The sequence below is a fragment of the Tachypleus tridentatus genome, chromosome 9 (assembly GCF_004210375.1).
Source record: "Tachypleus tridentatus isolate NWPU-2018 chromosome 9, ASM421037v1, whole genome shotgun sequence".
Classification (NCBI taxonomy): Eukaryota; Metazoa; Arthropoda; class Merostomata; order Xiphosura; family Limulidae; genus Tachypleus; species Tachypleus tridentatus.
The window spans coordinates 44,324,782-44,377,544 of record NC_134833.1 but is presented as its reverse complement, the minus strand read 5'-3'; the positions used below and the strand labels follow the sequence as shown (position 1 = coordinate 44,377,544).

The 52,763-nt window shown below is 33.1% G+C and overlaps 2 protein-coding genes and 1 long non-coding RNA gene across 3 annotated transcripts in view; 1 reads left to right on the top strand and 2 right to left on the bottom strand.

Annotated features, from left to right (window-relative positions):
• Positions 1-4,485: 4,485 nt before the first annotated feature.
• On the bottom strand, positions 4,486-6,676 carry LOC143227067 (uncharacterized). The gene is made up of 3 exons (XR_013014849.1): positions 6,608-6,676; positions 5,902-5,970; positions 4,486-5,200 (listed from the first exon to the last, which is right to left on the bottom strand). It is a non-coding gene; the product is annotated as an uncharacterized LOC143227067 (long non-coding RNA).
• A 5,572-nt stretch (positions 6,677-12,248) lies between these two features.
• Positions 12,249-41,274, bottom strand: LOC143227361 (uncharacterized). Its single transcript, XM_076458815.1, has 5 exons — positions 41,178-41,274; positions 40,608-40,793; positions 15,742-15,844; positions 15,107-15,216; positions 12,249-13,497 (listed from the first exon to the last, which is right to left on the bottom strand). Exons 1-4 carry the CDS (start codon positions 41,272-41,274, stop codon positions 15,150-15,152), a joined length of 453 nt encoding a protein of 150 aa, XP_076314930.1. The 3' UTR covers positions 12,249-13,497; positions 15,107-15,149.
• An 11,283-nt stretch (positions 41,275-52,557) lies between these two features.
• The window catches only part of LOC143227359 (uncharacterized), an 8,618-nt gene continuing 8,412 nt past the window's right edge, over positions 52,558-52,763 (top strand). The window contains exon 1 of the mRNA XM_076458813.1: positions 52,558-52,644. Coding sequence (XP_076314928.1) covers positions 52,558-52,644 — 87 coding nt within the window. The remainder of the gene's footprint in view (positions 52,645-52,763) is intronic.

Sequence of the window (52,763 nt, the reverse complement as noted above, 5' to 3'; positions counted from 1 at the left end):
GCCATTCAACATGCCATTGTAAACATAATGTTCTTGGGTCAACTTTGAATAGACTATATTACTTTATTGATGTGTTACACTGAAAAGGATTAATATACCTAAAATTGCCCCATCATAAATTTTCAAAAACAACAATAAAACTTTGTAATGTGTTACGACTTCAAGTACACATAACTAGTACAGTGTTAAAATTGTATTGGGCCAGATAAGAATTGAAAGTTATTTTAGAAGTTTTATTATATTCTTGTAATTAATAGTTATATATAATGGATTATCACAAAGTCTTTCTCCTGAAGAAATGAAAATACAAACAAACAACTAACAAAGCGTGAATACCAATAACTGCTATTAATAAAGTTTAATCTACAGTACCCTCTTACAACAAAGGGTGAATAATAATGTCTGTTTTTGGGAAAGTTTGAACTTCAGTACCCTCTAACAACAAAGGGTGAATTACAATGTCTGCTATTGTAAAGTTTAAACTACAATACAGTCTAACAACAAAGGGTAAACAACGTCTGCTATTAACAATGTTTAAATTACAGTACCTTCTAACAACAAAGGGTGAATAATGTTTCCACCTAATGAGATAAGCTGAATAACAATGCTCCTGTTGCTTTAGTTGAAATTACACGACACTTTAATGATGTAGAGTAAATAATAATATATCTTCATAAAGCCTCAACTACAAGACACTAAGGGATCTGACAATTTCTTCTATTGATTAATGATAAAGCGTAGATAAGGATGTCTCTTACCGCTACAATTAAAACTATTACTTCTTGTGACAAAAGGAGTGTAATAATGTCTATTGTTGATGATCTAGGTAAGGGACATTTTGGAAAAGAGAACATGATAACTTATAACTATCTGGTTTGTAAGATATACAAATGGTTTAAAGAAGAAAAAATATTTGTACTGATAAGAGTTAAGACTGTGTTAGAATAATCTATTTTAACTATGGTGACACTTCAGGTTAAGTTAAATTTTAAATTTCTCCTAATTATGAGAGTTTAATCTAAATGTTTTTTTTTTTTTTAAACGTAACACCTGAAATGTTCATAATAAACCAAACTAATTCTTACAATTAGATTTCAAACAGTCAAGTGAAAAGTGAAAATGACTATCATTAGGAAGCTCAACACACAGTGGGTGACCTTTGGCTTAAAGAAAAGTCACAACAAATTATTCAATGCAATAATTTTCACATTATTTTAGCCCATCATACAAACATAAGGGTGAGGTTCCGAGGGGTATCAGTTGATTCGATGTTGGTAAAACTGCTCTTTCTAAGTGGTACTGGAGTCTGTGCAAGTCAGAATAACTTGTTGAGCTAAACCTCTAAAGCAACAGTGTGAATCAATCATAAGAATGGTTTGAGCGACACTGGTAATGAATCAAGCTGACATCTCATTTCTCAGACACTTACACACCCAGCATCAGTTCAGACTATTAGATTTAGGACTAGAGGTCAGTGCAGTCAGACACTAGTCTCACTATCTGTTCTTCCACAGTGGTGTCATCTGGAAAATCTTGTTTTGATGGACTCTTGAAAGTTACTTTGTTTATTGTACTCTGATTCTTATTCCAGAGTCATCCTCCTCTTCATATTCAGACATGTTTGAAAGTCGCTTTCATTCATCATCATTTATTGAACCATTTTAATTGCCTTGTTTTCAATCTATATAAAGAAAAGATGAGTGCATTTTACAAAAGACAACAATAACTTTTAAGTAACATGAATTATCATAAAATATAACAACCCATAAAAGTGCAAAAAAAACTACAACCATATTTCCTTCTGTCTAAATAAGGTGTTTCAAAATTAAACTTCCTTGTAACTACACTTTTGTTGACTAAGATGTTTTGGAATCAAACCTTGTAACTATACATTCTTTGGCTATATTATTCTACCAACTTTCACACACACAAAACTGTGTAAAACCAAATTAACGTATATTTTCAAAATCCAGTTATAGGTGTGAAGAACATGCAGAAAAATGAAAGGAAGGAAAACATAAATCAAGTTCTTTCATGTGAAAAAAAATCTTATGGAAGTCAAAATCCATTCTCGTTAAAATCATTTTTAAACAACTAAATATAATAAATCTATACATAAATATGCTGTAAATATGAGATGCTTAAAGTTTTAATTTATTTCTGTGTTTAGATATCAGAAATAGGAATTCTGTATGTGAATCCAATAAAAAAAGATTTAATACCATCACAGACACTGGAAGCAAAGGAAGTGGAGAGGTCAAGGTTGAAAGTGAAACATGATCACTAGAAATGCACTTGTTTAAACATTTTACAATTAGAGTTACAAAATGGGCATCTTTTAATGCACTGAAGGCCAAGATACCAATAAAACTCATGCCAAACACAATTTGAAAAGAAGCAGTTTAATTATGAGCTTGTGTGACCTTGAGTTTCTTAGCAGAATCTTACGCAAGATGAAAATAACATAAACCTAATGAAATTCCACTGTTATTGATTTCCACTACCAATTTAGTTTTTAACAGATATTAGATCAGCATACCATGCAAATGATAGTGAATGTTTTCAATGCTATACTTTTGATAATATGAATAGAATATATAAAACCTGAGGAATTTTAACAAATAATACAGAAGACTGAAACGCCTTCATCACACTGTAACGCATGACTAGGTCTTTAATTATCTGCTTGGAATCGTCAAATTTAAAGGAGTATCTTTTTGCTGAATTTTGGGGGTGCTGTGCTCTTTCTGTTTCAAACTCTGCCATAACTCTGTTTTGTTTAGCTATCCTGAGATGTTAATATTAGATTGGTCTGAGTTCAGCTGCTCATTTTCTTCTTTGAATTTAGTAAAGGTATCTTAAGTATGTTGACATTTGCTAGAGGAATAGCAACATTTTCTGAGTTGGCTTTAGGAGGTATTACTCCTACCTGTTAAAGATTGAGAACACTAAAGTTAGTACTCTTATGATGAAACATTCATCACATTTGAGCTCACTAATATTTAAAGCAAAACAAAAAACTAAAATAGATTAAATTTTGTTAATATCAAAATACTTTCCAAAGCTCCAAAGGACATTGACTTAAAAGATCTAACTCACTAGCTACAACCATAATGAACCTGTGATTAAATTATTTAGTATCTATCAATCAAAATAATCAAGAAAAATAGCAAAACTTTCTGAGCTAAAGATGACTCATTTAACACCAAAATTTATGTTTATGTGCTCTAGTCTCACTACTATCACTGTTAAATATGAAAAAAAGGATGATACATCAACATCATCAGTTCTATTTACAATCTAAAACATCGCAGTCAGGTATCTTCCAAACTCTTCTTTTTTTCAAAAGAAAACAATTTGAGAGATTTCAGTCTCCTTATCTAACAACCCCTTCATCCCAGGTACCATTCTTGTAACCCTTCTCTGAACCATTTCCAAAAATTCAATGCCTTTTCTCTGGTAAGGAGCTCTAGATTTAATAGAATATTCCAAATATAGCCTAACCAGTGACCTATACAATAAAATTATATACTCTTTACACTTATATTCAATATTTCTGAAGATACAACCTAAAATGCTATTTGATCTATCACTAACAACAGCACACTGCTTTGATAGCTTTAGAGACTGATCAGCTATTACACCAAGATTCCTTTTTTTTTTTATAACACTGTTAAGGTTATTTCCATCCAAATTATAGTTGTAATTATGATAATCCACATGCCTTTTTTTGTATTTATTATAATTAAAACTCATATACCAATTACTTGTCCAACTCAATAAATGATCTGAATACTTTTTTACATTAGCAGCTTTCTCTTCACAGGCAGCAAGACACAAGATCTTAATATTATCTGCAAATGTAAGTAATTTATTGAACATTCCTTCACTCATGTCATTGATGTAAATCAAAAGGAGCACACCACTCACAACATTAACCCACTTTGACTGAGGTACATTTATAACAACCCTCTCTAACTTTCTTCCATCCAGTCAACTGTTTTTTCCAATTTACTAACACATCTCCCAACATCTATAGAGATAATTTTCTTTACAAGTATTTTATGTGGTACCTTGTCAAATGCTTTCTGAAAATCCAGATACAGCAAATCTATACTCTTACCCTCATCTACATGAGCAGTAACGTTTTCAATTAATGTCAAACGATTTGTAAGGCAGGTTTGTTTGTTTTTCCTTTACAGAAACAATTCTGACTGTCTAATAAATTTCTAAAATTTATTAAATGACTTTGCAAAGCATCTTTTATCAGACTTTACAATTTTTTTCCACAAATGATGTAGGACTAATGGGTCTATAATTACTGCAACAAATGTGATCGCCTCTCTTGAAAGAAGAAGTTACATTAGTTAACTTTTAACACTCTGATACCTGCTTAATATTCAAAAACGGACAAAAAATAGTAGCAAGTGACTCATTTATCATGTCTTTAACCTCCTTCAAAATGCTTGGGAAATATTACCTGGCCCAGGATCCTTAACATTTTTTAAACTTTCTTAATATTTCTTAACATGCTGAGAATTAACACGCTCATCTTGTTTGATCTTGTTTCTTTCTACCAACTGTTGAAAAAGGGAAATGCTGCTCAAATCTTCATTTGTAAAAACCAAAGAAAAAGCAAGAGTTAATAATCCAGTTATCTTACAACTGGATATGAGCCTCAGTTAAATTAGGCAATAAGTATGCTTTCTTCATATCAATATCACATCAAGTTTCTGTGGCTTTCTTATGCAGAAATAACAGAATCAGTAGTGTAATGAAAATGTATACTTAATTTAATACATTTTCCATCACAAACAGAACATTTATCACATCCATGCTTTTCTTCATTTTCTAGCTTCCTCTTATCTTCTTCAAGTTTTTTCTGGCAGACCCTGGCATACATCAAGTATTTGTAATTCTCACTGAGTGAAGATAAAATCCAACAATTTTCTGATGAAAATCAATACCACCAACTAGTAATGAAAACAAAAAAATAAATTTAGATCTGTTAAGACATAAACAGTTAATATTATAAAAATGTTAAGAAAAATTAAAAATGATTAATCTCACCACAAGAGGAAAAGCAATGGAAATTGGTTTTTATGATTTGATTACCCACAATGCCACCAGACATACCAGTTGAATTGCTGTGAACAAATGAACTTGAATGATTTCTACAGAACAGGATATGATCAAATAACTACATAAAAAAAAGAAAATATATTACTCATCAGTTCTCTGTTTGCTTGACAATGGTAAAAAACTTTAAAATTTAATTTAGTTTGCATATAAGTCTGATGCACAAGAATGCTTAACCACTAAAAACAGCACTTACGAAAACATTACAACGAGTGAGAAACAATTACTTTATTTCTACAAATATTTTTATCAAATATTATTTTTCACATGAATTCAATTTATTATTCTTAGTTGATGTTATTAATTACTTCTACAATATCCTTTACAAATTTCTTTAGGTAATGTTTTAATTGTATTAAGTATTATCAAAATCATATACAAAATTTACCCAAAAACAAACAATGAAGACTAACTTAACCACATTGGTAGTGCAATAGCTTGCACTACAATATGTTAAACAGGTTTAATATGGACTTAAGATTGAAATAAGCACATCTCTACTTCGAACTGTACACAGGTAGTCACAACTAAAATGCAGGTTCTAGGATATATAGTTTATGTGCAAGTTCTCTGTTCCAAACAGGATATTATGTTGTTGTATTTTCCCAGTCTTAATTATAATAAATCAATGAATTAAAATATGTCTTGAACTTTATTTTAAGAAAAAGCACCTTCTTATTTTTGGACTTTAGTGGGGTTGCACAATAGAACAGTTAATATTATTAATAGCACAACAAGTAATTATATAACCAAATGACAAACCTGTAGTCCTTTTAATGCAGAAAAACCCATGTACAGAAGCACACCAAACTGCACTGCCATAGGAATGAACTAATAAAAAAAAAGTTTTGCTTCACATATTCCACTAGAATAGACTAGACAGGATATTTGAAAAACTACATATTATAAACTGTTTTTCTTTGTTACATGGTACAATGAATGATCAAAATATTAAAAACTATATACACTGTACATAAATAAGTTTAGTTTTGCTGTTTACACAAATATGACCAGCAAGAAATAAATCACAATGTATTCTGCTTGCACACGAGTAAACTACAGTTTTAATATTCTGTTCACATTTTGAATAAAACTGTTCTACTAACATAAAAATTTGCAGTATAAAACATAATTAAACATATTTCCAAAAGGTTTTAACTGGTACATCCAAAATAATTAACAGTTTACAGAAATATTAAACTTAAATTTCATTAAAACTGATATAAAACTTTTGGTATCACATAAATTAATTTGTTATTGGTAACAACTTAGGTAAAAAAATTAATATATATGTAACAAAGTTTAAAAGCTTTTCAACCTCAGTTACAGTAACCATCAAAAAGTTATGCAGAATAAACATTGTATGTACCTCAAGCTCAAACACAATTGTCATGTATTAATTTGCGATATAATGTATATAATTCTGCTCTAAGCAAATGTAAGAATAAAGTGATTACACATGACCAACCTTTAACAATCTGGTGAAGAAGACAGATAAGCCCACCAAAATGAAAATTAGCAAGTGAGTAACTCGCTGTTTTCTGCAACACAATATCAAAATAAATAAATACAAAATGTGCTGTAATCAGAAATAATACTGTGGACTAGACAGCAAGAGATTATATTACAAACTTGTGTGAAAAGAAATATGAATTATCAGCTTTACATTTTTAACCTTCACTAGCTGTTATCACATTTTTTTAAAAACACTACCATCACATTTCATTTCTGATAGAACATGTTAAGACTGGTAACCTTTTAATAGGAAAAAAAAATCTTTTAATGCCTGGAATAATTCAACTCAGTAATAAAAAAAAAAAGAGTCCTTTCTACCATAGAAGTAGTTTTATGGTTAAAAATCATATGTCTTGGGAAGGAGAGAATAACCAAGAAAAAGAAAACATAAGAAGCATGGTAAAGAGTGCTGGAAAAATTAATAGGATAAATATCAGAATGACAATGACCACAAGGACATAAGTCTCAAGAGAAAGGTGTTACAAAGAACACAAAGCAACAGGTTCAAAAGGAGAATAGGCTAGGGCATGAAGAATGACACAGAGATCCCAGTTCAGAAGTTTAAATAAACAGGGCAGACAAACAACATGAAATCAATGGAAAAGAATAGAAATGCCAGAGAAGAAGAAGGATTTATGAAAACAGGAGAAAAAAAAGGTGTAGAACAGAGCAGCACAATAACTAGAAACAGTGGAGAAAGACAAGCCTTGATCAAATAGTAGGTAAAGACCCTGGACACATGAGAAACTGAAAAATGGGAAAAACAGAATCTCTGGCAAATGGACCACTGACAAAAGGTTGACTAGTGACACCGATACACAGACAATGACAAAGGACATATGGATTAGATAAAAAGGAAGACACACAGATATTGAGCCCCTGAAAGTTGGCAATGGACCAAACAAAAGGCATGTGCGATGATGGAATTTGGCAATATATATGTAAAGACGAACCTGACGATGACCGAAGAAGGTCAAAATGTTGTTTGCTCCTCTACATAACGCTTTCTCTACCCATACAAGTCGTTTTCACATATATACTTTTCTCTACAAGTGGGTTTTCTTTTCATCATGCATCTACCCTCAGAGCTATGGGGTGTAGGACAAACACCTAAAGGAAGGAAGTTTGTCATTCCAATGAGTTGTACAAATTCATCACTATGGGGTGTACCCAGATGAGAACAATCTCACACCATAGAAAGAACTTGGCTGGGGCAAGATGAAAGGTGTGCAACCAGACTCATAACACCTGAAACATGACAAACCAAGACTGTGATGTTGTAGGTCCCTGTCCCTTGTTCAGAGATAACTGATGACAGTTACATTGTCAGAATAAATCTTAACAACCTGCCCTCACAAGAATGGGAAGAAATGCATGAGAGCCTAACAAACTGCCAAGAGTTCCAACTGGTTGATATTGTATGTAGATTTTTTGATGGATCACCAATCCAAAATCTCCTAAAGATTGAGGATAGCAACCAACCCACCAAACACATCTGATGAAAAAGCATGAGTTGAAAGAAGAAGAATCCCCACAGTGTTAAGAGCCCTGTTGAGCCACCAAACAAGACTGGCCTTGATCCTTGAAAGAAGAATAACCCAGTGGATCACAGGATATGTTCCACTGGCAGAGATGCCAACTGTTTCAAATGACTGAGCGTAATGATTGTAGACAGAGTCCTTTGTCATTTGCAGCTACTAGGCCTGACCAATGTCTCTAAGCTGTTTATTATATTATCATTATAACTATTATTATTTATTACTGCTTAGATTGCTCATTTATGATTGTGTTTTTTATTATGTCTTTTATTTAGTTCAGAGTAACAAACATACTGGTAAATCAACACTGAACATGCACAAACAGTGAGCAGAAAAAGCCTTTGTTTAAGGACTAGTTTTTATCATGTTTATCACACTTATTGTGATAGTTTTGCAGCTGTTGCAGCCTTTGCCTTCATGAGAATATCTCTGGATGGTTGGAAGTTATAACAACATTGTCAATTTAAGTGCATACACATCTTGTGTGTTATAATACTGCTCAAAACTGAGGTGCTCAAGTTTGGTCTGAACTTGCTTTTGTTTTTAGTCACTAAACTAAATATCCTTTCATTGTCAGCATTAGAATGGAAGATTGTAAGAATTCCAAGCATAACCCTACACACAATGTCATACTTTTGGTTGCTGGTTCCATCCTTAACTGTAGACAGCTGAACCCAAAACTTGTCAACTTTCAACTGAAGGACAGTTTCTGAGAAAGTATCAATTTGATAGTTCGAATATTGCCCTTCACACTTGTCAATAGTATCGTGCTCATATGCATTGACAAGGACAGGACACCTGTCTGTGAAGAAGAATAGAGAAGAGAAATCTTTGCTGACTTTCAGTTTTGGATCAGCAATCTCGCATGAATCAGAAGTTCATAATTTAGTGGGAAATGTTTCATCATGTAATTTGTAGCTGCAATATAGTATTTCTTGGCACTGGTGTAGAAACTGATCAGGTCCAGGTCCTTTTCATATTTAACAGTGTATTCCTTGGCAGCATTTTCAATAGAAACTGCCTCATCAGATTTGTGTGAAGATTCATTGTTGTAGTCAAGTTCAGTGATGTTGCCTTCAAAATATTCTGGCTTGATGTACCTAACAAGTATATTTTAACTTGTGTAATCAGAGTTCTATGCATAATGTGTATGCAAGGTTTTCTCTTTGCAATATCAAATTGGCTTGCTCAAATAGAGTAACTGTAGACTGAAGGAAAAGACAAAATAACAAGTTCATTTTGTTGTCCAAGAAAACTGTTAACATATCTAACTTGCTCTGTGCATAACATTTCTTGGTTACTTTCTTGCTAGCTTTTAGTTCTCTTTTTTCATTGATTGTCTCTTCTTCAGTTCAAGGTCAGAGTGCCCAAACATATATTGAGTTATGTCAAATGTTTCTTTGTCTACTTTTGGACACTGTTGTCTTGTGTCCCTGTGTGGCTGAGAGGATATCCTGACTTTTAAAGTCTTGCTTGTGTTAACAAGTTGTAGAATTTTTCTTGTTTCTTTGTCATACAATCCTAAACTCTTTGAAATGTTGTTTTCTGCAAGCACTTTTGTCCAAAAAATAGTAGATATCTATCAATATATCAGAAACTGGGCAGGGTAGCTCTCTGGAAGCTTTCTGGGCAGCAATATTCATGAGGTGACAGGCACAGCCCATGAAGTAAATGCTAGGCTGTCGTCTTGAGATGTGTCCCATCACACCATTACCAGTACCAGACATAACTGAGGTATTGTCTGAATAAAAACTAAGACAGTTTTCCCATGGAATTTTCCTCTTTGTCAGTTCGTGGTCCAAAAGCTTGAAAATATTCTCCCCCATTGTAGCTTCTTTCCATTCTACCATTGTCAAAACAGAACAAACAATTTTTCCAAGAAAGGGTAAAGATATTGTACAACCACTGGATAGTATTTTGTATCTGTTTAATTTTGAACCCTTCAGGCTTAATACAACAATCAGATTATCCTTATTCTAATCTGTGACATAATCTGGGGCAGCCAGTGGATCACGATTTGGACAAGTAAAAAGTGGGTTTAAAGCTCATCTACACCTAGTCATTATATCCCTGAAATGAAACTATACTCACAAGTCGTTTCAGTCTATTCAGAAATAAAATGCATGTGAGATAGCAGCTGGAGGTTAACTTATCCCACCTGTGGTCGACATGCTCTTAAGACACGTGAAGATCTAACTTTAATTCACCGATTAGCATATCCATTTTATTTGATAACAAAATAGACTCACCTTGACAATATAAAATTAATGCTAATTTTGTTCAATGATAAAAGCTTGCACAAATATACAGAAATGATCCAAATGACAATAAAACTTACATAACCATAACGACAGTCTAACACCCTGAAATAACTCATCTTATTTTATTCATTGGTAATGCACAAATATATACATATATAAATCATCCAATGAATTAGAAAGTCAGTGTATTCTGCTGAAAATCATAATCAACCAATCTAAAATTTAGCCTGGCAGTTTGTTTCATGATCCAGAAACAATTATGCCAAAATATAGATTATTTTTATAATCATTCAGCATTAAACCTGACAGCACAAAATCACTTTTATTATTTTAGCTGTTCCTTAACACAGAATATACTCATTGTTACAAATACATTGTCATATAATTGTGTCAACTGAACCTTACAGTACTAAAACTAGTTTTATTCATTTTCTCCTTAATATGAAATCTGTTCATGGTTATAACTTACTTGTTATTTAATCACACAACCTTAACCTAAATTAACTGTTGCTATTTTGTACCAATACAGAAACTATTCAACTAAACGTTAACATTTTCTTACACTGAAAATGCATTTCCAATAATGCTTACCTTTGCTGACACTTATAGCTATTACTTGATTGCCAGGGTTTCTTCCTTTGCCCATCTAAGCATTGGTCTGATTTTTTTTTCTTGTTTGCTTCCAGTCCTTTATGTTTCACTTAATTGCCCTTGGTTAGAGTGATCTTGTGACATTCTCCACCGATTAATACACCATCTATCTTGGTAATGAATATAAGCACCTCATTAAGATAATGTTATAACTACTTGAAGACTGATTCCAACCCCAGCTTTTAGTGGGGAATTGTCAGTAGAGGTAAATATTATTGAAAAACAAATTATCAGTTTAGAAAAATGTTAATCTCCTAATCATAGTTATCTCTGCTTCCACATAGCTAGAATCCCACACTGAAAGATGGAGGGGCCTGAAAGATAGGCAGTATCCATGTGCACAGAGCAAGGATGTACCAAGATAAAAGTGGTACCAGATGGGAGGAACAGGACAACAACTAGAATAGGCACTTGCCTTCAACCTGAAGGTAGTTCATGTATTGAAGGTGGAATAGTACATGAGTAATCATCACAATAGACCAGCCCTAAACAGATAGTAGATGTTCCACTACTCACCACTGGAACAGTGAGCCACATAACACCTCAGGGCTCTGACAAAACACAAATGATTTGGGTCTGATCAGGTTCATATATTAAAAACAGTTGGCAAATGAATGTACAAAAAAGGATTTATCTACTTCCTTGGATACCAAGAGTCATTGGATGAAAATACCTGTCAGGAAAGAGCAAGACAAAAGTGTGCACACTTCAATCACTGATGCCTACATGCTAGCAGCAACAAAAAATACTGAAAGGGAAGATTTGTACATAGTACATGAGGCTAAAGATTTGAATAGATGTTGAGATAAAGCATGCAATATCACCTTAATATCTCTCTTTGGTAATAAAAAATGATATTTGGGATAAAGAGTTCTAAATGTTCCGAGAAGGCCAGATTGTACTGGATGTTCAAATACTTTTCAATGTTTAGTATATAAAAGAGTAGTCAATAAAGCTGCCTTAGATAAAGTGACACTAGGTGAAGCTAGACCTTTGTCAAGAGCCAGGTAAAAAAACGAGACATAGTGGACACATTTGGGTAAAGCAAGTTCAATTTCCTCATCAGACAACATTGGCAGTAAGTGTGCCATTTTCATTGATTGATTGAGGCAAATACAAAGCAACTTTACAATTTAAACCCTGATGCAAAGGACAGTATAACTTCCATGCATGAAGTCTGAACTTGGGAATGCCAGACCAGGACTGCCTCAATAGACACAGCCAAAGAGGAAGTGACAGAGCTAGACATTCTTGAAGATACTGAAGAATAAGGAACAATGCTTGGGTCAGCCAACCTGGTGCTACCAACAGTACTCAATAATTAGTGGATCAAATTATAGCCACAATTCTGGATAACAGATAACCTGAGGGAAAAGGCATAGAGATGCAATCCTGCCCAATTTTGACTAAATCCATCTGTCAAAAAACCCTGAGGATGAAGTACTGGAAACCAAAATGTCTGTAGTTGAGAGTTCTATTGAGTGGCAAATGAGTTAATAATCAAAGTCTCAAACTGAGAGTAAGTCCACCAGAAAATCTCATAAAGGAGCATCCATTCAACTGGGCTAAGAAAGTTGATCTGATATATAATTCATCATCCATGGAATATGGCAAATCAAGAGTCTGACAGAATAGGAGTGAGCTAAGTAGAGAATACCCAAAGTTCAAAACAATTGCCCTAAAAATGTATGCCTCTTTAACAGCAAATCTACAAGACCACTGTATAAATGTTAGAATGGATCACAGTAACTTTCCCCTTCAATAGATCAAGACCTTGAACCATTGCTTGTTGAACAGCAAAAAGTTGTAAAATATTGAGTGTTGGTCTGATCTAAATACCACTCAAGATCTAAGATGATATTAATGGTTGTAGTAAGTGATCCATTGGTTGCTCAGTAAGATGAAGTGTGTCACTGAGAAATATCACCAGAGGCAACTGAGTGAGGTATAAGACCAAAGAAAGTGAGAAAATATCAAACTAACACTTTGATGGGCAAAGAGAAACTCTGGCAGTCAAGTTATAGCTATAAGTGCCTGTAGAAGTAAGTATGTTTTGGAAACCAAATTATTACATAACCATTAGAGTTTAACTTAACAGTATAAAACCACTTTTATTACACCATACACACATAAATGAGCTGTACAACTTTTAACCATAATGAATAAATCTTGCAGAATCTAAATTATTCACAAAACTTATAACAAAAAAGCAACAAATATGAATTCAAAACACACACACAAAAAAGTACAAAACATATCTACAAAATGACAAAAACTATTGTTTCAAATTTCAACACTGGTCCTGTACTTTCACGAATGTTCAATGGCTACCCACTAACTAACCCATACAACAGTCCATTGACAGCTCCAGTGAGCAAACTCTCCATGACAGCCTGAAAAAAAAAGTATTGCTATGTTTAAGATAGTTTTCAATAAACTTTGAGGATGGTAAAAAATGAAATGTTCCTCATGTTAGTTGGTGTTTTGTTTAATCAAATATTGTCTAGATATGATAAACAAACAAAAAAAATCTTTCAAATAAAGGATTAATTCAAGAAATAAATGTTCCATATAATCCAAACAACGAGATGATGCATACACACAATTTCATTTTAATACAATTCTAATTATTTCTTTTTGAAACTAAACATTCTCGGGGCAGGTTAATCATAAATATACAAACTAAAAATGAATCAGTTGCACACTGACACAAATAAATAATTATTGTAAGTATCCCTTCAGTCTTTATAAATACATGTAAAAGTTCTGTCCCAAACACATTTAATTACATTAATTTCTATAAAACTTTAGTTTGAAAGCAAGCTTAAAGAATTCCATAAACAAAAATCAGCCATGCCCACAACATGAGCAATTTTTCAACACAACTAAAGAACTCTATAGATTGTACAAACTGAATAACAACTTCGCACAACATTTAGTAACAGAAAAACTAAATTAAAGATCAAAGTTCATGAAGTGATTGAAATAACCTACAGTACAAACTGTTTATTCACACATTTAAAGTAATAGAAAGCTTGAAATTTTTCATTATACAAATAACTGAACAAACAACTTAACCTCTTCATGGCACAACTAGAGTATTAAACAGTCTGAGCAATTTGAGTTTGCTTATTTTGTTACACAAGGAAACTATCCTATATCTTACAGTACTTCATTATGCAACTTACACTATTTCACAGTGAAAATATCAAACAGTTTAATTTATCATGTAACACAACTATCACATAATTTAAAATGTTCCATAACTCAGTTAAATCATCCCATAATTTAAAGTATTTCACACCATAACTGACATGTTTCATAACTCTCAGAACAATATAAACTATTTCATAATGAACCCATTTGGCAGCTTCACTATTTTATTAACAACTATCAAGCAGCTTGACCAATTACAAAACAGAAATATCACACAGTTGAGCTATTATATAATACTACTATTGGAAAAACATAAGCTATTTCATAAAAGAGCTATACTTGTGTCATGTAAAAATTCAAGCTAAGACCGCTTGTGTTGTTACAAGGATCAATGAGAACATATTTTAATGCTAAACAAAATGTGAAAAATATAATTTATTCATATGGTATATTATGGTTATATTAAGCTCTTTGATATACTATGTTCTGATAAAAAGTTGTTTGATTTGTCATTAACTTTTGCACAAATTTGTTTGCAGGTTATTCACAGTAACCATTCTTAATTTTAAAGTGATAATTTCTAGAGTGGAAACAGCTATTTAAATCACCCACCACCAACTATTGGGATATTCTTTCACAATTAATAAGAGGATTGACTATCACATTATAAAGCCCTCATGGCTGAGAAAAAGGAAGCATATTTGGTGAAGTGTTTCAACTCCATGCCAGGCCCTTGACCATGAGCCCTTCCAACCTTATGGAAGGAAAAATATTGTTTTTCCTTTTACCTTTTATTATTTAGAAAATCCTGAAAATAACTGTCCTACTAGATAGTAAAATTATTACCTCTTCATGGCTAGCCTTCTAACAAAAAGTCTGTACTCAAAGTTCATTCTTTTAGAGTGGTGTTTCTTAAAATAGTGTTCAAGTTTCTTATCTGTCTTTCTTTTTCACATCTAATAAAAGTTTGAAACAGAAATAAATTCAACATTTCAACATTACATTACTTTGATTTTTTTTTAAATAATATTTTAAGTGGTAAGCATAAGGAGGTCAAGAAATGATCAGTGAGTGGAATATTTATTGACACAACTGTAAGAAAGAGAGAGAGAGAGGTGAAGCAGCTGAAAAAAGAGATAAAAAATGGTGGGATAATTATTTCTTTATATATAGTATTCCCCTCAACAGGCAACACCACATATTCCAGGGTTCCACATTCCTCAGCTCTTACAGCTACATCAATTTTTCCATCATCATCTCTCTCATGACCTTCCAACAGTGACAAGAAAAGGTCTTCACCTGCAGTTTAAATTACCATCTCCAAACTATACAACTATACAACATTAACCAAAACGAATACTTCACATTGTTACAGCTTTCTTTCTCTCCTTATAAGAAAAAAAGGTAAAATAAAGCTTACATTTATACATGAAACCTACAGCTTTTACAGTTTAAACATAAAGGTTGCTGGTATAGCTTACCTTCCTGTTTGTTTAAGTCCACTTTCTTCATGTAATTTTTCTCCTTCCTCTTCTTGTTCAATAGAAGGTTCTTTATCTGTTTCTATACACTTTTTCTTCCCTCCTAAATAACATAAATTTCAATAGAAATCACAATTTTATCATTCGCATGGTGTTACTAACCCTCTCCTTTCAATTCATTTCTAATTATTTTATAAATTTACATCGGACCATGAAAAATAAGACATCTACTTTCATTATGAATCCATTTATGATGTATATAAAATGTGTTATCACATTCATTTGCCTACTTAATGTCTTTCTTCTTCTGGAGACAGTTAAACAATCTCTAAACCTTATATTATTTTGTCCTTTTATACCCATTCATTTTCAGCATTGGCAACATTTTTTGTACTCCAAAGAAGCCTGACATTAGTCGCTTTACCGAATGCTCATCATTTGTACTTATGAATGCTTCATTTAGTTTCTGCTTCTGTGTTGAGTTAAAATAATTAGCAGAATTCTCAGCTAGCAAGCTCAGACGTTCGAGAAGCAACCATAACACACCAAAGAATATCACTTGCACATTTGTAAGCTCTACAACCTCTTTCCGGACTCAACACTGGGTGGTATTTCTACAGAGATTAGTTCACATTTTGTACAAGGAAAACTAGTTAACAAATTCCATTATAAGTTCACCTTTAAAATACCAGTACATGATATTCGAACAGATGTAGTTGCTCACTGAATAAATAATAGTGTCAAACTGAAATCTGAGATGTCGTTCTTCACTCAAATGATGCTTGTAACCATTCTTTATGAACAAATTTGAACTATTAGAAACTAATGTCTGAGCAAAGATAAGGAAGCTCCTGACTCATCAAGAACACACTTGAAACTCAATTTGATCATTAATGGCATATTTTATGTAATGCTAAGCCCAGTATTATTTGAACTAGACATCATACCTATGAATGCATCTCGACTACTCAATCTACATGAGCTAGTGGTTAAACTCAACTCAGAACCTACTTGTTTAAAACATTTGGAATTTCTTCAGCCCTTGATGCAGAAGTTGTGTTAATAATTTTTTGCTGTTGTTATTGTTTATTTACAGAGTATATTACAAATTCAGTGACCTGGAAAGCCATAGTAAAAACAGTATTCATCCTTCATGCTATCGACATCTTCTTGAGGGAATTTGTAGTGTTTTTGTGATGCAGCCATGATAATGGAGCCTGGGAATCTATGTTATCCATCAGAGAATTGTGATGATTGCATCACAGCATTTGTGTTTTCTGTGGCTTTGGAGTTGTTGGTCAAATTTTTGTTCAGCCTTGAGACCATCACAGACTTGAAATTGTTTTAGAGCTGAATCTCTCACAAAACAATAAACCTAATTCCACAATGAAATGCTCCTGTAATCTGTGTGATAAAACTTTAACAAGAAATAGGGATAAGAAAGTTTCTGATAAGATATGCAGCCTCCTCTCCTGTCTAGCTTCCAGAAACACTGCTGCCCTTTATACTCAAAACGTTTTGCTCTTGTGTTAGCTTTGAGGCTTCCATCTATTCTCACATATATCTATGTATATTGTGTTGTTGCATGCAACAACCCTCTACCTTGATGATTTTTTTCCAAAGCCCAGCATGGTCAGGTGGTTAGGGTGCTTGACTTACACTCTGAGGGTCATTATTTCAAATTTCCATTCCATCAAGAATGCTTGCCCTTTCAGTCTTAGGGGCATTATAATGTGATGTGGATGACCTAGCTGCCTTACCCCGAGTTTTCCACTGCTAAGTTAAAGACGACTAGTGCAGGTAGTTCTCATGCAGCTTTGCATGCAATTCCAAACAAACTAAACCCTTTTGCCAATTTCAGCTCTCTCATGTACATGCTATGGATTCTTGCATTCTATTCCATCATTCCTGTATGCTTTTGTCTGAGTCATGCTTTTCTCCATAAAACATCTTGAGTGCATGAGAGTGATGGTAGTTTCACTCCTTTTACTCTTTCTTACATTTCTCACCTTATTCTCATTTAGGTCCCAAATGTTTCCTGTCCTTTTCAAGTGGTCCATTGCAATTTGACTCTCACTTCTTCCTTTTGTGATACCCAATCTCATCTCTTCCATCTTTGGAATCTTTTGCCTGTTTAGCCATGTAATGTATTCTTCATTGGATAGAACTTCCTGTTAACATTTCCAGATGCCTTCCCATTACATCACCAAACTTATACATTGGTTATGCACTTGCATTGTTTGTTGGAGGAGACTGTATTACTGGTATGTGGACAGCCCTTTCCACTTTGTTGCACACCATCTCCTTCATCCTGCCATTTCTTCCTCATCAAACTTCAGACTGCCAACTATTCACTATTCTTCCCATTATCATACCATCTCTGAGTAGATAAATCTTTTTTCTTTTATTAATGTCCTCCTTAAAAAAAGCCTTAAATTAAACTAATAAGGTTTTGTTCAGTGGAGTTTCTTGCCAGGATATATTTAACTAAAACCTGTAAAGTGTAGGGCTATCCCAGCCTAGCAAGTGTTCCACATTGCTTAAGATATCTTTGCAGTGTTCAATTTCCTAAACAAGGCCAAATCCAAACTGCACCCAGTCATGAATGAAGCAGGCAGGGTATTCCTGTCCATGGGTTTAAAACATGGTTTCTAGAGCAATATACTCCTCTAGACTTCCCACCTTGCTTTCATTCCATGAATTCTTCTAGTGGAACATGGGAGTCCTTGATACTCACCATTTCCTAGCTGTTGGTGGTATGACGATTAATAGTTAACTAACGACAAAATGTCCAGGGCAGTTACTTCATTAAGTGTTAATAATCTGAGATAACATACAAAGAAGTTGGCAATTCATGAATCTTAGTGAGTTAATACATTATATCAGATTGTGACTTGCAGGAATATAGTTAGTTCAGCATTTTCAGTAATAGTGTATGATTTTACCTTCCTGTATATTTATTCTGTTTTATAGCAATAGTTTTGATAAAATAATGTAACAAACAACTCTATGAGTAAAATGTTTGTCTAACAAAGTTCACATTTTTAATTTTATTTCCTTTTCTCCATTGCCACTCTTAGGTAATCAATACTATGAGTTTACAAGTATATTAAAACCATCTTTAATACTTGAACTTTTGTATTTGAGAATGATCACACCAGTACTTGAAACTTGTACCTATTCTCATAAATAGTTTCCCTACTTTTGAAACTATAACATGTGAAAAAATCAATAACATTGTTGGTTAATTTCATTATTGTTCTTGTTTTATGCAGATTGAACATTATTTTGATCTTGTATTTTCTGTTTTGTGTAATTATCATTATCATGTCCAATGATGGTGAAGTAAAAAAAACACCAAAATCTTGCAAGGCTATATTTATATGCAATAAACATCTCATGAGGTTATATTAACAAGAAAAATTAAAATACTACAGCAGCAATTTTGAATCTGTTTAAAGAAAGAGAGCAATTGCACTGTGAAAGTAATAAACAAATTATGTTAATTCTGTTCCAAATATTTTTATATACCTTACATTAAAAATGTAAAGTTTGAGTAAAATGCAAACTTGAGATTTTTTTTTAAATATATAAACAGCTTTGTAAAGCTTTCTTTCAATATCATTTATATAATTATAGTGAAATGGCATAACTTAATTTGTAGATTATGTTTTGGTAGCATTACACACACAAAGTGAATAAAACTGGCAGCTTTAGTTAAATAGCAAAGTTCAAAAAATGTTTTTACTTGTATATATGAGCATGAACAGACATGAACACAAGTTTTGTTTCTCAACTTGTTTATGTTCAAAGCATTAAATAAAGCAGTATGAATAGTTTCATAACTACCCCTATTTTCTATTTATTAGTAACTTGTAAGTAATACTGTAACATAATAATTAACTTCCGATAAAATTATGTTACCTGCATAGATCAGAACTGAACACATATCCAGTAATTTGTAGTGAGTTAAGTATTATGTTCAAAATATATCACTTATAATGACTAAACATATTTGACATGGATTAAATTGAATTATTTTAAAGTTATCATTGTTACCTAGTAATATTCACTTAGATTTACAATCTAATCGTACACCTGTTTTTAGCACATCTGTTGCTTTCTGTTATCAAAATCCTTAAACCAAAATGTTTTACTAATGTGACATATAATTTATTTTGTTAATTTACATTCTAAGTTTGACACTCCTTTGATAAAAGCAGTCAAATCAACAGTTTTATAAAACATTGAATTAAGAGTGTTATACATTCCCAGTCTTCAATGGCAACTCTTTTAACTTTATATTTTATATAATGTTCAGAATTAATTAATTTGATTTGAAAAACAATTGCAATGATGACACATTTCTCTGTGCTAAAATTTATTGTAAAAGTGCTGTGTAAAAGTCTGTAAACATCACTACACTTTCATTTAACACTGCTACCATTTTGAATGTGTGCAGCAGTCAGCTGGTAGATACCTACTTACATCACTCACATATTTTGAAATTAACAACTGTAGACGAGTGATACGTCATGATTTCAGTTGGACTGAAGCCAAGTAAACAGCACTGTTCTTACTGAAAATGTTTTAGTTAATTAGCTATCTTTACAACAAGTAAGGGATCCCACAACTTTATTGTAAGAGGTGTAAAATTTCTAGATAAATTTTAAAACACCCCACTTTGCTATCAGGAGTCAAGTACATGTTCATTCAGGTGGTGAAGAAATCAGTGTTAGAATACCCATATTCTAACTCTCTATACCTTACAAGTATAATCTACCATTTTTTCCTTCCTTCATTTGTTTTCATACATAACCATGTGCTTCAAACAGGAAAACTACAAAAGTAAGTCTACTCTCATATACCATAGATAGTCACTTGCTTCAATTGTGAAGAATATACACTTCCCCTATCATCTTGTCTGTGTTTATACAGTTCTGTTTCATATAAGAGGAAAATTATCCTTTTCTCATCAGATTTACTTTAAAACAGTCACCTGTTTGAAATGAGAAAAAAATTAAACTTTATCTACCTTTTCACATCAGTGGTTTCCTTAAGTTTATATGGGTTAACTTTAGTAATGCTTTTGCACTACAAAGAATCATCAGTAACACTGTTCAAAAGTTTACTGCAAACTGATAGTAAATTTTCAGGTGAAACTGTATCACACAGTCGTAAGTTACTGGAATATTAATTTGTCTTCTCAGATTTCTTGGTGTGGTTAAGTTAGCTACTACATCAATAAATCAATAAGTACAAACTTTTGTAGAAAAATTTCCACTGATATTGAGTAGGTTGATGATGATAAAAAGTAAACAGTTTTTAATACAATGTTTAAAAGATTATTAAAACTCACAATATGGTGGAACAGTTAATTTATGGAAGAAAATACAAACTTTTAACAAGGGGTGGGAGCTACAAAAAGACTATAACAACTAAAAAACAACAACAACACTGCAATTCAATGTTTTAAACACTAATAAAGAAAGATGTTTTGACATATCTGTTCAATAGGACCAACTCAGTTATACATAAACATGCGTAAGGGACAAAATAATATAAAGATATATGGCAAACCTATCTTTAAAATTAAGAAATACTAAAATTTGTTCAACTAAATAGAAAGTTTAGCCAAGCTTGTAAGCCATTCAACATGCCATTGTAAACATAATGTTCTTGAGTCAACTTTGAATAGACTATATTACTTTATTGATGTGTTACACTGAAAAGGATTAATATACCTAAAATTGCCCCATCATAAATTTTCAAAAACAATAAAACTTTGTAATGTGTTACGACTTCAAGTACACATAACTAGTACAGTGTTAAAATTGTATTGGGCCAGATAAGAATTGAAAGTTATTTTAGAAGTTTTATTATATTCTTGTAATTAATAGTTATATATAATGGATTATCACAAATTCTTTCTCCTGAAGAAATGAAAATACAAACAAACAACTAACAAAGCGTGAATACCAATAACTGCTATTAATAAAGTTTAATCTACAGTACCCTCTTACAACAAAGGGTGAATAATAATGTCTGTTTTTGGGAAAGTTTGAACTTCAGTACCCTCTAACAACAAAGGGTGAATTACAATGTCTGCTATTGTAAAGTTTAAACTACAATACAGTCTAACAACAAAGGGTAAACAACGTCTGCTATTAACAATGTTTAAATTACAGTACCTTCTAACAACAAAGGGTGAATAATGTTTCCACCTAATGAGATAAGCTGAATAACAATGCTCCTGTTGCTTTAGTTGAAATTACACGACACTTTAATGATGTAGAGTAAATAATAATATATCTTCATAAAGCCTCAACTACAAGACACTAAGGGATCTGACAATTTCTTCTATTGATTAATGATAAAGTGTAGATAAGGATGTCTCTTACCGCTACAATTAAAACTATTACTTCTTGTGACAAAAGGTGTGTAATAATGTCTATTGTTGATGATCTAGGTAAGGGACATTTTGGAAAAGAGAACATGATAACTTATAACTATCTGGTTTGTAAGATATACAAATGGTTTAAAGAAGAAAAATATTTGTACTGATAAGAGTTAAGACTGTGTTAGAATAATCTATTTTAACTATGGTGACACTTCAGGTTAAGTTAAATTTTAAATTTCTCCTAATTATGAGAGTTTAATCTGAATGTTTTTCTTTTTTTTTAAACGTAACACCTGAAATGTTCATAATAAACCAAACTAATTCTTACAATTAGATTTCAAACAGTCAAGTGAAAAGTGAAAATGACTATCATTAGGAAGCTCAACACACAGTGGGTGACCTTTGGCTTAAAGAAAAGTCACAACAAATTATTCAATGCAATAATTTTCACATTATTTTAGCCCATCATACAAACATAAGGGTGAGGTTCCGAGGGGTATCAGTTGATTCGATGTTGGTAAAACTGCTCTTTCTAAGTGGTACTGGAGTCTGTGCAAGTCAGAATAACTTGTTGAGCTAAACCTCTAAAGCAACAGTGTGAATCAATCATAAGAATGGTTTGAGCGACACTGGTAATGAATCAAGCTGACATCTCATTTCTCAGACACTTACACACCCAGCATCAGTTCAGACTATTAGATTTAGGACTAGAGGTCAGTGCAGTCAGACACTAGTCTCACTATCTGTTCTTCCACAGTGGTGTCATCTGGAAAATCTTGTTTTGATGGACTCTTGAAAGTTACTTTGTTTATTGTACTCTGATTCTTATTCCAGAGTCATCCTCCTCTTCATATTCAGACATGTTTGAAAGTCGCTTTCATTCATCATCATTTATTGAACCATTTTAATTGCCTTGTTTTCAATCTATATAAAGAAAAGATGAGTGCATTTTACAAAAGACAACAATAACTTTTAAGTAACATGAATTATCATAAAATATAACAACCCATAAAAGTGCAAAAAAAACTACAACCATATTTCCTTCTGTCTAAATAAGGTGTTTCAAAATTAAACTTCCTTGTAACTACACTTTTTTTGACTAAGATGTTTTGAATCAAACCTTGTAACTATACATTCTTTGGCTATATTATTCTACCAACTTTCACACACACAAAACTGTGTAAAACCAAATTAACGTATATTTTCAAAATCCAGTTATAGGTGTGAAGAACATGCAGAAAAATGAAAGGAAGGAAAACATAAATCAAGTTCTTTCATGTGAAAAAAAATCTTATGGAAGTCAAAATCCATTCTCGTTAAAATCATTTTTAAACAACTAAATATAATAAATCTATACATAAATATGCTGTAAATATGAGATGCTTAAAGTTTTAATTTATTTCTGTGTTTAGATATCAGAAATAGGAATTCTGTATGTGAATCCAATAAAAAAAGATTTAATACCATCACAGACACTGGAAGCAAAGGAAGTGGAGAGGTCAAGGTTGAAAGTGAAACATGATCACTAGAAATGCACTTGTTTAAACATTTTACAATTAGAGTTACAAAATGGGCATCTTTTAATGCACTGAAGGCCAAGATACCAATAAAACTCATGCCAAACACAATTTGAAAAGAAGCAGTTTAATTATGAGCTTGTGTGACCTTGAGTTTCTTAGCAGAATCTTACGCAAGATGAAAATAACATAAACCTAATGAAATTCCACTGTTATTGATTTCCACTACCAATTTAGTTTTTAACAGATATTAGATCAGCATACCATGCAAATGATAGTGAATGTTTTCAATGCTATACTTTTGATAATATGAATAGAATATATAAAACCTGAGGAATTTTAACAAATAATACAGAAGACTGAAACGCCTTCATCACACTGTAACGCATGACTAGGTCTTTAATTATCTGCTTGGAATCGTCAAATTTAAAGGAGTATCTTTTTGCTGAATTTTGGGGGTGCTGTGCTCTTTCTGTTGCAAACTCTGCCATAACTCTGTTTTGTTTAGCTATCCTGAGATGTTAATATTAGATTGGTCTGAGTTCAGCTGCTCATTTTCTTCTTTGAATTTAGTAAAAGGTATCTTAAGTATGTTGACATTTGCTAGAGGAATAGCAACATTTTCTGAGTTGGCTTTAGGAGGTATTACTCCTACCTGTTAAAGATTGAGAACACTAAAGTTAGTACTCTTATGATGAAACATTCATCACATTTGAGCTCACTAATATTTAAAGCAAAACAAAAAACTAAAATAGATTAAATTTTGTTAATATCAAAATACTTTCCAAAGCTCCAAAGGACATTGATTTAAAAGATCTAACTAACTAGCTACAACCATAATGAACCTGTGATTAAATTATTTAGTATCTATCAATCAAAATAATCAAGAAAAATAGCAAAACTTTCTGAGCTAAAGATGACTCATTTAACACCAAAATTTATGTTTATGTGCTCTAGTCTCACTACTATCACTGTTAAATATGAAAAAAGGATGATACATCAACATCATCAGTTCCATTTACAATCTAAAACATCTCAGTCAGATATCTTCCAAACTCATCTTTTTTCAAAAGAAAACAATTTGAGAGATTTCAGTCTCCTTATCTAACAACCCCTTCATCCCAGGTACCATTCTTGTAACCCTTCTCTGAACCATTTCCAAAAATTCAATGCCTTTTCTCTGGTAAGGAGCTCTAGATTTAATAGAATATTCCAAATATAGCCTAACCAGTGACCTATACAATAAAATTATATACTCTTTACACTTATATTCAATATTTCTGAAGATACAACCTAAAATGCTATTTGATCTATCACTAACAACAGCACACTGCTTTGATAGCTTAAGAGACTGATCAGCTATTACACCAAGATTCCTTTTTTTTTTTGATAACACTGTTAAGGTTATTTCCATCCAAATTATAGTTGTAATTATGATAATCCACATGCCTTTTTTTGTATTTATTATAATTAAAACTCATATACCAATTACTTGTCCAACTCAATAAATGATCTGAATACTTTTTTACATTAGCAGCTTTCTCTTCACAGGCAGCAAGACACAAGATCTTAATATTATCTGCAAATGTAAGTAATTTATTGAACATTCCTTCACTCATGTCATTGATGTAAATCAAAAAGGAGCACACCACTCACAACATTAACCCACTTTGACTGAGGTACATTTATAACAACCCTCTCTAACTTTCTTCCATCCAGTCAACTGTTTTTTTCCAATTTACTAACACATCTCCCAAAATCTATAGAGATAATTTTCTTTACAAGTATTTTATGTGGTACCTTGTCAAATGCTTTCTGAAAATCCAGATACAGCAAATCTATACTCTTACCCTCATCTACATGAGCAGTAACGTTTTCAATTAATGTCAAACGATTTGTAAGGCAGGTTTGTTTGTTTTTCCTTTACAGAAACAATTCTGACTGTCTAATAAATTTCTAAAATTTATTAAATGACTTTGCAAAGCATCTTTTATCAGACTTTACAATTTTTTTCCACAAATGATGTAGGACTAATGGGTCTATAATTACTGCAACAAATGTGATCGCCTCTCTTGAAAGAAAAAGTTACATTAGTTAACTTTTAACACTCTGATACCTGCTTAATATTCAAAAACGGACAAAAAATAGTAGCAAGTGACTCATTTATCATGTCTTTAACCTCCTTCAAAATGCTTGGGGAAATATTACCTGGCCCAGGATCCTTAACATTTTTTAAACTTTCTTAATATTTCTTAACATGCTGAGAATTAACACGCTCATCTTGTTTGATCTTGTTTCTTTCTACCAACTGTTGAAAAAGGGAAATGCTGCTCAAATCTTCATTTGTAAAAACCAAAGAAAAAGCAAGAGTTAATAATCCAGTTATCTTACAACTGGATATGAGCCTCAGTTAAATTAGACAATAAGTATGCTTTCTTCATATCAATAACACATCAAGTTTCTGTGGCTTTCTTATGCAGAAATAACAGAATCAGTAGTGTAATGAAAATGTATACTTAATTTAATACATTTTCCATCACAAACAGAACATTTATCACATCCATGCTTTTCTTCATTTTCTAGCTTCCTCTTATCTTCTTCAAGTTTTTTCTGGCAGACCCTGTCATACATCAAGTATTTGTAATTCTCACTGAGTGAAGATAAAATCCAACAATTTTCTGATGAAAATCAATACCACCAACTAGTAATGAAAACAAAAAAATAAATTTAGATCTGTTAAGACATAAACAGTTAATATTATAAAAATGTTAAGAAAAATTAAAAATGATTAATCTCACCACAAGAGGAAAAGCAATGGAAATTGGTTTTTATGATTTGATTACCCACAATGCCACCAGACATACCAGTTGAATTGCTGTGAACAAATGAGCTCGAATGATTTCTACAGAACAGGATATGATCAAATAACTACATAAAAAAAAGAAAATATATTACTCATCAGTTCTCTGTTTGCTTGACAATGGTAAAAAACTTTAAAATTTAATTTAGTTTGCATATAAGTCTGATGCACAAGAATGCTTAACCACTAAAAAAACAGCACTTACGAAAACATTACAACGAGTGAGAAACAATTACTTTATTTCTACAAATATTTTTATCAAATATTATTTTTCACATGAATTCAATTTATTATTCTTAGTTGATGTTATTAATTACTTCTACAATATCCTTTACAAATTTCTTTAGGTAATGTTTTAATTGTATTAAGTATTATCAAAATCATATACAAAATTTACCCAAAAACAAACAATGAAGACTAAATTAACCACATTGGTAGTGCAATAGCTTGCACTACAATATGTTAAACAGGTTTAATATGGACTTAAGATTGAAATAAGCACATCTCTACTTCGAACTGTACACAGGTAGTCACAACTAAAATGCAGGTTCTAGGATATATAGTTTATGTGCAAGTTCTCTGTTCCAAACAGGATATTATGTTGTTGTATTTTCCCAGTCTTAATTATAATAAATCAATGAATTAAAATATGTCTTGAACTTTATTTTAAGAAAAAGCACCTTCTATTTGCAATATAATGTATATAATTCTGCTCTAAGCAAATGTAAGAATAAAGTGATTACACATGACCAACCTTTAACAATCTGGTGAAGAAGACAGATAAGCCCACCAAAATGAAAATTAGCAAGTGAGTAACTCGCTGTTTTCTGCAACACAATATCAAAATAAATAAATACAAAATGTGCTGTCATCAGAAATAATACTGTGGACTAGACAGCAAGAGATTATATTACAAACTTGTGTGAAAAGAAATATGAATTATCAGCTTTACATTTTTAACCTTCACTAGCTGTTATCACATTTTTTTAAAAACACTACCATCACATTTCATTTCTGATAGAACATGTTAAGACTGGTAACCTTTTAATAGGAAAAAAAATCTTTTAATGCCTGGAATAATTCAACTCAGTAATAAAAAAAAAAAGAGTCCTTTCTACCATAGAAGTAGTTTTATGGTTAAAAATCATATGTCTTGGGAAGGAGAGAATAACCAAGAAAAAGAAAACATAAGAAGCATGGTAAAGAGTGCTGGAAAAATTAATAGGATAAATATCAGAATGACAATGACCACAAGGAAATAAGTCTCAAGAGAAAGGTGGTACAAAGAACACAAAGCAACAGGTTCAAAAGGAGAATAGGCTAGGGCATGAAGAATGACACAGAGATCCCAGTTCAGAAGCTTAAATAAACAGGGCAGACAAACAACATGAAATCAATGGGAAAGAATAGAAATGCCAGAGAAGAAGAAGGATTTATGAAAACAGGAGAAAAAAAAGGTGTAGAACAGAGCAGCACAATAACTAGAAACAGTGGAGAAAGACAAGCATTGATCAAATAGTAGGTAAAGACCCTGGACACATGAGAAACTGAAAAATGGGAAAAACAGAATATCTGGCAAATGGACCACTGACAAAAGGTTGACTAGTGACACCGATACACAGACAATGACAAAGGACATATGGATTAGATAAAAAGGAAGACACACAGATATTGAGCCCCTGAAAGTTGGCAATGGACCAAACAAAAGGCATGTGCGATGATGGAATTTGGCAATATATATGTAAAGACGAACCTGACGATGACCGAAGAAGGTCAAAATGTTGTTTGCTCCTCTACATAACGCTTTCTACCCATACAAGTCGTTTTACATATATACTTTTCTCTACAAGTGGGTTTTCTTTTCATCATGCATCTACCCTCAGAGCTATGGGGTGTAGGACAAACACCTAAAGGAAGGAAGTTTGTCATTCCAATGAGTTGTACAAATTCATCACTATGGGGTGTACCCAGATGAGAACAATCTCACACCATAGAAAGAACTTGGCTGGGGCAAGATGAAAGGTGTGCAACCAGACTCATAACACCTGAAACATGACAAACCAAGACTGTGATGTTGTAGGTCCCTGTCCCTTGTTCAGAGATAACTGATGACAGTTACATTGTCAGAATAAATCTTAACAACCTGCCCTCACAAGAATGGGAAGAAATGCATGAGAGCCTAACAAACTGCCAAGAGTTCCAACTGGTTGATATTGTATGTAGATTTTTTGATGGATCACCAATCCAAAATCTCCTAAAGATTGAGGATAGCAACCAACCCACCAAAACACATCTGATGAAAAAAGCATGAGTTGAAAGAAGAAGAATCCCCACAGTGTTAAGAGCCCTGTTGAGCCACCAAACAAGACTGGCCTTGATCCTTGAATCAAGATGGATCACAGGATATGTTCCACTGGCAGAGATGCCAACTGTTTCAAATGACTGAGCGTAATGATTGTAGACAGAGTCCTTTGTCATTTGCAGCTACTAGGCCTGACCAATGTCTCTAAGCTGTTTATTATATTATCATTATAACTATTATTATTTATTACTGCTTAGATTGCTCATTTATGATTGTGTTTTTTTATTACGTCTTTTATTTAGTTCAGAGTAACAAACATACTGGTAAATCAACACTGAACATGCACAAACAGTGAGCAGAAAAAGCCTTTGTTTAAGGACTAGTTTTATCATGTTTATCACACTTATTGTGATAGTTTTGCAGCTGTTGCAGCCTTTGCCTTCATGAGAATATCTCTGGATGGTTGGAAGTTATAACAACATTGTCAATTTAAGTGCATACACATCTTGTGTGTTATAATACTGCTCAAAACTGAGGTGCTCAAGTTTGGTCTGAACTTGCTTTTGTTTTTAGTCACTAAACTAAATATCCTTTCATTGTCAGCATTAGAATGGAAGATTGTAAGAATTCCAAGCATAACCCTACACACAATGTCATACTTCTGGTTGCTGGTTCCATCCTTAACTGTAGACAGCTGAACCCAAAACTTGTCAACTTTCAACTGAAGGACAGTTTCTGAGAAAGTATCAATTTGATAGTTCGAATATTGCCCTTCACACTTGTCAATAGTATCGTGCTCATATGCATTGACAAGGACAGGACACCTGTCTGTGAAGAAGAATAGAGAAGAGAAATCTTTGCTGACTTTCAGTTTTGGATCAGCAATCTCGCATGAATCAGAAGTTCATAATTTAGTGGGAAATGTTTCATCATGTAATTTGTAGCTGCAATATAGTATTTCTTGGCACTGGTGTAGAAACTGATCAGGTCCAGGTCCTTTTCATATTTAACAGTGTATTCCTTGGCAGCATTTCCAATAGAAACTGCCTCATCAGATTTGTGTGAAGATTCATTGTTGTAGTCAAGTTCAGTGATGTTGCCTTCAAAATATTCTGGCTTGATGTACCTAACAAGTATATTTTTAACTTGTGTAATCAGAGTTCTATGCATAATGTGTATGCAAGGTTTTTCTCTTTGCAATATCAAATTGGCTTGCTCAAATAGAGTAACTGTAGACTGAAGGAAAAGACAAAATAACAAGTTCATTTTGTTGTCCAAGAAAACTGTTAACATATCTAACTTGCTCTGTGCATAACATTTCTTGGTTACTTTCTTGCTAGCTTTTAGTTCTCTTTTTTCATTGATTGTCTCTTCTTCAGTTCAAGGTCAGAGTGCCCAAACATATATTGAGTTATGTCAAATGTTTCTTTGTCTACTTTTGGACACTGTTGTCTTGTGTCCCTGTGTGGCTGAGAGGATATCCTGACTTTTAAAGTCTTGCTTGTGTTAACAAGTTGTAGAATTTTTCTTGTTTCTTTGTCATACAATCCTAAACTCTTTGAAATGTTGTTTTCCGCAAGCACTTTTGTCCAAAAAATAGTAGATATCTATCAATATATCAGAAACTGGGCAGGGTAGCTCTCTGGAAGCTTTCTGGGCAGCAATATTCATGAGGTGACAGGCACAGCCCATGAAGTAAATGCTAGGCTGTCGTCTTGAGATGTGTCCCATCACACCATTACCAGTACCAGACATAACTGAGGTATTGTCTGAATAAAAACTAAGACAGTTTTCCCATGGAATTTTCCTCTTTGTCAGTTCGTGGTCCAAAAGCTTGAAAATATTCTCCCCCATTGTAGCTTCTTTCCATTCTACCATTGTCAAAACAGAACAAACAAGTTTTCCAAGAAAGGGTAAAGATATTGTTGTATCTGTTTAATTTTGAACCCTTCAGGCTTAATACAACAATCAGATTATCCTTATTCTAATCTGTGACATAATCTGGGGCAGCCAGTGGATCACGATTTGGACAAGTAAAAAGTGAGTTTAAAGCTCATCTACACCTAGTCATTATATCCTTGAAATGAAACTATACTCACAAGTCGTTTCAGTCTATTCAGAAATAAAATGCATGTGAGATAGCAGCTGGAGGTTAACTTATCCCACCTGTGGTCGACATGCTCTTAAGACACGTGAAGATCTAACTTTAATTCACCGATTAGCATATCCATTTTATTTGATAACAAAATAGACTCACCTTGACAATATAAAATTAATGCTAATTTTGTTCAATGATAAAAGCTTGCACAAATATACAGAAATGATCCAAATGACAATTAAACTTACATAACCATAACGACAGTCTAACACCCTGAAATAACTCATCTTATTTTATTCATTGGTAATGCACAAATATATACATATATAAATCATCCAATGAATTAGAAAGTCAGTGTATTCTGCTGCAAATCATAATCAACCAATCTAAAATTTAGCCTGGCAGTTTGTTTCATGATCCAGAAATAATTATGCCAAAACATAGATTATTTTTATAATCATTCAGCATTAAACCTGACAGCACAAAATCACTTTTATTATTTTAACTGTTCCTTAACACAGAATATACTCATTGTTACAAATACATTGTCATATAATTGTGTCAACTGAACCTTACAGTACTAAAACTAGTTTTATTCATTTTCTCCTTAATATGAAATCTGTTCATGGTTATAACTAACTTATCTAATCACACAACCTAAACCTAAATTAACTGTTGTTATTTTGTACCAATACAGAAACTATTCAACTAAACGTTAACATTTTCTTACACTGAAAATGCATTTCCAATAATGCTTACCTTTGCTGACACTTATAGCTATTACTTGATTGCCAGGGTTTCTTCCTTTGCCCATCTAAGCATTGGTCTGATTTTTTTTTCTTGTTTGCTTCCAGTCCTTTATGTTTCACTTAATTGCCCTTGGTTAGAGTGATCTTGTGACATTCTCCACCGATCAATACACCATCTATCTTGGTAATGAATATAAGCACCTCATTAAGATAATGTTATAACTACTTGAAGACTGATTCCAACCCCAGCTTTTAGTGGGGAATTGTCAGTAGAGGTAAATATTATTGAAAAACAAATTATCAGTTTAGAAAAATGTTAATCTCCTAATCATAGTTATCTCTGCTTCCACATAGCTAGAATCCCACACTGAAAGATGGAGGGGCCTGAAAGATAGGCAGTATCCATGTGCACAGAGCAAGGATGTACCAAGATAAAAATGGTACCAGATGGGAGGAACAGGACAACATCTAGAATAGGTACCTTAGTTCATGTATTGAAGGTGGAATAGTACATGAGTAATCATCACAATAGACCAGCCCTAAACAGATAGTAGATGTTCCACTACTCACCACTGGAACAGTGAGCCACATAACACCTCAGGGCTCTGACAAAACACAAATGATTTGGGTCTGATCAGGTTCATACATTAAAAACAGTTGGCAAATGAATGTGCAAAAAGGATTTATCTACTTCCTTGGATACCAAGAGTCATTGGATGAAAATACCTGTCAGGAAAGAGCAAGACAAAAGTGTGCACACTTCAATCACTGATGCCTACATGCTAGCAGCAACAAAAAATACTGAAAGGGAAGATTTGTACATAGTACATGAGGCTAAAGATTTGAATAGATGTTGAGATAAAGCATGCAATATCACCTTAATATCTCTCTTTGGTAATAAAAAATGATATTTGGGATAAAGAGCTCTAAATGTTCCGAGAAGGCCAGATTGTACTGGACGTTCAAATACTTTTCAATGTTTAGTATATAAAAGAGTAGTCAATAAAGCTGCCTTAGATAAAGTGACACTAGGTGAAGCTAGACCTTTGTCAAGAGCCAGGTAAAAAAACGAGACATAGTGGACACATTTGGGTAAAGCAAGTTCAATTTCCTCATCAGACAACATTGGCAGTAAGTGTGCCATTTTCATTGATAGATTGAGGCAAATACAAAGCAACTTTACAATTTAAACCCTGATGCAAAGGACAGTATAACTTCCATGCATGAAGTCTGAACTTGGGAATGCCAGACCAGGACTGCCTCAATAGACACAGCCAAAGAGGAAGTGACAGAGCTAGACATTCTTGAAGATACTGAAGAATAAGGAACAATGCTTGGGTCAGCCAACCTGGTGCTACCAACAGTACTCAATAATTAGTGGATCAAATTATAGCCAGAATTCTGGGTAACAGATAACCTGAGGGAAAAGGCATAGAGATGCAATCCTGCCCAATTTTGACTAAATCCATCTGTCAAAAAACCCTGAGGATGAAGTACTGGAAACCAAAATGTCTGTAGTTGAGAGTTCTATTGAGTGGCAAATGAGTTAATAATCAAAGTCTCAAACTGAGAGTAAGTCCACCAGAAAATCTCATAAAGGAGCATCCATTCAACTGGGCTAAGAAAGTTGATCTGATATATAATTCATCGTCCATGGAATATGGCAAATCAAGAGTCTGACAGAATAGGAGTGAGCTAAGTAGAGAATACCCAAAGTTCAAAACAATTGCCCTAAAAATGTATGCCTCTTTAACAGCAAATCTACAAGATCACTGTATAAATGTTAGAATGGATCACAGTAACTTTCCCCTTCAATAGATCAAGACCTTGAACCATTGCTTGTTGAACAGCAAAAAGTTGTAAAATATTGAGTGTTGGTCTGATCTAAATACCACTCAAGAACAAAGATGATATTAATGGTTGTAGTAAGTGATCCATTGGTTGCTCAGTAAGATGAAGTGTGTTACTGAGAAATATCACCAGGGGCAACTGAGTGAGGTATAAGACCAAAGAAAGTGAGAAAATATCAAACTAACACTTTGATGGGCAAAGAGAAACCCTGGCAGTCAAGTTATAGCTATAAGTGCCTGTAGAAGTAAGTATGTTTTGGAAACCAAATTATTACATAACCATTAGAGTTTAACTTAACAGTATAAAACCACTTTTATTACACCATACACACATAAATGAGCTGTACAACTTTTAACCATAATGAATAAATCTTGCAGAATCTAAATTCTTCACAAAACTTATAACAAAAAAGCAACAAATATGAATTCAAAACACACACACAAAAAAGTACAAAACATATCTATAAAATGACAAAAACTATTGTTTCAAATTTCAACACTGGTCCTGTACTTTCACGAATGTTCAATGGCTACCCACTAACTAACCCATACAACAGTCCATTGACAGCTCCAGTGAGCAAACTCTCCATGACAGCCTGAAAAAAAAAGTATTGCTATGTTTAAGATAGTTTTCAATAAACTTTGAGGATGGTAAAAATGAAATGTTCCTCATGTTAGTTGGTGTTTTGTTTAATCAAATATTGTCTAGATATGATAAACAAACAAAAAAATCTTTCAAATAAAGGATTAATTCAAGAAATAAATGTTCCATATAATCCAAACAACGAGATGATGCATACACACAATTTCATTTTAATACAATTCTAATTATTTCTTTTTGAAACTAAACATTCTCGGGGCAAGTTAATCATAAATATACAAACTAAAAACGAATCAGTTGCACACTGACACAAATAAATAATTATTGTAAGTATCCCTTCAGTCTTTATAAATACATGTAAAAGTTTTGTCCCAAACACATTTAATTACATTAATTTCTATAAAACTTCAGTTTGAAAGCAAGCTTAAAGAATTCCATAAACAAAAATCAGCCATGCCCACAACATGAGCAATTTTTCAACACAACTAAAGAACTCTATAGATTGTACAAACTGAATAACAACTTCGCACAACATTTAGTACCAGAAAAACTAAATTAAAGATCAAAGTTCATGAAGTGATTGAACTAACCTACAGTACAAACTGTTTATTCATACATTTAAAGTAATAGAAAGCTTGAAATTTTTCATTATACAAATAACTGAACAAACAACTTAACCTCTTCATGGCACAACTAGAGTATCAAACAGTCTGAGCAATTTGAGTTTGATTATTTTGTTACACAAGGAAACTATCCTATATCTTACAGTACTTCATTATGCAACTTACACTATTTCACAGTGAAAATATCAAACAGTTTAATTTATCATGTAACACAACTATCACATAATTTAAAATGTTCCATAACTCAGTTAAATCATCCCATAATTTAAAGTATTTCACACCATAACTGACATGTTTCATAACTCTCAGAACAATATAAACTATTTCATAATGAACATATTTGGCAGCTTCACTATTTTATTAACAACTATCAAGCAGCTTGACCAATTACAAAACAGAAATATCACACAGTTGAGCTATAATATAATACTACTATTGGAAAAACATAAGCTATTTTATAAAAGAGCTACACTTGTGTCGTAAAAATTCAAGCTAAGACCGCTTGTGTTGTTTCAAGGATCAATGAGAACATATTTTAATGGTAAACAAAATGTGAAAAATATAATTTATTCATATGGTATATTATGGTTATAATAAGCTCTTTGATATACTATGTTCTGATAAAAAGTTGTTTGATTTGTCATTAACTTTTGCACAAATTTGTTTGCAGGTTATTCACAGTAACCATTCTTAATTTTAAAGTGATAATTTATAGAGTGGAAACAGCTATTTAAATCACCCACCACCAACTATTGGGATATTCTTTCACAATTAATAAGAGGATTGACTATCACATTATAAAGCCCTCATGGCTGAGAAAAAGGAAGCATATTTGGTGAAGTGTTTCAACTCCATGCCAGGCCCTTGACCATGAGCCCTTCCAACCTTATGGAAGGAAAAATATTGTTTTTTCCTTTTACCTTTTATTATTTAGAAAATCCTGAAAATAACTGTCCTACTAGATAGTGAAATTATTACCTCTTCATGGCTAGCCTTCTAACAAAAAGTCTGTACTCAAAGTTCATTCCTTTAGAGTGGTGTTTCTGAAAATAGTGTTCAAGTTTCCTATCTGTCTTTCTTTTTCACATCTAATAAAAGTTTGAAACAGAAATAAATTCAACATTTCAACATTACATTACTTTGATTTTTGTTTAAATAATATTTTAAGTGGTAAGCATAAGGAGGTCAAGAAATGATCAGTGAGTGGAATATTTATTGACACAACTGTAAGAAAGAGAGAGAGAGAGTGAAGCAGCTGAAAAACAGAGATAAAAAATGGTGGGATAATTATTTCTTTATATATAGTATTCCCCCCAACATGCAACACCACATATTCCAGGGTTCCACATTCCTCAGCTCTTACAGCTACATCAATTTTTCCATCATCATCTCTCTCATGACCTTCCAACAGTGACAAGAAAAGGTCTTCACCTGCAGTTTAAATTACCATCTCCAAACTATACAACTTGATGATGCTAATTACATTAACCAAAACGAATACTTCACATTGTTACAGCATTCTTTCTCTCCTTATAAGAAAAAAAGGTAAAATAAAGCTTACATTTATACATGAAACCTGCAGCTTTTACAGTTTAAAGATAAAGGTTGCTGGTATGGCTTACCTTCCTGTTTTTTTGAGTCCACTTTCTTCATGTAATTTTTCTCCTTCCTCTTCTTGTTCAATAGAAGGTTCTTTATCTGTTTCTATACACTTTTTTCTTCCCTCCTAAATAACATAAATTTCAATAGAAATCACAATTTTATCATTCTCATGGTGTTACTAACCCTCGCCTTTCAATTCATTTCTAATTATTTTATAAATTTACATCGGACCATGAAAAATAAGACATCTACTTTCATTATGAATCCATTTATGATGTATATAAAATGTGTTATCACATTCATTCACCTACTTAATGTCTTTCTTCTTCTGGAGACAGTTAAACAATCTCTAAACCTTATATTATTTTGTCCTTTTATACCCATTCATTTTCAGCATTGGCAACATTTGTTGTACTCCAAAGAAGCCTGACATTAGTCGCTTTACCGAATGCTCATCATTTGTACTTATGAATGCTTCATTTAGTTTCTGCTTCTGTGTTGAGTTAAAATAATTAGCAGAATTCTCAGCTAGCAAGCTCAGACGTTCGAGAAGCAACCATAACACACCAAAGAATATCACTTGCACATTTGTAAGCTCTACAACCTCTTTCCAACATTCACTGTTTTCGGACTAAACACTGGGTGGTATTTCTACAGAGATTAGTTCACATTTTGTACAAGAAAAACTAGTTAACAAATTCCATTATAAGTTCACCTTTAAAATACCAGTACATGATATTCGAACAGATGTAGTTGCTCACTGAATAAATAATAGTGTCAAACTGAAATCTGAGATGTCGTTCTTCACTCAAATGATGCTTGTAACCATTCTTTATGAACAAATTTGAACTATTAGAAACTAATGTCTGAGCAAAGATAAGGAAGCTCCTGAATCATCAAGAACACACTTGAAACTCAATTTGATCATTAATGGCATATTTTATGTAATGCTAAGCCCAGTATTATTTGAACTAGACATCATACCTATGAATGCATCTCGACTACTCAATCTACATGAGCTAGCGGTTAAACTCAACTCAGAACCTACTTGTTTAAAACATTTGGAATTTCTTCAGCCCTTGATGCAGAAGTTGTGTTAATAATTTTTTGCTGTTGTTATTGTTTATTTACAGGGTATATTACAAATTCAGTGACCTGGAAAGCCATAGTAAAAACAGTATTCATCCTTCATGCTATCGACATCTTCTTGAGGGAATTTGTAGTGTTTTTGTGATGCAGCCATGATAACTGAACCTGGGAAGCTATGTTATCCATCAGAGAATTGTGATGATGGCATCACAACATTTGTGTTTTCTGTGGCTTTGGAGTTGTTGGTCAAATTTTTGTTCAGCCTTAAGACCATCATAGACTTGAAATTGCTTTGGAGCTGAATCTATCACAAAACAATAAACCTAATTCCACGATGAAATGCTCCTGAGATCTATGTGATAAAACTTGGTCTCACTCAGTAGCCCTCCAAGAATGTATGAATGAGAATCACCTTATGTCCAATCGATGATCTGCTTGAGAAAGATTTTTGTGCAATCTTCTCAGAGCATTCACACAAACAGCCAAATTCTCACAAGGCGTTTTTTCACTTTTGTTAAGTGATAGTAATTAGTCATTCAAATATCTGAAGGTACAGATTTAAAAATAAAGAAGTTATAAAAACTACCATAAAAAATTAATATTTATTAACACTAATCAATGGAGAAAAAAAGAAATGTAAAATATAAACACAAACAAGTTAGAGAAAAAAGCTGCATCAGAATGCAGACTGAAAATGGAACATGTAGAAAATAATTCCATACTGAAAAGTGAACAGTAAGAATCTGTTTGAGTGTAGTCAAACACAAAGCTACATAATGGACTATTTGTGGTGTGCCCAATACAAGTATTGAAATCAGACTTCTGGCACTATAATTCTACATACTAAACATTGTGCCAACAGGAGGAAAACAGAGGCTACACAGCTAAAAAGTTGTGCATTCTATTCTATATTTACTTCTTCACTATGAAATTAGATCTTTGTATACAAAATAATAATTTTGTATTCAAACACTTTCATATAAAGGAGCAAGCTACATCTCACTCCAGGCATAGGAAATTTGATACATTATGTTTCCTGATAGCAACTGCAAGTTGTTTTAAGACACTGCTGTTTCTATACAATAATTTGAAATCTGTAATAAAACAAGCAAGTTGCTGTTCCAACCACTGATTGTTTTACTGTTAGATATGCACAACTGTTAATTTTAAGTTCAATATGAGAGTATTTTTTAGTTTGTATTGTGCAAGCGTTAAAGTAACTTATTTTAAAAATATAGTTATGGGAAATTTTATTACGTAGCTGTTTGCATAGTTCAATTGTTGTGAATTGATGTCAAATACTCAAACCTTCTGAATGTTTCTCTAAATTTAAGTGATAATTTTTATTTTATAAAATCTCGTAATTTGTACAACATTCTAGGCCTCTGTTGGGCAATATATATATATATATTGGTAACCAAGTTAGTGAAAGTAAATTTAGAAGTTAGACTGCATGTAAGTTTAGTACCAACAGGTGATTTTTATAGTGAGCTTCAAATTTTTGTTACAATAACAGAGATACAGAAGAAGAATTTGTCATGTCAGTTAAGTTTTCAAGTAACTAAACCAGCCTGTGTGTACTTTTGAAAGAGAAGCAAACATGAAATCAAAAGCAACACTGCATAATTACCAGGAAGATTATTTAAAATTTAATTTCATATTCAGAATGATTAATAATGAGGAATTACTGTAATGCTTTATTTGTCCACAAAGCCAAATAAACTTAAAAGGCATTTAAAAATTAAACAATGAGAACATGGGAAAAACCATCAAGTTTTTCAAATAACAAGTGTAACAATCAAAACATGAAGCAACTTGCTTTAAAAGCATGTAATTGTTCTATCAATAGCCTTAAATTATTCTTTAGAAGCCCATTATATAATTTGGAAGTGATGAAACAACATAATACAGGAGAGACATTATTAATTCTTCCTACTGCCATAAAAACATGAGAAATCATTCATGGTGAGGCCCTAAAAAAAAAAAAAAATTCTATGCCTTTATCATGTGACGATCATGAAGTATGTAGATGTGAATTTCTCCTCAGAGGAAAATGCAATTGATAACATGCTTTGTACAATTGTAAGACTTATTTTATCTTTACAAAGGGTACAGGGTACAACGATATGTAGCTTTAACAGAGAAGTGCCATAAAAAAAAAAAAGTGTATACGTCACTACAGTAAGATGTCAACAATTAAACCATTTCAACTCATCATGAAGCATTGCACGGATTGTCCCTATGTCTAATAATAACTTATATTGCTCTATCATAATGTTACAATATCATTGAAAAGATTGCTTAGGAATGTTTCATTTTAATTGCTTATTATCATCTGAATATTTTTTGATACATTAATTTTGCATTAAATATTTGCAAAATATTTGGCATTTTCAAATTTTTTTCTCTATTATAGATATTTATATTCAACGATTTTGCAAGCATGATAAATCGGTATCTCACATGTTTTATAAAGAAATCTGGAATAACACTGTCGAAATTAAAGTAAAAAATCATAACACCCTGCACATTGAAAATAGCTGTTATTAGTGAATATTAATGTTACCCAAAAGTGAGATGAGGTTCTTTTTGGTGTTAGTTTGTAAATTATACACTGTCACATTGAGAATTAAAAATCTTCCAATCTAATCAACATGTTCAAGACCCATGGAGACAATAAAAGTACCAAACATCCCTCTATTATTGTACAGGCTTGAAACTCAAAGGATAATCTTACTCTCACATATTTTCATATTGGCAAACAAATAAGTTGGCAAGTGACAATGCTTACATTGACAATTACAGATGCAGTTATCTCCTTGAGAATTCACTGCATCATATGGTGGGATATCTGTGCTAGCCTTCCCTGATTTAGCAGTGTAAGACTAGAAAGAAGGCAGCTAGTCATCACTATCCACAGCCAACAGTTGGGCTACTCTTTTAAAAAGAAATAGTGGGATTGGCCATCATAATATAATGCTCCAATTTTTCCCATAAGAAATACTGTAAATTAAATTAATCCGTTACAGACCTCCAGAAATTACGTATTATGAAGCATTTTAAGGAAAAATATTGCTTATTTATACCTGTATAATAATACTTAATGCAAAAAGTCAACCACAAAAACTGTGAACACAATAAAAAAACAATAAATGAAAATGTAACTGCACTTTACCTGTGTTGAAGAGAGCTGATGGCGTAAGTGAAAGGTGGTGAGGAACGTGAAGAGTAGGAGGGTTATTATTGTTTGGAAGGGGAGTCACCTTCCATAAAAATGTCAGGTAACTCTCCTTCTGGGGCTCTTTCTCTTTTCTGTCTCTTTCCACTGCTACATCCTGCTTAAGACTCACTGGACCTATTTCTCACAAAAACCTTGTCTAATTTGTTTCTGCCTGGCATCCTCCCCATGTCTCATCACACTATGTTTGCTACTTCCCTTCCTAAATTTTTCAAACCACCCCCTACTAGCCTTAAAGGCATCACTTGTATCAGCACTCGTCCCAGGGGTGTTTTTCAGGAGGTCAGCATGCAACTGCTTTGCTTTTTCACAAATGATGGCCTCAGAAATGCTATCACCAGCTTCCTGTTTTCGTTTACCCAAATCAACAACAGTTTGTCTACCTCTTCCATTGTTAGTGATCTTTGTTTCGTAACCACTGTCACTCCTTTTGCAACATCAACTCCTTTGATAATCTCTTTATTTTTCAGTGTGATGCAGACTGTAGGTGAGACACGCGAACACCACTCTCATACATCGCTATGAGATCGTTTTTCACCTCTCTTGTGGCTCTAACAACTTTTCTATTTGGTTTGCTGCTTTCTTTATCCATCTCCGACTCCATGGTGGCTTATTTGATCAGAATATTTAAAAAAAAGGAAAAATGGAAAACATTCACAGAAGATTTTAGCGGGGATGTTCATTGAGCGATATATGCGAGTAAAATGTTTTGGACAAGTTTGGCGTGGGCCGAAAATAGTTGAAGAGTCGTTCGGGTCATCAATCGGATTATTTCGGGAGTTCGGACCACGACAGCTTAGTTCGGGAACCGAGTTTATGTTCGAAAACCGAGACATTTTTTCTCAAACAAAACGTTCGAAAATCGAATTGTTAGAGAAAATAGTCGTTTGAAACTTGAAACTGTTGTTTGATGCTAGATTCAAATTATAAAAAAACTATAACATTAGAGCTGATCACAAGTAAAGGTATTGTCCTGAGGTTTAGCCTGACTCTTAACTCAAGTTCTAAAAGTTAAAAAAAAAAGCTAAACAAGTAATTTAAAAAATATGTGCCAATAACTTGACATAACTAAAGTGTCGTCTTCTTGGAACGTTAATTTTATGAATCTAGGTTATACGGTTAGACCTACCTTAGGCTTAAGGAACCTTATTTAAATAATTATGTGTAATAATATTACTGTTTTATAGTAGTTGTATTAAAATACCTTGACAGAAAATTTATAGTTTGGATTTGTTAAACAAACATAAACCTACCATTAAAACATTTACAAATCTCTACATTAATGATAAAGATGATTGTTTTGGTAATTACGAAAGTAATCTCGATTCCATGAGAATTTAAAATTTAACATAGGCCTAGACTAGACCTCTTGTGGCCATATTGCTCATTGGCGCATTGGAGTATAATTTGAATGTACATATTTAGAAATAAAGAATTGTAAAATAAATTCAAACAAATATTATTACTAGTAAGTAATATAGTGATACCAGTTAACATAGGAAAATGACCGGGGAACACAAGAAAATGCATGTTTAGAAAGGGATATCACAAAACAGTTTTCTCACTGTTGAATTATTCAGTTTTCCTACCACCTAAAAAAGGGAAGTGAAAAATGAAAACAATCTTCATTAATGAAATAAAAGTGTTCTTGTTTCAGGTGCTGGGTCACCTTTACAATATTTTGTACTAATCAGGCTGATTTTACTTCCTCAAACATAACTTCCGAGCTGAATGATTCACTCAGAATGATGTTCGAAACTGTCTAAATCTCGCATTACATGATTAAATCCAGAACAGCAGATTTACTCAGAGAACTCATTAAACAACATGATTGGTCATTCTTATTCAAATAAAAGAGGGGTTGTAACCTTAAGGTGTAATCTGACCTACCTTTGGAGACCGCTACCATTGCCATTTATGCACAAAGTTTTAAACCCACACCTCTCATGAGCAAACTAGATTGTATTTTCAAGGAAATTCTAAAGAACAAAGATAGCTAGAGTGAAATAACCTAAACAACTTTCTAGGCCATGTATTATAGAAAAATTGGACACATCTTAAATAAACGAAAATGCACGAAGAGTTATATATTAAAACAGAAAAGCCCACGGTATACCTACATATCACAAGAATGTATGAGGAGAATATTTTTTGCTGTAAGCCTTGGATTCTGACGACGAATTCCTCGTCATTAAAACTGCGATTAAGATTCCCACCAGTAGCTGGAAGAGTCATTTGTTCAAGAAAACAATGACTTAAAGGATGTTACAACTGTTGTTTTCTGAGATATCCAGTGTCGTTTGCAATTAAATATATGAACTGCATTTTGTGATTATCGTTGGACCAGAGCAACCGGATCAGCTGTTTAGTTCGGGACAAATGACGAAACGAACTTTGCAATCCTTGCCTTTGAACTGTTGAGTTATGTTATACAATAGAATATGAAGATGAAATTCTGTGACTACCACCATATTACTGAAGTTTACAAAAGCTGTTGCTAGAACATCCAAAGTTTGTATTACCAAAGATTTTTGTTAGGGGTTCAAAAACTCAGCCCAAAAAATTCAGATCGATCATTGTCTTCTGATATAGTGATTGCTTTTCTACAGTAAAAAAAAAAAAAAAAACACCTAGCGTTTTACAGTCTTTGTCTCTTAGATAAATTGTGAAAGTTATTGTGTGAGGTACTTGTTAAATTCTTATAAGTACATTTGAATGTTACATAACTTCTCGTCATCCAGTGGCACAGTGGTATGTCTTCGTATTTACGCACCAAAAAACCTATTTTCGATGCCCGTGGTGGGCAGAGCACAGATAGCCCATTGTGTAGCTTTGTGCTTAATTTTAAACAAACAAATATAACTTCTCTTTGTGCAGTGAGGGTGTTGTGTTCTTTATAAGAACAGAAAGTATGTTGGGTATCTAAAAATCTTAATTGAATACGTTTTGTTCAAATTGGATTTACCTGTATTTACTTTTCTGTAATGCCAAGTGAACCGACTGAATTGACTCATGTACGGTTTTAGTTTCTTGATTGTCTGTGGTTGACAGTTATCTTGGATAGTAAAAACTAAAAGTGTGGCGATAGGATACAAGTATCGTATTGTGAAGCCGTGATACAACTTTATGGATACAATGTCCGCGACGACACGATTTGTGTATCTTCACGAAATTTGGCAAGCTGTTAGTCAACGTTAAAAGTATTTTGCACAGAAAAAGTCAGAATTTCTAATAAATTATTTAGACTAAAAATTAACGATTTAATAAAGGAAGATGAATATTGAGTACTAAATGTTGTCTACATTTCTTTTGTCAAAAACATTTCATGCAAAATTACATAAAAATGATCAATAAGAAAACAGATGTTGATTTTTAAAATTTTTCTTCTCTTTCCAGCTGCCATTTAGTCGGTGAAGTCTGAGAATTTGAAAAAAGAACTGCAAAGTGTGAAGTACTTAAACAGGACAATGTTAGTGATATCTATAATAAATTACAGATAAGACCGTAAATCTTTGAAACAAACACTTGTGGGCTTGAGTACCCACATCTCGCTCTCCTAATTTATATCTCTATATCTTTTGTTACTTCACTTCTTATGTGATATTGGCGACTGGAAGTCAAGACTGATATATGGTGTATCCCCACCGCAACGTGGACCTATTCCGCAGCCATCTTCAAAGCTATTTTACATTTTATAATCACACGTTATAGCTTGTACCATGGGACCTTTTATTTTTTCAATTTGTGCAACGTGTTTTGTTTAATTTATTTTTGTTCCGGCTTGTTTTTTAAGTTATAACAAACTAACATAATTTGCCAGAGGTTTGAATTTGCTGTTTGTAACACTGTTATTCCTTGTGATTTTGCTTCTTTAACCTCACAAAAATATATTCATTTTAAGTAACATATATTATAATTTATGCCAAGCAAATAACAAAGCAATAAGTGTATATAGCATTGTTTAAAATTTGTTCAGGTTACAGATAAGTTTTAGCCATGTAAATATGACTTTTTCTATTGTATATTTGTTTTTCAAAAAAGGTATATTTGTTTTTTAAAAACAAAACATGTTTCCCCCTTAGTGACAAATATTACAACTAATGTTTTTATTACTATTATTTATGACTCAAGAGAATTTAGTTTGTGTAGTATAATTTCCAGAAACTTTATTCCCATGAAATTATAAGTTTTTATTTAGTGAAAATAGGTTTTAAATAATTTATAATCTGGTTAATACATAAATATTGGACTTTGTTAGATATTTTTGCATTATTGTTTTTGTTTTGTTTTTTGTTTGTTTGTTTTTGGAATTTCGCACAAAGCTACTTGAGGGCTATCTGTGCTAGCCGTCCCTAATTTAGCAGTGTAAGACTAGAGGGAAGGCAGCTAGTCATCACCACCCACCGCCAACTCTTGGGCTACTCTTTTACCAACGAATAGTGGGATTGACCATCACATTATACGCCCCCACGGCTGGGAAGGCGAGCATGTTTAACGCGACGCGGGCGCGAACCCGCGACCCTCGGATTACGAGTCGCACGCCTTACGCGCTTGGCCATGCCAGAACCCATTGTTTTTGTCGTTTGTGCATTAGCCGCATCTAATTTGCAAGTGATACACCAGAAGGAAGTTATTGTTGTTTTGAATTAAGCACAAAGCTACACAATGGGCAGTCCGTGCTCTGCCCACCACGGGTATCGACACCCGGTTTTTAGCGTTGTAAGTCTGCAGACATACCGCTGAGTCGCTAGGGGCGCTGTATTTGTCATTCTGAGCAATAATGGTATAATTTTTAGGAGCACTAGTATTCAGTAAAAACAGTAAAATTCACTTGAACAAATATGCTGAAGTTTTGAGATCTGAGAATTTTCAAGAAGATAGCAGAAACCAAAAATATTCATCCTGTTGAAGTGAATCATTTTACCCACAAAACAAACAAAATGTAATCCTTCACCTTCAAGTAATTCAGAAATTTTAATAGTACCAATTATTTCATTATTTTACAAGTGTACAACACCAATGAAGAAATAATTATGTTGAAAAAATCATAACGTGCACTTAGAACAGTTAAACATTGCATCTAATACGAAACAATTTCATATCCAACATATTTCTTTTCACCATTCAGCCAAATCACCCAGTGCAAGACTACCTAAATCATTAGAATTCTAAAAAATTATGACAAATAACTAGTTATACGTAGCACAAATATTGAGCATAAATCTGTAAATCTTTATTTTTCTTAGATTAAGTGTCAGTCTAGTGGGCTTGTTGAACCGTTTACAACATATTGCTATGGCAGTGAGATCAAATTGTTTATAATATATTGGTATAGCAGTGAAATCAAATTGAACACAGTACTTTAAATTAGATCTCACAGCTCTAATAAATAGAACACAGAATTTAGATATTCTTATCATAACATGTGAAATTCCACACAAGACTTGTATTTTTTTTTCCACATAAGACTACTGTCCCAATCCTTTCCGAATTTTTATACCTAAGAATATAATCTTGGACTTTCAACATTAAAACTCTTATTCCATTATATATCTCATTACGGATTAATCTAACTCTTACTAGCCGTTTTTTACATATAAATTTTTCTCTACAAGTGGGTTTTCTTGTCATCACGGATTCTTATTCCATTAGTAACAAGTTATCAAACTGTATCAAGATAACACTTGTGATAGCAGCAAATTTGAAAACATTTCTATTTTAGTTTGAAAAACAAACATCCTAAGTCACTGTTAAATTACCATAATGTTTAGGGCCAACATTGGTTTGTCTCAGCTGTTCTATTCTCTAAACAAAACTAAAACTATTAATAAATAAATTAAAAACCCTTAAAACCAGCTCTTCTCATTCGTATGCTTATCAAGCATATTTTCAAACTTACTTAAATTTATTGCCTCCATTACAACCAAAGGCCAATCACCCTGTTTGAAAGATAAAACTTGGCTGAAAATTACTCTTGCCTTGCTAAAATTTATATCTGTGTCCTCTAGTCATACCATTCTCACTATTAAGTATGAAAAAAAGATGAATCCATACTCACTTAACTCGACAATCTGAAACATCCCAATCAGATCCACTATAGCTCTTCTTTTTTTTGGTTTGATACTTTCCTCCACTTACAAGATTACCTATTCTCACTCGTTGCTGTCCACAATGTGCAAACTTTATTTTTACACATGATGCATGTGACTCTGTCTGTGAACCTCTACTGAACTGTCACTTCTTGTTTGGAAACTTTAGAGTTTGGACTTTCTCCTTCGTTTGTTTATTGCATGTTTGCTTTTTCTGCTCACGGGTTTGGTGAAACCTTTCTATGCAATGAATTCTGAATTTAATCTTACCACTTTGGGGGATAAACCAGTGACTAGAGTTTTCAATGCTTCAGATGTTGATGACTTGATGTTGGATCTGCTTTTATATGTTGAGAGATTTGCTATTACTTTGTCCACCCTTCATCCCTGGAGCTTGCAAAGGTTTCTGCTGAAGCTGCTAAGTCTTTTATGGCTGACTAAGACTTTGATCATCTTTTTCTGCCTCCTGAATTTGCTGAGGTTCCAAACCTTGGGAGTCTCCTTGGCTTCATTTGGTCTTAATGAACTTTATAGTTCAGGTTTTTGATGTTTTATTCTTATCACATAAATAATCTTCTCAATCTTTGTTGTTTTTTTTCTCTTCCATAATATTTGGGTTTTTGCTGATCCACTGACCTGAGGACTTCTGATTATTTTGCCTTTTCCTGAAATTCTACTGTCTATTTGATTTCAGGTCAACAGTTGTAAGATTAATGCGTGATAACGAGAAACCTCATTTGTAGAGAAAAATATATGTGTAAAAACGGCTGGTATGGGTAGAGAAAGATCTATGTAGAGAAGCGATGTTTCTGTGGGCAACATAGTTACGTAACCCAACGTAAAATTTACCTATTATCTCCTCCGTTTTACACGTTATCTTTCCACAGATGTTTGCTCTAAAGACAATAAAGACTTGGGTGACGAAGATAGCTCTTTATCACCCAGAACCCTGTGCTAGGGGAACTATTACATATTATTATTTTATATACTACATTTGCCAATGACATCAATTTTTTAACTTCACGCGTTGATTTTGCCGTTGGAACTTGGCTGTAGTCTACATTCGATTTCTGCTCGGAATTTAAACTCTTACCTATATTGAGCGACTTCGGATCGTTACTCCGGGTCTTCACGTTTGGGTGGTCGCCGTACTCCAAGTCGGAACTTGACCATGTAGGTCTTTCCTTTCTCAAAGAGTCGGCTTCTATCACTGACATGACTATTCCGGGTTCACCTCCTTATACGCAACACTCGCCAAAATGACGAACTATCCACTCGATAGTTATGTTGTTTCTATGCACTGGCAGTACGGACATTTGTTTGATTTCATAACTTTCTGTTTGTTTAATCTTTCTTTTATGCTCACTATATCATGTGCTATTTTATAATTTGGTCTCTCCTTTTGTTTTCAATTTTCCTGTTTCTCGTTGTAGCCCATGCTGTCTTCCAGTTAATATGTGGATATTGATTCACTATTTTATCTGTTAGATTTTCATATATATTTTCTTTTGACATTTTATATAGTTGAACTGCTGGGTTTTTGTTTCACACCTTTCTTGTTTCTGCTATCATATTTATTAGGTAGGCTGGTGGAGTTTATGCTCGTAGTGCTTGAGGTTCTGTCTAATTTACGTAAAATTTGGCGTTGAAAACAACTATGCAGAGAAGCGAACAACTTTTCCACTTTCAACGGTCATCGTCAGGTTCACAAAGAAAGAAAGAGGTAACTGACCGATAGTTGGCCACATGTTTGAAGGCGGTTGTGTAATTCAGTGTAGGAATGTAGAGGCCGTGCTTAGATGTTGGATTGTATTTATCAAAGACTCATTCAAATCTAAACCTTAATCAACTTGATCATAAAGTGTTAATGGCCAGTTTCGATGTCATATCTCTTTTTACAGAAGTCCGAACCGCTGAAGCCTGCAAGATAGCTTTAGAACTCTATATCCAAGAATCCTAACCCATCAATATACATTCCCAGCAACCAATTAGCAACCCTCATAGAATTCACCACGATGAAGACAAACTTCATGTCCAACAAACACAACTATATACAAACAAATCCAGTATCGCCAGTTCTAGCCAATATTTTTAAGACACAAGTTGAAACACGAGCAGTTAACACAGCATTACATCCACCACTGTCCTGGTTCAGATAAGTAGACGATACGATTGCGGGATTCATATCTACAGAACACACACTTAATGTTTTCAATCACATTAACTCTATACATCCCAACATTAACTTCACATGTGAACAAGAAGAAAGCAATCAAATATCATTTCTTAATCTCAAAGTTACAAGAACCGATACACAATTTAAAAGAAAAATCCACCAAAAAATTACCAATACTAGACTGCATATTCCTTGGGACTCAGCACATGAAACAAAACAAAAACTCAACGTACTAAGGAACCAAATAAACACAGCCATAAAACTATGCTCACCAGATAAAATTAACGACGAGTCAGACAAAATAAAACAATACTTCATTAACATCAATAAGTTTTCTCCACAAAGTGTAGAAAACATGATACGCACACACCAAGACAAAAAGTAAAATCAACTAACAAAAGTAAATATACCCCACAATTTAAAAAATCATGAAACCATATACTGCTGCATAGCATATATTCCCGAAATCAGCAGAAAAATAAGCAACATTTTGCAAAAATTAGTAACAAAATATGGTATTTCAGTTAATACAAAATGTATTCAAAAACCGTGCACAAAACTACACTGACAAACACAACACCAACATTATTTATAAAATACAATGTGATAACTGCAACAACTTCTACATTGTTTGTTTGGGAATTTCGCACAAAGCTACTCGAGGGCTATCTGTGCTAGCCGTCCCTAATTTAGCAGTGTAAGACTAGAGGGAAGGCAGCTAGTCATCACCACCCACCGCCAACTCTTGGGCTACTCTTTACCAACGAATAGTGGGATTGACCGTCACATTATACACCCCCACGGCTGGGAGGGCGAGCATGTTTAGCGCGACGCGGGCGCGAACCCGCGACCCTCGGATTACGAGTCGCACGCCTTACGCGCTAGGCAATGCCGGGCCTTCTACATTGAAGAAACAAGTAGAAAATTGGAAACCAGATTCAGAGAACACAAAAAGTCACCTTCACACGTTTTCTAACACTTCAAATGAAATAAATGACCGAAGAAGGTCGAAACGTTGTTCGCTCTTCTGCATAGATCTTTCTCTATTCATACCAGCCGATTTTACATGCCTAGTTATGATATTACTTTTACCTGTTTGAGGGGTGGTTGAGATGATTCCTAAATAATATGTCTCTCGTTCGCATACCTGAAATTGTTACTTTCTTCCTACCCTTACCACCTCCTTATGCTTTTCTTTTTACTTGCATCTCCCTCTGAGACTCTTCACAGAAATTCTGTGGGGTGTTTGGAGATAGCCTTGTTTTTCTCCCCTCCACCACAACCCACATTTCATTTTCAGCTCTGGCAGGTAGTATGTGATTTCTTGTTTCTGAGACATTTTAATTTATTAAACCATATTGATTCAGGCCAGTTTACCATCAACTTCTCTTGGATATTTATGTATGGCCTCATTATATATATTTATTCTGTCCTTGATGTTATTGAGACTCAATTGATATCTGTCCACCAATATTCTTGATCTGCTGGCAATCCTCCTCCCATCATGATATTTTACATCCTACTCTACCAACTAGGGTTGCACCTTGTAGTTTTATTGGTCTACTCCTTCCTATCTTATTTCTTGTACCCTTGGTTCCATTTGTTCTTCTGTAATATCTTGTATCTTAATCTTTTCTTTGTTTCTTATCCTCATTGTCCAATAGAGAAAATTCTGCAATTTAGCATGTGGACCCTTCTTAGTACATTCATCTCTTACTATTTCTGTAATGCCCTGGTTTTCTGTCTGTTAGAGGTTTGTCTACCACATGTGGCCATGCTTCAAACTGTGGTACAACTATAACTGATAAGTTGTATTCACACTTTCTTTTTCAGGGGTTTTTATTTACGTTTTATCACATGGATCACACTGCGGTGAGTGGTGCCTGACCTGGTATTATTTAACTCTAAGTTGCATTGTATAACCAATGTTCACTCACACTTTATGTTCCACGTCCTTGCATTGCTCATTGTTGAGATAGAATGTTTCATAAGATCTCTTGTAGGTGAGTAGTTGTTGGGTATTTTGCTTCATAAGTATGTTCATTGTGAACTGAACCATTGATGGACATCATGAGTAAAACAGAAGGGGATTGAATAAATTGGTATGGTCACTTTTCAAAATAGAATTTTGTGAACACTCATTGCACTGTCTCTGGTGATGACATTACTCTGGACTCTCCAGTGCATTTTCACTTCCCCCTTTTTTTTTTTCTTATAAAGTGTGAGAATCCTTACCAGTTCCAAGCTGCTGGGATGGTCACCCTTGGAGGCATCCTTCTGAATGGGTTCCACAAAAAGATGGCTATAACCATTCTGTTGAGGGTGGAGCAGTGGTGTTTTGTTGATGTATATGAGATGTGGTCTTCAGAGGAGTTGAGATATCACCCTTCTTCATGATGGGACCTCCTGATACCATTTACTCAACCACTGGAGTTGAGCCATCTAGAATGCATTTCGAACCTTCAATTGTGAACCTTCATCTTACAGTTATGTGGATATCCATACCCTGTGACCATTGGTTTGAAACAATGCTGACTGCCAGTAAATTTCTAAATTTTTAAAATTAAAACTTTTTAATCATTATTATTTTTGAAATTCCCCATCATGTCAATCAATTTAAATTTCTTAAATTTGTGATGCTTTTCTCGAATTTTATACATTGTGCTTTCTATGAGTCAATGTGGGTTTAACTTGCAGCCTCACTTTTTCTCTTTTCTTTCTAATAGAATAATTTTCTTGAATATTTTCAAATTTTCCACATTTCTTCAGTGTTTAGTCACTGCTGCATATAGCTGATTGGAGGATCAAAACCCCAAACACCACCCTTTCGTTATGCTTATATCCAAAAATACCACAGTCTTCACTGCAGCATTGTTTGTTACATATTGAACTCGTACCTATAGTATATGTACGTATAGTAGTATTTCTGTGTTTTTCTGCAAATTCCACAAGTCACTATAACTCAAGTAATTTTTGTGGTTCCTTACAAAAGGTACTTTGGAAGTCAAAATACATTTAGATATAATCACATGTGCTCTTCTCATTGCCTTATCCTTCACCTACAATGAAAAGAAAGTTGCTTTAAAAGAACTCTAACAAGTTTATGAGAGTTATCAAAGCATTGGCAACTTTCAGATACTTTTTGTAATTTGTAAATGGGGGCTAATCTTTCCATAACAGCAGTATGTTATAAGCAAAGTTTTGAAAACAAAATTTTAAACTTATTTTAGGGAGAATCTTATATAACAGCTTAAGATGAAATTTGGTGAATTTTTAAAAATATTTTCACTGACAGTAGTGAAACATAATATTTACCTAATGTAAAAAGTTGCTAAATTTCTTAAAGTAGTTTAATACATTTTATTTTAAAGGTTTGGTGTCATAAAACCATTGTTATAAACCAAAAATTTAAATGGAGAGAATTTCTGCACAACATTGTTTTGGTGGTAATGAAAAACTTGTATTTCTGAAGTATCCAAACTACAATAGCCCAAAAGAGACAGTACCAGGATTCAATTTCATTCGTATGGTTTATAAAAGTTGTTGTTGTTGTTTCTTAATATTTACATATTTTTTTACATTAATTTTCAGTTGTTAAAGTTGACATAAGTAAATTGAAGAAATGAGTCTTCTACGTAAGATCTTCACTTCTCCAAGTAAGACCTCCACTTCATATGACACCTCTATCAATTTGCAGTTAGTAACAGAAGTGAGGAGAAGAATATTTGAAGAACAGAAAGGTTGGAAAGGTATGAGGCTATTAAATGTTGAATTGCATAATCACTAATCAATGATTTTCAAGTGTGTGAATGAACATGAAGAACAAAA

Excerpts from the sequence above, each read along its gene's own strand:
- LOC143227361 (XM_076458815.1), bottom strand. The coding sequence starts at position 41,274 with ATGGAGTCGGAGATGGATAAAGAAAGCAGCAAACCAAATAGAAAAGTT. Across the intron at positions 15,845-40,607 it reads ATCAGCTCTCTTCAACACAG|GAGGGAAGAAAAAGTGTATA; the intron begins GTAAAGTGCAGT and ends TATGTTATTTAG. Across the intron at positions 15,217-15,741 it reads GGACTTAAACAAACAGGAAG|ATGTGAAAAAGAAAGACAGA; the intron begins GTAAGCTATACC and ends AACTTTTATTAG.